Source organism: Pelobates fuscus, chromosome 3, assembly GCF_036172605.1.
Source record: "Pelobates fuscus isolate aPelFus1 chromosome 3, aPelFus1.pri, whole genome shotgun sequence".
Lineage (NCBI taxonomy): Eukaryota > Metazoa > Chordata > Amphibia > Anura > Pelobatidae > Pelobates > Pelobates fuscus.
This window is the reverse complement of record NC_086319.1, coordinates 328327110-328399198: the sequence shown is the minus strand read 5'-3', so window position 1 is coordinate 328399198 and position 72089 is coordinate 328327110. Positions and strand designations below refer to the sequence as shown.

Here is a 72089-nt window from a genome sequence, read left to right as displayed (position 1 = left end):
ATTGGGTGGGATCACTGTTGTGGGCTAGGGTGAAGTGGTGTGATACACTGTGTCCTTCAAATTTTTTCTTAATATTTCTAGTGTGTTCCTCAATCCTAGTGTGTAAATTCCGTTTAGTGCGTCCCACATATTTTAAACCGCAAGGACATTCCAATAAATATATTACGTTGTTTGAGTGGCAAGTTATAAGTTCTTTAATAGGGAATTCCTCATCGTTATTGCAGTTCTTAAAAGTCTTAATATGTCTCTTTTTATTATTGGTGTTCCTACATGCAAGACAAGTACCACACCCATAAAAACCCTTTCCTTTATTTAGGAAGGTAGTGGTTTTAGTTTTTAATGTGGTTCTTTACCAAAAGTCTGTTTAAATTAGCTGCACCCCTAAATATTATCTTGGGTTTTGGTGGTAGAATCTGAGATAGGGCATGGTCCTGAAGTAAGATAGGCCAATGTTTATTTAGGATTTTCCTTAATGCCTTATTGTTATGGCTGTAATTACATACAATAGGTAAATTGACCACACATTCATTTTGCGTTTTTTTTTTTTCTTGTAATAAAGTGCTCTGTGGAATTTTTAAAACTTGTGTATAAGTGTCGTTGAGTGTCTCCTTTTTATAGCCCTTATCTAACAGGTCGGTCATTAATTTGTCTGCTTGTTCCTTGAAGGTGTCATTGTCCGTGCAATTTCTTTTTATACGTATAAGTTGTGATTTAGGTACACTATTTAGCCAAGGGGAAAAGTGACAGCTTGAGGTGTGGATAAAGCTGTTCACATCCACATCTTTAAAATGTGTCTTGGTCTTGATCTTTTCATTATCAATAAAAATATCCAAATCTAAAAATGTGACCGTGTGTTTACTAAAATTCGTTGATAAAATAATGCCCCATTCATTATTGTTTAATTGATTTAAAAAACTTTGTAGCGTGTTTTCTGTGCCCTTCCAAATAAAAAACAGGTCATCTATGTAACGGCGATAGGTCACCAGGCCCTCCACCCAGCCCTCATTAAGTTGTAAATGTTGGCGCTCCCAGTCTGCCATGAACAGGTTAGCGTAGCTGGGTGCGAACCTGGTGCCCATCGCCGTCCCACATGCCTGTAAATAAAAAGTGTCATCGTACCAAAAATAATTACTTGTTAAAATTAATTGTATCCCTTCAATGATAAAATCAATTTGATCTGACTCAAATTTCTGAGATTGTTCTAAAAAGAATTGTACTGCTGCACAGCCCTTTTGATGTGTGATAATGGTGTATAAAGAGCTGACGTCAGCAGTTACTAGATAGTAGTCATGTTCCCATTTGATGGTCTGTAAATGTCTCAGAATGCTCCCTGTATCTTTAAGGTAACTAGGGATGCCTTGCACTATAGGCTGGAGGCATCTGTCCACATACTCCGAAAATCTACATGATATGGAGTTGATGCCTGAGACGATAGGTCTTCCAGGTGGAACTAAGGGGTTTTTATGCACCTTGGGGAGGTAATAGAACACAGGTATCTTAGGGTGTGTTACATTTAGATACTCAAATTCTTTTTTGTTTAAAATCTCCTTTTGTAAACCCTTGGTTATGAGATCGTAAAATTTATTTTTAATTTCAATAGTTGGATCTCCTTTTAATTGTGTATAGGTTGTGTGGTCGTTAAGTAACCTCATACATTCTGTGTGATAGTCTTTGACATTTAAAATGACTATCCCCCCCCCCTTATCCGCGGGTTTAATGATGATGTCATTATCTTTCTGTAGTTTTTTTAGAACTTTGTACTCATCTTTTTGAAGGTTTTGTTGGTAGCGATTCGCTTTTTTTAATTTATTGATGTCTGACATCACCATTTTCTCATAGGTGGTCATTTCTCCTGAGATTAAGTGTTTTGGAAAAAAGGTGGACTTTTCTTTTAATGTCGTGTGTGTATACTTTTCTGTATTAATTAGGCTATTGGTTATAGGATTTTTTTGAAAAAATTTTTTCAAGCATAAGGTGCGTTTAAATTTATTTAGATCTACATACGTCTCAAATTTGTTAAGATTTCTAGTGGGTGCAAATTTTAAGCCCTTCTGTAGTAATTTGATTTGTGTATGGTTCAATGTAGTGCAGGTGAGGTTAAATATACCTGCTTCTTTTTCCATCTCCTTTTGATTTTTTATGGGTTGCGTTTGTCCCTCTTTCCTCCTCTGTGTGTCCACTCCTCCTCTATTTCCCCTTCTTCCGTGCTCCTTTGTCTTTTGTTTGGTGATTTTTGGCGTGAGAGGAATTTGTGTTTGTCTTTGTTCCTCAGACTCCAAAAATCCTCTTCCTTTGTGATTTTTTCAAGTGGTTCAAATCTATTGTTGGTGGAAATATCTGATATTCTCCTAGGATTGTGTCTAAATTTGCTTTGTGCTGTTAAGAATTCATCTGATTTTGCTCTTTTTTCCATCTGGATGGGAGTTCTCATGTTGGGTGTGTGGGTTCTCCCATGGGGTCTTGTGGAAGGTTTAGGTTCTATTCTCTCTCTGGGTCTCTTATTGTAATGGTCCCTAAATGGGTTTGCCCTTGGTTGATAATATGTGCGTGCGTGATGTGAATTGTAAGAATTGTGGTTGTGTTGGTCATATGTATTATGATTTTCTGGTTTTCGATTTTTCCCAAATGTCCTAACTTCATTGCGTCTGTAGTCATTCTTATCACGTGTATATTTACTCTTTTTGATTTGTATAGTCTCTTGTTCTACTTTGTCTATAACACATTGGATTTTATCCGTGATCTTTTTATATTCTTCTGTGTTAGTGTGATTGATAAGAAAATTTTGTTCTTTATTAATTTCCGTGTCTAATTTGTCTAGTGTAAATTTCCTCCTAGTTATGATTTTTTGCATCATAACAAAGGAGAAGGAATCAAGCATAGTGGCCCAGTCGTCCATAAATGCTTTATCTTCCTGATCAAATGAAGGGAATTTAAAAAACCTGAGTCCCCTTGGGGTGATTTTTTCACGAATGTATTTTTCCAGAGTAGCAATTTCCCATTTAATTCTGGTCTCCTTACTTAATGTTTTTTCAAGTATTCTCTGGCAGTCAAATATAGATTTTTCTTCCATTCTATCAATTTGGTTGAAGACAAATTCTTCTTCCCCAAATAATTCATCAATGTTAGTACATTGTTTTTTTCTTTGTTCAAATAATGACATAATGGTTATGTTTACACACGAGGATATATAGAATCTATGAATACCAATCAAAGGTTGCCTCTTTTTACAGAGGAGTGTGTATAACAAAAGTGCTCAAAAAAGTCAGAAAGTGATTTACAGGCAGCTCAATACACTGGTGTGGAAATATCCTCTATTCCACTGAATAAATTTAGTAGATATTGGTGCGGTGTAAGTGACAAGGACCTACACCTATAAGTGGAGCGCTCAAACACAGATAAATCTTACCAAAACGTAGTCTCATTCAATGGTAAAATATGGGGTACATGTCAAAGTAAAATACAGAAAATACAATATAGTGTAGATGGTACTGAAAAATGGCTTCACAGTGATTATAATGATATCGTGCTGAATATTACACTCACATTTCAAGGAGCCTGTATATAGAAAACACTGGCTCCGTATCAAGGCTTGTGTGCTGTTATGGTAGCACCACCCTCCTACTTCGGCTTGAAGAATTTCTCAGGAACACGAAAAAAAGGGAAGAAAGCAGACCAATGTGTAGACTTATGGTGATAAATGACACAGGTATGTGTTCAATAAATGGGGTGCTCACCTGGTCCTGAGCCTACGAATCCCGGCTCTAGGTGTGTAGGTTTTGTGCCAATTTGAATGGGGATGGCACTTCCCCTGTGAGGATTCCTTGGAGGCTCCAAAAAGGACTTGGATGAGGTTTTGAATGAAAATGGTGAATTTATTGGTTTAAAATAAACATAAAAACAAAGATGATAAAAGTCCTCAAATAAAAGTCCTTTAAAAATGGCCAATACGCGTTTCACTCTCAAATAGAGCTTCTTCAGTCAGCTGTAATGTTAGTCCTCTGAATCCTCCATTTTAAATGTCATCTGGGTCTTCCCCTTTAATGAGTTAAGTTCATTCTGTCCAATCAGATTCAATTTCACATAATGTGTGTGTGTGTGTGTGTGTACCTTTAATAGGCTAATGATGTTAACGCCTTTATTTGTCTATTTTTTCATTGGTGGGCAGCGTTGGTTGGCGGAAGTGCTTGTTTTCAACCGGGTGGTTGGCGGAAGTGACATCACGTAATCATGTGATCGCCATCCAGCCACTCCCAAAAAAATAAAAATAAAAAAAAAAAATAAAAAAAAGGGACATGATACTAACAATGGTTGGCGGAAGTGCTTGTTTTCAACCGGGTGGTTGGCGGAAGTGACATCACGTAATCATGTGATCGCCATCCAGCCATTCCAAAAAAAAAAAAAAAAAAAAATAAATAAATAAATAAAAAAAAATAAAAAAACCAGCTGAAAAAAGCAAATAGAGCTGCAGAATTGAAATGACAGTAAAATTGCATAATGTCAAATATTGATATAATGTAAATAGTGGTGCATATAGACTAATACATTCACATTGTTAAAGGTGCATACTGTGCTGGTGGTACTTATATTTTTAAACATTAAAAAGGTGATATTACATACACATGTGCTAGAATAGATATCCTTATTGGGTATTTAAATCAATATTCTTTAAGTGGTATTCACAGTGTTTATAGTGTTCGGGCATACATAATATGCCACTAATTGAATATGAATAAGAAAAATGTATGAAAGAAAAACAAGGGGTATAAAAAGGGTAGAATGGATTACAATGGATAAATTCCATTGAACCCCAAAAAAAGGGGGGATAACCATTTAAATGAAATGGCAGAGTTCAAAGTCTATATTCAAACCCCGGGGCTTTAAAGTCCCGAGGTTGAATATCCACCTCATCTCACTCTGTCCCAATAATTTATTGAGGTCGCCTCCCCGCCAATTCCCCTTAACCTTTTGTATACCCATAAAGAGTAATTGGGTGGGATCACTGTTGTGGGCTAGGGTGAAGTGGTGTGATACACTGTGTCCTTCAAATTTTTTCTTAATATTTCTAGTGTGTTCCTCAATCCTAGTGTGTAAATTCCGTTTAGTGCGTCCCACATATTTTAAACCGCAAGGACATTCCAATAAATATATTACGTTGTTTGAGTGGCAAGTTATAAGTTCTTTAATAGGGAATTCCTCATCGTTATTGCAGTTCTTAAAAGTCTTAATATGTCTCTTTTTATTATTGGTGTTCCTACATGCAAGACAAGTACCACACCCATAAAAACCCTTTCCTTTATTTAGGAAGGTAGTGGTTTTAGTTTTTAATGTGGTTCTTTACCAAAAGTCTGTTTAAATTAGCTGCACCCCTAAATATTATCTTGGGTTTTGGTGGTAGAATCTGAGATAGGGCATGGTCCTGAAGTAAGATAGGCCAATGTTTATTTAGGATTTTCCTTAATGCCTTATTGTTATGGCTGTAATTACATACAATAGGTAAATTGACCACACATTCATTTTGCGTTTTTTTTTTTTCTTGTAATAAAGTGCTCTGTGGAATTTTTAAAACTTGTGTATAAGTGTCGTTGAGTGTCTCCTTTTTATAGCCCTTATCTAACAGGTCGGTCATTAATTTGTCTGCTTGTTCCTTGAAGGTGTCATTGTCCGTGCAATTTCTTTTTATACGTATAAGTTGTGATTTAGGTACACTATTTAGCCAAGGGGAAAAGTGACAGCTTGAGGTGTGGATAAAGCTGTTCACATCCACATCTTTAAAATGTGTCTTGGTCTTGATCTTTTCATTATCAATAAAAATATCCAAATCTAAAAATGTGACCGTGTGTTTACTAAAATTCGTTGATAAAATAATGCCCCATTCATTATTGTTTAATTGATTTAAAAAACTTTGTAGCGTGTTTTCTGTGCCCTTCCAAATAAAAAACAGGTCATCTATGTAACGGCGATAGGTCACCAGGCCCTCCACCCAGCCCTCATTAAGTTGTAAATGTTGGCGCTCCCAGTCTGCAATGAACAGGTTAGCGTAGCTGGGTGCGAACCTGGTGCCCATCGCCGTCCCACATGCCTGTAAATAAAAAGTGTCATCGTACCAAAAATAATTACTTGTTAAAATTAATTGTATCCCTTCAATGATAAAATCAATTTGATCTGACTCAAATTTCTGAGATTGTTCTAAAAAGAATTGTACTGCTGCACAGCCCTTTTGATGTGTGATAATGGTGTATAAAGAGCTGACGTCAGCAGTTACTAGATAGTAGTCATGTTCCCATTTGATGGTCTGTAAATGTCTCAGAATGCTCCCTGTATCTTTAAGGTAACTAGGGATGCCTTGCACTATAGGCTGGAGGCATCTGTCCACATACTCCGAAAATCTACATGATATGGAGTTGATGCCTGAGACGATAGGTCTTCCAGGTGGAACTAAGGGGTTTTTATGCACCTTGGGGAGGTAATAGAACACAGGTATCTTAGGGTGTGTTACATTTAGATACTCAAATTCTTTTTTGTTTAAAATCTCCTTTTGTAAACCCTTGGTTATGAGATCGTAAAATTTATTTTTAATTTCAATAGTTGGATCTCCTTTTAATTGTGTATAGGTTGTGTGGTCGTTAAGTAACCTCATACATTCTGTGTGATAGTCTTTGACATTTAAAATGACTATCCCCCCCCCCTTATCCGCGGGTTTAATGATGATGTCATTATCTTTCTGTAGTTTTTTTAGAACTTTGTACTCATCTTTTTGAAGGTTTTGTTGGTAGCGATTCGCTTTTTTTAATTTATTGATGTCTGACATCACCATTTTCTCATAGGTGGTCATTTCTCCTGAGATTAAGTGTTTTGGAAAAAAGGTGGACTTTTCTTTTAATGTCGTGTGTGTATACTTTTCTGTATTAATTAGGCTATTGGTTATAGGATTTTTTTGAAAAAATTTTTTCAAGCATAAGGTGCGTTTAAATTTATTTAGATCTACATACGTCTCAAATTTGTTAAGATTTCTAGTGGGTGCAAATTTTAAGCCCTTCTGTAGTAATTTGATTTGTGTATGGTTCAATGTAGTGCAGGTGAGGTTAAATATACCTGCTTCTTTTTCCATCTCCTTTTGATTTTTTATGGGTTGCGTTTGTCCCTCTTTCCTCCTCTGTGTGTCCACTCCTCCTCTATTTCCCCTTCTTCCGTGCTCCTTTGTCTTTTGTTTGGTGATTTTTGGCGTGAGAGGAATTTGTGTTTGTCTTTGTTCCTCAGACTCCAAAAATCCTCTTCCTTTGTGATTTTTTCAAGTGGTTCAAATCTATTGTTGGTGGAAATATCTGATATTCTCCTAGGATTGTGTCTAAATTTGCTTTGTGCTGTTAAGAATTCATCTGATTTTGCTCTTTTTTCCATCTGGATGGGAGTTCTCATGTTGGGTGTGTGGGTTCTCCCATGGGGTCTTGTGGAAGGTTTAGGTTCTATTCTCTCTCTGGGTCTCTTATTGTAATGGTCCCTAAATGGGTTTGCCCTTGGTTGATAATATGTGCGTGCGTGATGTGAATTGTAAGAATTGTGGTTGTGTTGGTCATATGTATTATGATTTTCTGGTTTTCGATTTTTCCCAAATGTCCTAACTTCATTGCGTCTGTAGTCATTCTTATCACGTGTATATTTACTCTTTTTGATTTGTATAGTCTCTTGTTCTACTTTGTCTATAACACATTGGATTTTATCCGTGATCTTTTTATATTCTTCTGTGTTAGTGTGATTGATAAGAAAATTTTGTTCTTTATTAATTTCCGTGTCTAATTTGTCTAGTGTAAATTTCCTCCTAGTTATGATTTTTTGCATCATAACAAAGGAGAAGGAATCAAGCATAGTGGCCCAGTCGTCCATAAATGCTTTATCTTCCTGATCAAATGAAGGGAATTTAAAAAACCTGAGTCCCCTTGGGGTGATTTTTTCACGAATGTATTTTTCCAGAGTAGCAATTTCCCATTTAATTCTGGTCTCCTTACTTAATGTTTTTTCAAGTATTCTCTGGCAGTCAAATATAGATTTTTCTTCCATTCTATCAATTTGGTTGAAGACAAATTCTTCTTCCCCAAATAATTCATCAATGTTAGTACATTGTTTTTTTCTTTGTTCAAATAATGACATAATGGTTATGTTTACACACGAGGATATATAGAATCTATGAATACCAATCAAAGGTTGCCTCTTTTTACAGAGGAGTGTGTATAACAAAAGTGCTCAAAAAAGTCAGAAAGTGATTTACAGGCAGCTCAATACACTGGTGTGGAAATATCCTCTATTCCACTGAATAAATTTAGTAGATATTGGTGCGGTGTAAGTGACAAGGACCTACACCTATAAGTGGAGCGCTCAAACACAGATAAATCTTACCAAAACGTAGTCTCATTCAATGGTAAAATATGGGGTACATGTCAAAGTAAAATACAGAAAATACAATATAGTGTAGATGGTACTGAAAAATGGCTTCACAGTGATTATAATGATATCGTGCTGAATATTACACTCACATTTCAAGGAGCCTGTATATAGAAAACACTGGCTCCGTATCAAGGCTTGTGTGCTGTTATGGTAGCACCACCCTCCTACTTCGGCTTGAAGAATTTCTCAGGAACACGAAAAAAAGGGAAGAAAGCAGACCAATGTGTAGACTTATGGTGATAAATGACACAGGTATGTGTTCAATAAATGGGGTGCTCACCTGGTCCTGAGCCTACGAATCCCGGCTCTAGGTGTGTAGGTTTTGTGCCAATTTGAATGGGGATGGCACTTCCCCTGTGAGGATTCCTTGGAGGCTCCAAAAAGGACTTGGATGAGGTTTTGAATGAAAATGGTGAATTTATTGGTTTAAAATAAACATAAAAACAAAGATGATAAAAGTCCTCAAATAAAAGTCCTTTAAAAATGGCCAATACGCGTTTCACTCTCAAATAGAGCTTCTTCAGTCAGCTGTAATGTTAGTCCTCTGAATCCTCCATTTTAAATGTCATCTGGGTCTTCCCCTTTAATGAGTTAAGTTCATTCTGTCCAATCAGATTCAATTTCACATAATGTGTGTGTGTGTGTGTACCTTTAATAGGTTAATGATGTTAACGCCTTTATTTGTCTATTTTTTCATTGGTGGGCAGCGTTGGTTGGCGGAAGTGCTTGTTTTCAACCGGGTGGTTGGCGGAAGTGACATCACGTAATCATGTGATCGCCATCCAGCCACTCCCAAAAAAAAAAAAAAAAAAAAGGGATATGATACTAACAATGGTTGGCGGAAGTGCTTGTTTTCAACCGGGTGGTTGGCGGAAGTGACATCACGTAATCATGTGATCGCCATCCAGCCATTCCAAAAAATAAATAAATAAAGAAAGAAATAAATAAAAAAAATAAAAAAAAACCAGCTGAAAAAAGCAAATAGAGCTGCAGAATTGAAATGACAGTAAAATTGCATAATGTCAAATATTGATATAATGTAAATAGTGGTGCATATAGACTAATACATTCACATTGTTAAAGGTGCATACTGTGCTGGTGGTACTTATATTTTTAAACATTAAAAAGGTGATATTACATACACATGTGCTAGAATAGATATCCTTATTGGGTATTTAAATCAATATTCTTTAAGTGGTATTCACAGTGTTTATAGTGTTCGGGCATACATAATATGCCACTAATTGAATATGAATAAGAAAAATGTATGAAAGAAAAACAAGGGGTATAAAAAGGGTAGAATGGATTACAATGGATAAATTCCATTGAACCCCAAAAAAAGGGGGGATACCCATTTAAATGAAATGGCAGAGTTCAAAGTCTATATTCAAACCCCGGGGCTTTAAAGTCCCGAGGTTGAATATCCACCTCATCTCACTCTGTCCCAATAATTTATTGAGGTCGCCTCCCCGCCAATTCCCCTTAACCTTTTGTATACCCATAAAGAGTAATTGGGTGGGATCACTGTTGTGGGCTAGGGTGAAGTGGTGTGATACACTGTGTCCTTCAAATTTTTCTTAATATTTCTAGTGTGTTCCTCAATCCTAGTGTGTAAATTCCGTTTAGTGCGTCCCACATATTTTAAACCGCAAGGACATTCCAATAAATATATTACGTTGTTTGAGTGGCAAGTTATAGGGAATTCCTCATCGTTATTGCAGTTCTTAAAAGTCTTAATATGTCTCTTTTTATTATTGGTGTTCCTACATGCAAGACAAGTACCACACCCATAAAAACCCTTTCCTTTATTTAGGAAGGTAGTGGTTTTAGTTTTTTTAATGTGGTTCTTTACCAAAAGTCTGTTTAAATTAGCTGCACCCCTAAATATTATCTTGGGTTTTGGTGGTAGAATCTGAGATAGGGCATGGTCCTGAAGTAAGATAGGCCAATGTTTATTTAGGATTTTCCTTAATGCCTTATTGTTATGGCTGTAATTACATACAATAGGTAAATTGACCACACATTCATTTTGCGTTTTGTTTTTTTCTTGTAATAAAGTGCTCTGTGGAATTTTTAAAACTTGTGTATAAGTGTCGTTGAGTGTCTCCTTTTTATAGCCCTTATCTAACAGGTCGGTCATTAATTTGTCTGCTTGTTCCTTGAAGGTGTCATTGTCCGTGCAATTTCTTTTTATACGTATAAGTTGTGATTTAGGTACACTATTTAGCCAAGGGGAAAAGTGACAGCTTGAGGTGTGGATAAAGCTGTTCACATCCACATCTTTAAAATGTGTCTTGGTCTTGATCTTTTCATTATCAATAAAAATATCCAAATCTAAAAATGTGACCGTGTGTTTACTAAAATTCGTTGATAAAATAATGCCCCATTCATTATTGTTTAAGCCGGGCTACTCCAATGCAATGTAGCGAGTTTGCTCTCGTCACAAACATAATACTAGGATGAGGACAGCCGTTTACCAAAATAGATTAGCCATGGATTACCTATTGGCAGTAGAGGGAGGTGTATGTGGGAAGTTTAACCTAAGCAATTGTTGTCTTCAAATAGATGATGAAGGGCAAGCAATAGCTGAGCTTACTAGCCATATGGTTAAACTAGCGCATGTGCCTACCCAGGTATGGAAAGGGTATAATCCAAGTAGTTGGTTTGGTAATTGGTATGAGCAGTTTGGAGAACTTAAGGCATTGGTAGGTGGAGTCATGCTAATTTTGATGCTGTGCCTTCTCCTACCATGTCTGATTCCTTTGGTAGTTAGGTCTGTGCAGAGCATTATAGAGAATATAGCAGAGAGAAAGGCTGCTGCATAGATAATGGCTATATATAGGTATGAGGCTCTAAATCAGGGAGAACTAGTACAGGAAGAGGAATGTTGAGGGATTCATATCGTTAGGGAGTCGCAAAGTCTGGTCTGGTTCATAGCAACCTGAGGTGTAAGCAAACTATGGTTAAGTGATGCATCTGGAATTGTGAAATATCAGAAGCATCAAAGGGGGGAATGTGGTGGAATCTCAGTAAAAATAAATTTACTAGGACAAGATTGCCACATGGTATGTGCATTTGCATATGTTGATGTACCAGTTAAGTCAGTTACACGTAGCTAAGATACAATCAGTAGTGTAAGGAGCATAAGTAGGAATACATCCTACTAAATACGAGTATTTCCCCTCCTCCATTGTGCTGGGCAAGCCATGTGGTCAAACAGGATTTTAGTCTCTATTCGGTTGATTAGATAAGAGTATGTGTAGGTTGAACTGATTATGGGAGGAGCTACATGCCTATAAGGGACCTACACTGTATGATCAGGACTCAGACTTTGCTGTTTTTTGGTGACATTAGTCCCTCTGAGTCCCGGTCGGTGAATCGAATAAAGAATCTCTTCCTTCCTGAAGAAACCTGTGTCCATCTCTCTGTGCTTGGCTCCCGTCAGTTTCTCCGGTATCAGTATAATTACCAGTTAAAGAGATGTTCTCATCAGATGTTCTCAGGTATTCTCAGGAATTTGAATGTCATGGGTCTCTTTCTCTGTCTCCTGACTTAGCCTGCTTCCAATTGCTTCCTCTGCATCTCCTTTGCATCCCTTCCTCTTCCCTTTGTCTTAACTTTTAAAGGGAAAAATTCTCTGTTCGTCACTAGGTGATAGACCAATAGACAACTGGAGGTGTGGTTACCTTCCAGATAGCAACTTAAGTATTTGGTCTATAGAGGGCAGTCTCGTCCCACTAAACATTCCTATCCAGGAAAGAGTTAACTTTTCCTGGTGGCTATTTTAACGTCATTTACCTTATCTTTATGGTTGTCTATAACTTACGTTTTCTGTCAGTTCAAAGAGTTTTTTTTAGGCTTTCTTCAAACTATGTGTCTCCAATTCCTGCTGTAATTTCTAATATGACAGTTTGTAAACTAAGTTTCACCTTTCTCTTACAATGGGATCTTATACAATATCGAAAGTAAAATTACATTATTTAATCTTGTGGCAAATCCAGCCACTGTACATTGTCCTTTATGTATATATACTGTTCTGCATACGTGTATACACCTTTAAGAACCAAGCATATGTATTCTGTGTAAAATGGTTCAGGGGAATCATAGCGTTCGTATGCTGCCGGCATACAAAAACCGCCAGCATCCATGTAGTCGCTTCACGAACGGTGAATTTCAACACCATTCGTGAAACGAACAAACTACCGAATGGAGACCACACACAGGAGGTCTTGTGGCGCCCATTAAGGATTACAACATTGTTGCAATCGGTGATTAAGAGGATTCAGGGTGGCCGTCGTTCGGCTACCGACCACGCGGCGGTCGGCCATCTTGGATCCTTTGTTAAGCCCAGCGGTATTTGGTCGTCGAGCGCCTGGAACTAAAATCGGCTACTCGACGGCACGAATACCGCTGGACTTCCAAGCCGTTCGTGTCAGGGTACCTGAAGTCTCTGCCTCCGAGAGAGGTAGAGACTTAAACGTTTATCCGTCCGGACGCCAAGTTTCCCCTGTTCCTCGCGGTCGACCCGGTCACATAAACGCCGGCCGCAAGGGAGTCACTTCCTTATGTAGCATGGCGCCCGGAGACCGACGTCATGACGCCAATCCGGAACGACCTGTCACTCAATCCATTGGAGACTAATCAGGACTCGTCGGAGGCGTGTCTATCCCCTCTAGCCAGGGTATTTAAACATACTTCGCCCTGTTGCTCATTGCCCTGTCGTGGTTCTAGCCTGTCTAGTCACACAGTGCTCTGGTGTTTTTCAGTTATCCTTTTGGTTCTGACCCGGCTCGTTTGTCTTACTCTGTTTACCTCTGTTATCCTTGACCCGGCTTGTTCCTCGCTTACCTGTCCTCTCGTTCCCTCGACCTCGGCTTGTCTCTGACCATTCTCTATACTCTCCGTACGTTAGTCCGGCCATTCTAAGGTCCGGTATACGTACCCTGTACCTGTTTGTACTTTGCGTGTTGGATCCCTGTCCCGATCCTGACATTACGACAGGGCCAATGGATCCTGCAGGTACAAACAGTCAGGTTGGTTCCTCTGATTCCAGGTTTGACGCCATGGAACACAGAATGGACCAAATGGCCTTAGCACTACAGGCGTTATTATCTCGTGCTAATAACCCACCAGAGGAGACGCATCCTACTCCAATTTCCTCTGTAAGTTCAGGCCTAGAGGCAGTGGCGTACTAAGGGGGGGGCGGGGGGGGCGGTCCGCCCCGGGTACCATCAGGCAGGGGGGTGCCACCAGGGCTGGCCAGGCTTGCTATTCTGTGAGCTGTGTGGCTGCACCGGGTGCCGTAGCAGCAGGGGCGCCGGGCAGCCGACACAGCTCACACGCAGGGGCTGGAAGCAGGAAACCTGCACAGAGATTTGGGGGCGGAGCTAAAACGGCCGTGGGGGCGGAGCCAAGCCGGATGCGGGGGCGGAGCTAAATGCAGCCTCATACTGCTGCACACAGAGAGAGGGGAAGCAGGAAGGAGTCCCTGCTTCCCCAACTACAGCACAGGAGGGACTGGATCCACTCCTCCTCCAGCCCAATCTTACTGTAAGTGAGAGAGTGTGTGCTGTGTGTAACTGTGATTGTGACTGTCTTTGACTGTGTGTGCTGTGTGTAACTGTGATTGTGACTGTCTTTGACTGTGTGTGCTGTGTGTAACTGTGATTGTGACTGTCTGACTGTGTGTGAGTGTGTAACTGTGATTGTGACTGTCTTTGACTGTGTGTGCTGTGTGTAACTGTGATTGTGACTGTCTTTGACTGTGTGTGCTGTGTGTAACTGTGATTGTGACTGTGTGTGAGTGTGTAACTGTGATTGTGACTGTCTTTGACTGTGTGTGCTGTGTGTAACTGTGATTGTGACTGTCTTTGACTGTGTGTGAGTGTGTAACTGTGATTGTGACTGTCTTTGACTGTGTGTGAGTGTGTAATTGTGATTGTGACTGTCTTTGACTGTGTGTGAGTGTGTAAGTGTGATTGTGACTGTCTTTGACTGTGTGTGAGTGTGTAACTGTGATTGTGACTGTCTTTGATTGTGTGTGTGTGACTGTCTGTGATTATGTTGTGTGTATGTGTGACTGTCTGCCTGTGTGATTGTCTGCCTCTGATTGTGTGTGTGACTGTCTGTGACTGTGTGTGCCACTGTGTGTGTGACTGTCTGACTGTGATTGTCTGTGTGACTGTGTGTGACTGTCTGCCTGTGATTTTGTGTGTGTGCGTGCGTGCGTGTGTGAGTGACTGTCTGTGACTGTGTGTGTGTGTGTGTGTGTGAGTGACTGCCTGTGACTGTGTTGTGTGTATGTGTGACTGTCTGCCTGTGATTGTGGGTGTGACTGTCTGTGAATCTGTGTGTGTATGTGTGACTGTCTGCCTGTGTGATTGCCTGCGTGTTTGACTGTCTGCCTGTAACTGTGTGTGAGTGACTGTGTCTGACGGTCTTCGCCCTGCAGTGAGCCGGCAGCCAGGATATGATGTCATCGCGGCCTCTGCATCATTACAGGGCGTGCGATGGACATGTGCAGAAAGAGCACAGAGATCCCAGCAGCAACCACTGACCACCAGGGACTGAGGATCCACTCCAGCCCTTCTAGAGCAAGGTAGGGAGGCAGGGTGGACCTCTTAATGATTAAATGTGTGTATGTATGTAATATTTGTGTGTGTGTATGTGATTGTGGGTCAGTGATTGTGTTTGTGTAAATCTGTGATTATGTGTGATTGTGTGTATCTCTGCGTATGTGTTTAGTATATAGCTCCCTTATTTCCTGTCCTTAAATATTGCAATCCCACATAAGGATAACAAATAAGGGATTTATCTGCTAAACAACTGAAAATAAGAAAAGGGCATTTTTTTATCCTTTATCTGTTTAGTAGATCATTCCCTGAATTGGTGCCCGTATGTGAGATTTCCATATTTAAAGATACTAAATGAGGGTGCAGTTTAGCAGATAGCACCTTATTTTGTGTCCTTAAATATGGCAATCCCACAAAGGATAGCAAATAGGAGTTATCTGCTAAACAAAGATTGAAATTAAGAGTTGTCAGCCAGCCCACAACAAGAAATCTGGGTGGCTAATGTGAATAATATGCAAATGTGTAGTCAGATGCCAGCATGCAGAACACAGCATGCTGGCATCAGACAGCCAATGGCAGCATATTACCCCATCCCCTAGTGAGAAGTTTTACTGCTCCCCCTCCTGTTTTGACTGTGGTATCTTATGTGCCCCCCCCATATATATTGTTCCTAGAGTCGCCACGATGTCTGCATGTGTGTCAATGTGTATCTGTGTGTGACTGTGTTTGTGTGTATATGTATCTGCATGTGTGTATGTCCGTATATGTGTATATGTGCAGACATCTAACAATCTCGCCAACACTACACACAAATACACTCATGCATTTCAACGTCAAAACTACATACACACCCCACCATTATATATAACCATACCACTGCATTCAAATACCACACAACACACAAATGCATGCTTGCATTCAAACGCCAACACTACATACAAACACACCGCTACATTCACTAACATATACTCCATACAAAAACATGCATACATTCAAACACACAAACACTGCTCAGTGCTAAATACATAAAAAAAAATTGGTTGTTTTTATATTTAAATTTGGGGGGGGGGGGGGGGGGGCAGGGGGGTGCCAAAAATAGGACCCGCCCCGGGTGCCAAATGCTCTAGGTACGCCCCTGCCTAGAGGTAGCCACTGTAGGTGCCTCTTCCCGTATTACCCCACCAGTACGCTATGGTGGTTCACCTGAGAAGTGTCGTGGTTTTTTAAACCAGATCAGTATTCACTTTGAATTGCAACCTCGATCCTATCCTACCGATAGGGCAAAGGTTGGATTTATTATCACCTTACTCATTGAGAAAGCTCTGAGATGGGCCAACCCATTATGGGAGAACGATAACCCGTTGGTATATAATTATAATGCCTTTGTAGCTGCCTTTAGAAGAACTTTTGACCCGCCTGGTAGAAAGGTCAATGCAGCCAGATTACTGTTGCGCCTGAGACAGGAGAACCGAACACTAGTGGATTATGCACTAGAGTTCAGGTCTCTGGCGGCAGAAGTCAAGTGGAATGAGCAGGCTTATATGTATGTATTCTTGAACGGGCTATCAGATGTTATCCTTGACGAGGTTGCTACTAGGGAGCTCCCTGAGAATTTAGAGGATTTAATTTCGTTCATTTCTCGTATTGATGAGCGTTTAAGAGAGAGACAGAACACTCGAGAGAGGAACCTGAGACCTGCCTTTAAATTAGCACCCGCATTTCTAAGCCCTGATTCCAATACCCCACTGTTTCCTGAACCTATGCAGATAGGCAATACTCGCCTCTCAGAAGAGGAGAGACAGTACAGGAGAAGGGAGGGATTATGTATGTATTGTGGAGTCAGAGGTCACTTGCGCCTGAATTGTCCCATTCGCTCGGGAAACGCCCGCACCTAAGTTTCTCTAGAGGACAGGCCTTGGGTGTTTCTATTTTGTCCTCTACGCATAATTATAAAGATCACAGGCTTCTGCTACCAGTTTCTTTAACGTGGGAGAAGGGAGTACTAAAGACCATGGCCTTGATAGATTCCGGAGCTGCTGAGAATTTTATCGACCAAGCCTTTGCTACTAAAAACACTATCCCATCCCAGTTAAGAGATACACCCTTGGCCGTTGAGGCCATAGATGGTAGACCGCTACTCGAGCCTGTTATCTCTCGTGAGACTATACCCATTAACCTAACGGTTGGTATCTTACACGAGGAGAACTTATCACTTATGCTCATTTCGTCTCCTTCTGTTCCCATAGTCCTGGGGTACCCATGGTTAAAGAGACATAACCCTAATATCGATTGGGAGAGAGGGGAAATACTCTCATGGGGCCAGGGTTGTCAGGAGAGGTGTTTACGCAGGGTATCTCCTTTGGCTGTAATTAACACACCAGACAGTTCTAACCAGTCTACGGGGATACAGATACCTCCTCTGTACCTGGACTTAAAAGTGTTTGTAAAAAAGAAGGATGGTTCACTCAGACCTTGTATCGATTACCGAGGTCTGAATAAAATAACCATCAGAAATGCCTATCCTATCCCCTTGATTACCGAGCTCTTTGATCGGCTAAAGGGCTCTAAAATTTTCACCAAGTTGGACCTCAGAGGGGCATACAACTTGGTGAGAATTCAGCAAGGCCACGAGTGGAAGACAGCGTTTAATACCCGCTATGGTCATTATGAGTACACGGTCATGCCTTTTGGTCTTTGTAATGCACCTGCAGTTTTTCAAGATTTGATTAACGAAGTTCTTAGGGAGTTTCAACATGATTGTGTTATTGTCTACCTGGATGACATACTCATACACTCTAGAGAGATTGAAACCCACCATAGACAAGTCAGAAAGGTATTACACAAACTTCTGCAACACGGTTTATACTGTAAGTTGGAAAAATGCAGTTTTGACCAGACCCAGACAGACTTTCTTGGATACGTGATTTCTGGGGAAGGCTTTAAAATGGACCCTGACAAACTTCAGTCTATTTTAGATTGGCCATTGCCTAAGGGACTCAAGGCTATTCAGAGGTTTATTGGGTTTTCCAATTATTATAGGCGCTTCATTAAGGGTTATTCTTCTATTATTGCGCCCATTACCAATATGGCCAAACAGGGCGCGGATACTAAGACGTGGTCTACTGAAGCTCTCGCTGCTTTCAAGAATCTCAAATAACTTTTTGCTTCTGCTCCGATATTAGTCCATCCTGATACGACTTTGCCATTTCTACTCGAGGTCGATGCCTCTGAGACAGGAGTAGGTGCGGTTTTGTCACAAAGATTAGAGGTGGACAAACCATTACACCCTTGTGGGTTTTTTTCCAAGAAACTTTCTGGGCCTGAGAGCAGATATGACATCGGAGACAGGGAACTGTTAGCGGTCATTAAAGCCCTAAAGGAGTGGAGACATTTATTGGAGGGGACCTTACACCCTATTACTATTTTGACGGACCACAAGAACTTGTCCTATATTGGGGAGGCTAAGCGTTTGTCCTCTAGGCAAGCTCGTTGGTCCTTATTCCTGACTCACTTCAATTATGTGCTGACTTACAGACCTGGTTCTAAGAACTCTAAAGCCAATGCTTTATCTCGCCAATATGAACCTTCTACTGTACCTGAACCGGTTCTTTCTTCTATAGTTCCGAAATGCAATATTGTTGCTAATACGAATCTCAGGATTCATTCCCCGTTACTGGCCGAGATCATTAAGCTGCAACATCTAGCACCTAAACAGACTCCTGCGGGTCGACATTTCGTTCCTCCTGCTCTTCAACTGGAATTGTTGCAGTGTTTCCATGACAGCAAAGTGGCGGGACATCCTGGTATTCGCAAGACGTATGCTTTGATCTCTAAAGACTTCTGGTGGCCTGCTTTACGTAGGGATACTAAAGATTTCATCGCTGCATGTGAGGTTTGTACTAAAACCAAACAACCCCATACGCTCCCATGTGGATTCCTGCACCCCTTAGAGGTTCCAGAGAAACCATGGTCCTGTTTGGCCATGGACTTTATTGTCGATCTACCTATCTCTAAAAAACAGACTGTTATCCTCACCGTGGTTGACAGATTCACTAAGATGGCTCACTTCATTCCTCTGCCTAAACTCCCGTCTTCTCCCGAATTGGCAGAGATATTCTAGGGAGATTTTTCGCCTACATGGGATACCCTCTCAAATTGTATCTGACAGAGGCTCCCAATTTATTTCCAGTTTTTGGAGGTCCTTCTGTTCGCAACTTGGTATCAAATTGAACTTTTCTTCTGCCTATCATCCTCAGTCTAACGGAGCTGCTGAACGTACCAACCAGAAAATTGAACAATATTTACGATGTTTTGTTTCCGAACACCAGGATGATTGGGTCGGTTTGATTCCTTGGGCGGAGTTTGCACACAATAATCTCGTTTGCGATTCTACTCATTCAAGCCCCTTCTTCATGAATTATGGCTTTCATCCGTCTATTCTTCCGTCGGCTTCCCCTTCCCAGGGGGTGCCGTCGGTTGATGTTCATGTTGCCAATTTGAGGAAGTTGTGGGATCAGACTCGACAAATCCTTATGCACAACTCTATGCTGGTTAAGAAACACGCTGATAAACGTAGAAGGGCGGCTCCGGTCTTTGTTCCAGGTGATAGGGTATGGCTGAGCACAAGGAACATCCGTTTAAAAGTGCCTTCCATGAAGTTCGCTCCCCGTTATATTGGACCTTACAGGGTGTTGACTCGTATCAATCCAGTTGCGTATCGTCTAGCTCTGCCTACTACCTTACGCATCCCTAACTCATTTCATGTTTCATTGCTGAAACCACTTATATGCAACAGATTTTCCTCCACAACAGCCCCTCCTCGCTCTGTTCAGGTGGAGGGTCAGGAGGAGTATGAGGTTAACTCTATTATTGATTCTCGAATATCCCGGGGGAAGGTACAATGCCTGGTCGATTGGAAGGGATATGGTCCTGAGGAGAGGAGTTGGGTACCTCAAGAGGATGTTCATGCTCCTCGTCTCCGCAGGGCGTATCACGCCCGCTTCCCATCTCGTCCCGGTTCCTTCCGCCCGGTGGGCGTATCTGAGAGGGGGGGTACTGTCAGGGTACCTGAAGTCTCTGCCTCCGAGAGAGGTAGAGACTTAAACGTTTATCCGTCCGGACGCCAGGTTTCCCCTGTTCCTCGCGGTCGACCCGGTCACATAAACGCCGGCCGCGAGGGAGTCACTTCCTTATGTAGCATGGCGCCCGGAGACCGATGTCATGACGCCAATCCGGAACGACCTGTCACTCAATCCATTGGAGACTAATCAGGACTCGTCGGAGGCGTGTCTATCCCCTCTAGCCAGGGTATTTAAACATACTTCGCCCTGTTGCTCATTGCCCTGTCGTGGTTCTAGCCTGTCTAGTCACACAGTGCTCTGGTGTTTTTCAGTTATCCTTTTGGTTCCGACCCGGCTCGTTTGTCTTACTCTGTTTACCTCTGTTATCCTTGACCCGGCTTGTTCCTCGCTTACCTGTCCTCTCGTTCCCTCGACCTCGGCTTGTCTCTGACCATTCTCTATACTCTCCGTACGTTAGTCCGGCCATTCTAAGGTCCGGTATACGTACCCTGTACCTGTTTGTACTTTGCGTGTTGGATCCCTGTCCCGATCCTGACAGTTCGGGAGCCCCGGTCCTTCGGTAATGTGTTTCTATAGAGTCATTCGGTAGTTTGAAGGTAACTTAGAAATAATGTGTATTTCGTGCGGCGTTCGGTTATTTAAGCTGGGATCTGAGCGGCACTTTCACGAAATGTGTGCTCAGACCCCATCTATCGAACGTCCATTCGTTTAAATCTGACGAATATTGTGTAAGTTATGTATTTTTATGTGAAATATTGGTTCTGCTGCACGAGGGGATAATCCACTTAACTGTATATTCTAGTGGGAGTGTCCCTCTCGTGCAGCAGTGTATTATGGGAGAAATGTCCAGGTTGCTAAGTTCCCCATGTAGTCCCCTACTGTATAACCCCTGTAATGTCAGTAGGGAAACCCCTTGCATGGGGAATTGCATAAATACTGTGACCTGGGAATAAAGCACTCAGTTGACTCCCAGCCTATGTCTCGTCTAGTTCTTGGGAGGGAAGGATTCTTACTACGCTACCTGGAATATTGTATGCTGTACCTGCCTATGCTGATTATTGCCTGTGTTCCTGTCTACCAGCGGAGATCTTGTGGATTATACTGCCTCTCCGCTACAATTGGTTGCAAGCGACGGGATTTCAACTACCCAGCAAAGCAGCGTTCGGCAGAATGCTAACGAACAGAGAAAAGAAAGCAGCAATTCGTGAGTTTATTTATTCGGTGGAAACCGGAACACGGGAACACGGGGAAACTCACGAACGGCCAGTAAAAGAACACGGATTACACGCTTTTAAAGAGAAGTACTTTGAAAGAGTTGCTGGAGGCAAGAGGAGCCATAGCCAGCAGCAAGACAAAGGCTATATTAATAGCAGAACTAATGGAAGGGGACAGAACTGCAGCTGCTGCAGCACCTCCAAGGGAGGAGGAGCAAACCGAATCTGCAAAAGAGTACAGGAGCAGGATGGCTTTATTCCCACCAGCCCTAGCTGACCAGATGGCTGACAGGATTTATAACGATGTGCAGGAATACATCATGCTTCGAAGGTTGCAGTTGACCCCCCAAACGGGAGCCACAACGCCTGTTCATATCCTGCCAGGGAAAGCAAAAATTCCCTACCAAGCTTTCAAAAGCTATTCAGAAGCAGATGGTGAGGTAGACGACTACCTGCAGGATTTTGAAAGGTTATGCCATTTGCACAATATCAGTGCGGAGGATCAGGTACCCCTACTGGCAGGGAAACTATCTGGTCGCGCTGCGGAGGCATATCGTGCCGTACCAGACGAGGACAGCACAGACTATGCCAAGGTAAAGCAGGCCATTCTAGCCAGGTATGCAATTAACTCAGAGGCCTACCGGCTAAAATTCCGAGACCTTAAAAAGCTCCCCAGGGACACTCACACGGAATGGGCACACCGCTTACAACGAGCAGCAAAGGGGTGGTTGGAAGCCACCCAAGTCACCACCCTAGAAGAACTGTTTCAACTCATGGTAATGGAACAGTTCTTTGGGGGGATATCCGCGCATTTACAAGTTTGGGTGCGAGATCGGAAGCCACGCACCATACAAGACGCAGCCCAGCTGGCAGACGAGTTCCAGGATGTCAGGAGGGAGCAGCGGCCCCAAACAAAAACCACCTATGGGCCTACCACACCAGTACCAGCCGTAACCGCAGCAGTACCAGCACGCCCAGGGGTAAGCAATAACATCTACACCCCCAGGTATCCAGCTCGACACCCAATACGATGCCACACCTGCAACCAACAAGCACATATGCAGCGGGATTGCCGCCGCAACTGACCACGTCCCAGCTGGAATCCCCCGGCACCCAAACACCGAGCAGCGGTGCACTGTGCCTAAGCAGAACCCTACCAGGTACCCGAGGTCCTAGCTTCCACCGAGGAACCTCTGGGTACGTTGCATGAGGTAAACCCGATACAAGCCGCCTCTGACAACCGACAAGGGCACAGGCAAGAGGTACAGATGGAGGGGAGGAAGGTGCAGGGGTTGCGAGACTCTGGAGCCACTATAACACTGGTCCGCAACCACCTGGTACCCAAAAGCCATCTCACGGGGGAGTGTGTGGCAGTACGTGTAGCAGGGGGAGCGATCTACAAGATCCCCACTGCCAAAATACACCTGAATTGGGGAGCGGGGAATGGAAATGTGGAGGTGGGCCTAATGCAGGATTTACCCGCGGATGCTATTTTGGGCAACGACCTGGGGGGGGGGAACTTCAGCTTTTGTTCCCCAATCTACTCTACGAGAAGCTTATCCGGTTGTAACCCGACAACAGGCTCGCACCACAGCACCACCTAACCACTCTGAGGCTCAGGTAAGCAATGTACCCCCCATGCCTAATGTCACCCCCTGGGCATCCCCCTTAGAATTTGGGTCAGAAGTGGCCCTAGATCCTTCCTTACAACTGTACAAGGATCGGATAGACAAAAATCAGGCAGGGTTCGAGGGAGAAAGGTACACCTGGGATAAGGGACTCCTATACCGCCAAGCCGAGAAAGTGATAGCTGGAGCGATCCCTATACCCATTAAAAAATTAATTGTCCCCCGAAAGTATAGATTGGAACTGCTGCGCATAGCGCACGACATACCCCTGTCCGGGCACTTAGGGATCAGCCGGACTAAACACAGGCTGACCCAGAATTTATTTTGGCCAGGTATCTCCCAGGATGTACGGCGGTATTGCCAGACCTGTGATACCTGCCAAAGGGTAGGGAAGAGGGATGACCGATACAAGGCCCGGCTACGATCCCTGCCCATAATTGAAGAACCCTTTAGCAAGGTCGCGGTCGATATAGTAGGGCGCTTAGCTAAACCTAGCCCCTCCGGCAAGAGATACGTTCTGACAGTAGTGGACTACGCCACCAGATACCCTGAGGCAGTAGCCTTGACCAATGTGCACGCGGAAACGGTAGCCGATGCCCTGATGCGAATCTTCTCCCGCGTGGGATTTCCCCGGGAGATTATTTCGGATAGGGGCACTCAGTTTACCGCCGAAGTGATGCACCAGCTCTGGAAGCTATGTGGGGTACAAAAAATTATGAACTCCGCATATCACCCCCAGTCCAACGGGCTCTGTGAACGTTTTAACGGCACTCTCAAACAGATGATCCGGACGTTCATGGATACCCAGAAAGTACCCCAAGAATCCACCGGATTCTCCCCTTTCGAACTTCTGTTCGGGAGGAGAGTGAGGGGCCCCCTCGATTTAATCCGGGAACATTGGGAGGGAGAAGGGACCATTAATGGTACACCTATCGTACCATATGTGCTGGAGTTTAGGGAACGCTTGGAGGCTCTGACTCAGACTGTGCGCGACAACCTCCAGGCGGCCCAACAGCGACAGCGCCGATGGTACGATAGGGGAGCCAGGGACCGCAGCTTTCAAGTGGGGCAAAAGGTACTAATATTATGACCAGTCCACAAAGACAAGCTGCAGGCCTCCTGGCAAGGCCCATACAAGGTGGTAGAGCAAATATGCGATACCACCTATGTGATCGGCCCAGTCACAGGCACAGAGGTCAAACGCATGCTCCACGTGAACATGCTCAAGCCCTACCAAGAGCGGACAGAAGAGGTCACTGCGATCTGCGCATCCGCGGCCGAGGATTTTGATAACTTACCTCTCCCCGATCTCTTAGACCAGGAGGTCCAGAACGGAGATTTGGGAGAGATACAGCTAGGGGAGCAGTTAAACGCCCAAGAACGGACCCAAGTCCAAAACCTAATTAGGGAGAAAAGGGCCACATTCTCTAACTTGCCCGGATACACCCCCTTAGCTACCCACAAAGTAGAAACTTTAGACCAAACCCCCCTTCGCCAACCTCCCTATCGTATCCCAGAATACGTAAAAGGGAGTATGTAACGGAACGCAGTATTATAGTCCACGATCTCCGTTGGTATCTTAGGTAATCCACAGTCAGAGTTAGAAAGCACGGCAATATCCCCAATCCTCCCAATAACCGGACGAGACACAGTTTGGGAGTCAACTAACTTGCTTTATTCACAGACTTCCATATTTATGCAGTTCCCCTTGCAAGGGGTTTCCTTACAGATGTTACAGGGGAATTCTCCCATCAGGCAGTATAATTATCCCAACAGGCATTGCTGCACGAGAGGGATCCTCCCACTAAAATGGACGATTAAGTGGATTATCCCCTCGTGCAGCAAAACTGGCAATTCACATAGAAATCCATATTTCACATAATATTACTCACTTTCATACGAATGACCATTCGGTAGATAGCTGGGGTCTGCGGGCACATTTAGTGAGAATACCGCTCAGATCCCAGCTAAACTAACCGAACGCCGCACAAAATACATTTAACCATCGAGTTCGGTTTGAAACTACCGAACATCGATGGGGAACAGAATGTGGTGAACGCGGAACTCCCGAACGCTCTGGAAGTCCAGCGGTGTTCGGATCATTGAGTAGCCGTTTTCAGTTCCAGGCTCTCGACGACCGAACACCGCTGCAGAGACAAAGGATCCAAGATGGCCGACCGCCGCATGGTCGGTAGCCGAACGACGGCCACCTAGGAGAGCCTTCAATTACCGATTGCAACATTGTTGCAATCGGTTAATTAGTGCCACACGACTGTGAGTGTGTGGTCTACCTGGGGAGCCCGTATTCGTTTGGCGAACGGCCCGGATAGCCGTGTTTCGTCAAACGAAAGGTTTGCATGCTGGTAGCGTACGGCTGCCAGCGTGCGAACGGTCATAATACAATACATACACAATCAAGGTATACAGTAACACATTCAGCCTACGGACAACCTTTGTTAAATATAGTCCAGAAGTGGCTAGGTTTGCCACAGAGTATTTATAAGGAGATTGGAGAGATGCTCCAGCTAGGAGTGATAGAGCCCTCTGATAGCCCTTGGGCCTCCCCAGTAGTGCTAGTGCCGAAACGGGATGGAACGACCCGTTTCTGCGTAGACTACTGGAGGCTCAACGACAAAACCACCTCCGATGCTTACCCGATGCCCCGGATAGACGAGCTCCTAGATAAAATGGCCAGAGGCCAGTACCTCACCACAATAGACCTATGCAAAAGGTACTGGCAAATTCCACTAGCCGAGGAAGCCATCCCTAAGTCGGCGTTTGTTACCCCGTTTGGCTTGTACCAGTTCAAAGTCATGCCATTCGGGATGAAAAATTCCCCGGCTACCTTCCAGAGGATGGTGGATCGGCTACTGGATGGGTTTCAGGAGTACGCTTGTGCATATTTAGACGATATCGCCATTTTAAGCTGCTCCTGGCCTGAACATCTGACCCACATAGGAGTCGTACTAGACCGTATTAGGGAAGCAGGATTGACCCTCAAGCCCAGCCAATGCCACATAGGGATGGCCGAGGTCCAGTACTTAGGACACCGAGTAGGAAGTGGTCAGCAGAAACCCGAGCCGGCTAAGATAGAGGCTGTCGCTAAGTGGCCAACCCCCCGCACCAAGACCCAGGTTTTAGCTTTTTTAGGTACCGCAGGGTACTATCGTAAATTTGTGCCCAACTACAGCGCCCTAGCCAAACCCCTCACTGATCTGACCCGCAAGAATCTTCCCAAGATAGTAACCTGGGCCCCAGAGTGCGAACAGGCATTTCAGCAGCTCAAAACGGCACTTGTGAACTCCCCTGTACTTTCTGCTCCTGATCCAACTAAACGATTTCTCGTTCACACAGACGCTTCTATGTTTGGATTGGGAGCAGTACTGAGCCAAGTCGGAGCGGATGGTGGCGAGCACCCAGTGGCTTATCTAAGTAGGAAACTTTTACCCCGGGAAGTGAGCTACGCTGCCATTGAAAAGGAATGCCTGGCTGTGGTGTGGGCCCTCAAAAAGTTACAACCCTATTTGTATGGACAAGCTTTCTCTCTACTCACGGATCACAACCCGTTGGTGTGGCTAAACAGGGTGTCCAGAAACAATGCCAGGCTGCTGCGCTGGAGTTTGTACTCAGTGCTGTGTATTGGCTCTCCCTGTGTATAGTACTCAGTGCTGTGTATTGGCTCTCCTTGTGTATAGCACTCAGTGCTGTGTATTGGCTCTCCCTGTGTATAGCACTCAGTGCTGTGTATTGGCTCTCCCTGTGTATAGTACTCAGTGCTGTGTATTGGCTATCCCTGTGTATAGTACCCAGCGCTGTGTATTGGCTCTCACTGTGTATAGTACCCAGCGCTGTGTATTGGCTCTCACAGTGTATAGTACTCAGTGCTGTGTATTGGCTGTCACTGTGTATAGTACTCAGCGCTGTGTATTGGCTCTCACTGTGTATAGTACCCAGCGCTGTGTATTGGCTCTCACAGTGTATAGTACTCAGTGCTGTGTATTGGCTGTCATTGTGTATAGTACCCAGTGCTGTGTATTGGCTCTCGCTGTGTATAGTACCCAGGGCTGTGTATTGGCTCTCCCTGTGTATAGCACTCAGTGCTGTGTATTGGCTCTCAATGTGTATAGTATCCAGCGCTGTGTATTGGCTCTCCCTGTGTATAGTACTCAGTGCTATGTATTGGCTCTCACTGTGTATAATACTCAGTGCTGTGTAATGGCTCTCTCATAGTCCATACAGATAATGCAGCACTTGCTTTATGTATTGCACCTGCTACTAATCAGCTGGCCGGGCACATCACGTGGTTCCCTTCTCCTTTTAGCTCCGCCCCCTGGGCGTGGTATATGGAGATTGCTGCAGGAGCCCCTGTGTACTAGCAGTGCTGCAGTGTGTGATGAGCTGAGTGCAGTGCTGGGGTAAGTGGGAAATGCTAATCATGGGCAATAATGGGGGATAGAGTTACACTGTGATTAATGAGAGTTTCAGGTTAACTCACTTTCCTCCAGACGGTATAGGCTGTGCTGGAATCTCGGGAGTTAGTGGTCAGTGCACATATTGGTTTAAAGACATTTTAAATAATGCATTAAAGTTTATTTATCAGTGCTTGGTATATCTGAGCAGCAGGTAATGTCTGCATATATTGATTTATTTTTATCAGGATGAAAACAAATCCATGAGAAACATCCCTATCTCAGAACCCTATCCTTCTTTTACCTGGGGAATATTTTGATAGATTGGTGGGGGGTGGAAACCCTATAGGTATAGTTATTTTTATCAAACTCCAATTTATCGTGAATTAAAATGTGGCCTGCAAAACACAGACAAAAAATAGCTAATGTAGAAATATTCACCAATTGAGCTATAATTATAGCTTGGTTCTTTGGTCTAAACTTGCTACTTGCCTGAACATTAGTTTACAACATGTTGAATTATTTAACAAAATTGACTGACTGGTTACACAACATATGAGACTGTAATTTTTTTTGTTTTGTTTTTTTATGCTCTTTCAGCATACAGAAAATTCATCGTAAACCTAGAAAATAAATTTTAAAAAAAAGTTCTTGTGAGCTACCCTCCTCCCATATCTGCTGTTGTTTATTCACTAAACTTCAAATTGGTTTGAAATGTAAAACCTATTTTAAAGCTTAGGTTAGTAATGCTAAGTTTTCCCCCAAATCAACAATTTTTGCCTAAATTTGGCAGTTCAATTTACTGCTTGTCTTGCAAATTTTATTCAGTTCTCTATTTGGGGTGAAGGTAGAAGTTCATCAAAGCAAAAAACGCTGCAATCACCACGTAAACGAATAGAATGTCCCAATGTTGATTAGTCTGCCTTAGTAAGTCTTCCTCTGTTTTGGCTTGTTACATTTATATAAACCCCTTATTGAATAGATTAATAATGTTGTTATTCTTAATCCTCAAAAATCATGGCGTATAATTTGCACTCTGGGTCTTGTGCTAATTGTGCGGATGGTTGGGGACCTATTTCTTTTGAAGTAACTTTGCAGTACTGAATGGGACTTGGATCAGTAACTAGAAATCCTTTAAAGGGACACTCTAATATTAGAACTCCAAGCAAAATAACAAATACAGTGTTTCCTAACTAGATGATTATTCCCCCTCCTTGAAAAGTTATTTGACCAAGATCCCACAGTGTGCTGGTCTCTCCATGGCCTCCATTCCTCCCTTGCTGAGATAAGTAATTAAAGATATCTGCTAATCAAATTCTTTCCCATCAAGAAGACACAATTTTGTTGTTGGTTTTTAAATGCAAGATTTGAGAAAAAATAAGCTGTGCCGGAATCCTGAAAAATCATTGCAATTTTAGACTTTTTCATTTCACTCTTTTGGAGGTGTGTAGTGATGCTTGGAATTGGAAACTCATACGGTGTAGAAAACTGTAGCGGAGGGCAATAGTAAAATCCCCGATATCCGCTGGTTACACAGGTACATCCACAGTCAGCGCTGAAAAGTAAGACAAGTTCCCCAATCCTCCCAATAACCGGACGAAACACAGTCTGGGAGTCAACTAACTTGCTTTATTCACAGACTTCCATATTTATGCAGTTCCCCATGCAAGGGGTTTCCTTACAGATGTTACAGGGGATTTCTCCCATCAGGCATTGTAATTATCCCAACAGGCATTGCTGCACGAGAGGGATACTCCCACTAAAATGGACGATTAAGTGGATTATCCCCTCGTGTAGCAAAACCGACAATTTATATAGAAATCCATATTTTATACAATTTTACTCGCTTTTAGACGAATGACCGTTTGGTAGATAGCTGGGGTCGGCGGGCACATTTAGTGAGAATACCGCTCCGATCCCAGCTAAACTAACCGAACGCCGCACAAAATACATTAAAACATTGAGTTCGGTTTAAAAGTACCGAACATCTATGGGGAACAGAATGTGCCGAACGCTCTGGAAGTCCAGCGGTGTTCGGATCATTGAGTAGCCGTTTTCAGTTCCAGGCTCTCGAGGACCGAACACAGCTGCAGAGACAAAGGATCCAAGATGGCCGACCGCCGCATGGTCGGTAGCCGAACGACGGCCACCTAGGAGAGCCCTTAATTACCGATTGCAACATTGTTGCAATCGGTTAATTGGTGCCACACGACTGGTGAGTGGGTGGTCTACCTGGGGAGCCCGCATTCGTATGGCGAACGGCCTGGATAACCGTGTTTCGTCAAACGAAAGGGGTTTGTATGCTGGCAGCGTATGGCTGCCAGCATGCGAACGGCCATAATACGGTACATATACAGTTTAACATACACAGCATATATTCAGCCTACGGACAACCTTTAGTAACTACAATCCAGAAGTGGCTAGGTTTGCCACAATGCTCCCCCAGAACCAAGCCGGCATACACAGTCTGATCCCCACGGATCGGCTTGGGGATGTCCGGGGGAGTACTCACAGATCACTTCTCGAGTTCAGTCTGTCTGGATAACCCGTCGGCGTTACCGTTTTGTTTTCCTGGGCGGTAATGGATGGTGAAGTCAAAAGGCTGCAGCGCCAAACTCCAGCGCAGCAGCCTGGCATTGTCCCCAGACACACGGTTCAGCCACACCAACGGGTTGTGATCTGTGAGTAAGGAAAAAGGTTGTCCATACAAATACGGCTGTAACTTTTTAAGGGCCCACACCACGGCCAGGCATTCTTTCTCAATGGCGGCGTAGCTCACTTCACGGGGCAACAACTTTCGGCTTAAGTAGGCTACGGGATGCTCTCCGCCATCGGCTCCCACTTGGCTCAGCACTGCCCCCAATCCAAACATTGAAGCGTCTGTGTGGACAAGAAATCTTTTAGTTGGATCAGGAGCAGTTAACACAGGAGCATTAGTCAGAGCTGTCTTGAGTTGTTGGAATGCCTGCTCACACTCTGGGGCCCAGACAACCAGTCGGGGAAGGTTCTTTTTGGTCAGGTCCGTCAGGGGTTTGGCCAGGGTGCTGTAGTCGGGAACAAATTTTCTATAATATCCGGCCGTCCCTAGGAACGCTAGCACTTGAGTCTTAGTCCTTGGGGTAGGCCACTTAGCTACGGCCTCAATCTTGGCTGGCTCGGGTCTCTGCTGCCCACACCCTACTCGGTGGCCCAGATACTGCACCTCGGCCATACCTATGTGGCACTTACTGGGCTTTAACGTTAACCCGGCTTCCCCAATACGGTCTAAGATCGCCCCTATATGGCGTAGGTGGTCTTCCCAGGTCTGGCTAAAGATGGCTATGTCATCTAAATAGGCACAGGCATACTCCTGGAAGCCGTCCAGTAGCCGATCTACCATCCGCTGAAAGGTAGCCGGGGCGTTTTTCATTCCGAAGGGCATGACCTTGAACTGGTACAGGCCAAACGGAGTGACAAACGCCGACTTGGGGATGGCGTCATCGGCTAGAGGAATTTGCCAGTATCCCTTACACAAGTCAATAGTAGTGAGATACTGACCCCGTGCCATCTTATCTCGCAGCTCGTCTATCCGGGGCATCGGGTAGGCATCAGACACTGTTTTGTCATTCAGCCTCCGGTAGTCCACGCAGAATCGGGTGCTGCCGTCCTCTTTAGGCACCAGAACTACCGGCGATGCCCAGGGGCTATCGGAGGGTTCGATAACCCCTAGCTGTAGCATTTCGTCTAATTCGGCCTTCATATGGGTCCGGACTGATTCCGGAACCCTATATGGAGCCTGTCGCATAGGTAGCTGTCCAGGGGTTTCCACTCGGTGGGTGGCTAGCGGAGTGTACCCAGGTAAATTGGAGAAGGTAGCCCCTTTAGCTACAATCAGCGCTTGTACCTGGGCACGCTCGTGAGGGCTTAGCCGCTCCCCCAGCTGAACTCCCCGGGAGGGCTCTATCGGTTCCTCCGGTTCTAGCAAGTCAGGTAAGGGTAGATTCTCCTGATCTTCTAAGGCGGAGGCACAGATCGCCGTCACATCCTCTATCCTCTCATGGTAGGGTTTGAGCATGTTCACGTGGAGCATGCGTCTCTTCCCTACCCCTGAGCAGGGGCCAATCACATAGGTAGTGTCGCATCGCTGCTCTACTACCTGGTATGGGCCCTGCCAGATGGCCTGCAGCTTGTCTGTGCGGACAGGTTTTAAAATTAAAACCTTCTGTCCCACCTGAAAGCTGCGGTCTCTGGCTCCTCTATCGTACCGGCGTTGCTGCGCCGCCTGGAGGTTGTTGTGTACGGCCTGAGTTAGCGCCTCCAAACGGTCTCTGAACAGCACGTAGGATACGATAGGGGTCTCGTTAGTAGTACTCTCTCCCTCCCAGTGTTCCCTAATTAAGTTCAAGGGTCCTCGCACCCTCCTCCCAAACAATAGTTCAAACGGGGAGAATCTGGTCGACTCCTGGGGGACCTCTCTATACGCAAAGAGTAGGTGAGGTAAAAACCTCTCCCAGTCTTTGTGGGTTTCCCCGAACGTCCGAAGCATCTGCTTCAGCGTCCCGTTGAACCTCTCACATAGTCCATTGGACTGGGGGTGGTAGGCAGAATTGGCTTAATGCCACATACCTTCCACATATGTTGGGTGACCTCGGCAGTAAACTGGGTGCCCCGGTCTGATATTATCTCTTGGGGAAACCCTACCCTGGAAAACACTTTCATCAAGGCTTCAGCTACGGTCTCAGCCTGAATGTTAGTGAGGGCCACAGCCTCGGGGTACCTGGTGGCGTAGTCCACTACTGTTAGAATGTACTTTTTGCCAGAGGGACTGGGTTTTGGCAGGGGCCCTACTATGTCCACAGCTACCCGGCTGAAGGGCTCGGCAATAATGGGTAGAGGGCATAACTTGGCCTTGTGGCGATCCCCCCCGTTTACCTACTCGCTGGCAGACGTCGCAGGAGGTGCAATACTGGCGCACGTCCTGAGAAATCCCGGGCCAGAAAAACGCATGCGTTAAGCGATACCGGGTGCGGGTCATCCCTAGGTGTCCTGACAGGGGAATATCATGCGCGATCCTAAGCAGCTCCTGCCTATATTTCTGCGGTACCACTAACTGTTTATTGGTCAAGGTGACAGACCCCCCCACGTCTTTTGCCGTGCCACGGTATAATAACCCTTTCTCCCACGTGTATCGCTCCCCCTCTAGCCCTGCCTGGTCGGCTTGTGCCCGGTCCCTATATACTTGTAAGGTGGGGTCGGTCTGCACTTCGGTCACAAAGGTAGCCGGGGTATCCCAAGATATGGAAGTCGGGTGGGTTTTATGGTCTCTTACCTGAGCCTCAGAGTGTACCGGTGTAGCCGTGGTGCGAGCCTGCTGCCGTGTGGTTACTGGATGGGCTTCCTGGTGTGGAACAAAGGCAGAGGTCATCTGGCCTAAATCATTCCCTAGAACAAAATCTGCCGGTAAGTTCTGCATTAGTCCCACTTCCACTGTCCCCTCTCCCGCACCCCAGTTCAAATGTACAAAAGTTCAAATGTACTTTCGCCGTGGGTAGTCGGTATACAGCTCCCCCGGCTACCCGAACGGCCACAGATCCGCCAGTATGTGTACCCGCAGATACCAAATGGGGTGTTATCAGGGTTAAGGTAGCTCCCGAATCCCGCAGTCCCTGAACCTCGTTCCCCTCAAGAGTTACCAGCTGCCGGTGATGCTGCCGGTTATCTGTGGCTCGGACCGACATCACCTCATGCAATATACCCAGGGGTTCCTCCGCATGAACACTCCACAACTCCTGAGTGGCTGGCTCCCTCTGGTAATGGTGAGCCGCCGCCCTGGGTATGGGGTTGGGACGGCCCTGATTCCAGGTGGGCTTGCCACGATTTTGTGTACATTCCCGGGCCATATGCCCCCATTGTTTACAGGAGTGGCACTGGATGTTGGCCCGCCCGTTGTATCTGGAAGGTGGAGGTACCTGCCCTTGCGAAGGACGGAATGGGGCGGCTGTGGGCGCTAGAGGTGGTGTAGCGCTAGGTAGTCCTGTGGGCCGGTGTCTCCGTGCATCGAAGTGTTGATCTAGCTGCTTCAGTTAGGGTAAGGGGTTTCCTGTCCCGCACCCATTCTTGTGTCTCCGGGGATAGTCCATTTAAAAAACTGCTCCAGCAACATCAGCTGACACAATTCCTCCATGGTGGTGGCTTTGCTGGCCTGTATCCACCCTTGGGAGGCTTGATCCAGTTTGTGTGCCCATTCTGCGTGCGAATCTCGCTCTGGTTTGCGTAAGTGTCGGAACTTGCGCCGGTATGCCTCTGGGGTAATGGCATACCTCTCCAAGATTGCGCGCTTTACTTTTTCATAATCTTTGCTGTCCTCACTGGGCACAGCACGGTAAGCTTCGGCTGCCCGACCTGCTAGCTTGCTTGCTAGCAGTTGCACCCATACTGTCCGCTCTAACTCATGTAGATCACACAGTCTTTCAAAGTCCTGCAAGTACCCATCGATCTCATCCTTTTCCTCGCAAAAAGCTTTGAAGGCCTGGTACGGGATCTTGGGCTTTACCGGGTTGTAGAGGGACCCTGTGTTGGACTCGGTTCGAGTCAAGGTGTGCTGCGGGCTGTGTGCCATTACATATTCCTGCACATTTGCCATCACCATATGCATCATGGCCTCCGATATAGGCTGCGGCAAAAATGCTAGCCTGGTCCTCATCTCTCTTTCATAGAGCGTTTCTTCCATGACTGCTGGGGGTGTAGCGCTGCGGGCTTGGTCTCCCTCCATCAGCTCGGCAATTATTACCGCCTTGGTTTTGCTGCTGGCTACTTTACCCCTGGCTTCCAGCAGTTCCTTTAATGTCTGTTTCTTTAGTTTAGAGTACTCCGTCTCCATTCACTTCGGCAGTCGGTTCTTTCGTTGGGTTCTGCTTGCCATTCCCTTTTCTCATTCGGCAGTTGCAATTTGCACGAATTGCGCTTTTCGGCTGTAAGTTCGGATCCCGTCGCTTGCCACCAATTGTAGCGGAGGGCAATAGTAAAATCCCCGATATCCGCTGGTTACACAGGTACATCCACAGTCAGCGCTGAAAAGTAAGACAAGTTCCCCAATCCTCCCAATAACCGGACGAAACACAGTCTGGGAGTCAACTAACTTGCTTTATTCACAGACTTCCATATTTATGCAGTTCCCCATGCAAGGGGTTTCCTTACAGATGTTACAGGGGATTTCTCCCATCAGGCATTGTAATTATCCCAACAGGCATTGCTGCGCGAGAGGGATACTCCCACTAAAATGGACGATTAAGTGGATTATTCCCTCGTGTAGCAAAACCGACAATTTTATATAGAAATCCATATTTTATACAATTTTACTCGCTTTTAGACGAATGACCGTTTGGTAGATAGCTGGGGTCGGCGGGCACATTTAGTGAGAATACCGCTCCGATCCCAGCTAAACTAACCGAACGCCGCACAAAATACATTAAAACATTGAGTTCGGTTTAAAAGTACCGAACATCTATGGGGAACAGAATGTGCCGAACGCGGAACTCCCGAACGCTCTGGAAGTCCAGCGGTGTTCGGATCATTGAGTAGCCGTTTTCAGTTCCAGGCTCTCGAGGACCGAACACCGCTGCAGAGACAAAGGATCCAAGATGGCCGACCGCCGCATGGTCGGTAGCCGAACGACGGCCACCTAGGAGAGCCCTTAATTACCGATTGCAACATTGTTGCAATCGGTTAATTGGTGCCACACGACTGGTGAGTGGGTGGTCTACCTGGGGAGCCCGCATTCGTATGGCGAACGGCCTGGATAACCGTGTTTCGTCAAACGAAAGGGGTTTGTATGCTGGCAGCGTATGGCTGCCAGCATGCGAACGGCCATAATACGGTACATATACAGTTTAACATACACAGCATATATTCAGCCTACGGACAACCTTTAGTAACTACAATCCAGAAGTGGCTAGGTTTGCCACAAAAACCACTCATGGCAGCACTACAGACGGGTATAGCTCCTCTCACTCCTAAATTGCACAGGGACACCTAAGCAAACACATTGGTCCCCGTCCCTCCCCTACATAATCTGTCCTTCCTTTTCTTTTTTTCCTCTCTTCCACTTCACTTTTGTGACTTACTTGGGTCTATGATACGTCTATCCCATGGTCACTTCAACCTCTCTCCCCATGAAAGCCTCACCAAAGGATTCTCACCTTCGCCATCTGGAAATTATGCTGCCGTGATCCTACAGGTAGCAGTTGGATGTGCCAAACCCCTTGTGGTGATGATAATTACCGTATATGGGTACACCTATCTGACTCCCCTCAGCTATGTCCCCGGCAAGCTGCAGCAGAGCTCCTGGACTCACAGTGAAGGAGAACACTCGGGTACGTTATCGATCAACTAGCCGGGATCTCCTGACCGTGAGTACATAGAATAATTGGAGAGGAAGCCACAAAATTGGTATATTGCCCCTAACTCGGCAAGAAAGTCAGGAGTTCAGGCATTCCACGTCTGGTTCGATCGGAGGTCAGGCTCTGCCCCTACAGCACAAGAATTTTAAAGAGTCTTCTGTGGAGTCTGTCCTCTACAATAAGGCTTACAAGACTGTCTCAGTGGCATGTAAGGATTCATCAGAGTTCTTGTCCCAGTTTTCAAACCAGAACCTGAACTAAACGATTCTCATATCTTCTAAAGTCACGAATGTCACTTGGTGGTTGAAAGATCGCAATCTTTGTTTGGGATTTCCTCTTGGCCATATTCATTGACTAACTTTCACAATGGATGCCTGTCAAACCGGTTGGGGAGCACATCTGGATTTTCATCACATCCAGAGTCTTTGGAACCACAGATTGGCTGACTGTGTGGGCGGAAACAAATGATAGTCCTTTTTAGTAGGAGGTAGTAGCTAGGAGCCCTGTACATGTCCTGGGTGACCGGGTAGTCTTTCACAGAATCTGTATACTGTGCTAAGAGTGACTCAAAATTTGTCTCGCTACTGTGCTTCATGTGGCATGGCAGAGCACTGCAACCCTGTGTAATGGTTATTGGGACTGTTCCGTGTCAATCTCTTGAAGCAGTTTGGCTGAAACCTAGGCTTCCTCGGACACTCTTAACCCAACCCTCGCTCCATATTGCTTGTGTGACCGTTATAGATGGCATTAGGAAGAGGAATTTCATCCGTATTTATTAATCAGCCACTGAATACCATCCAAATTGGATACAATTAATATTGCTAAAGTGGACTTGTACTTTTAGTAATGTGTTTAAAAGCTAGATAGAGGAGGGAGAATATTTTTCTGGTATCTTTTTATTGAAAATGTATGATTCAGTGGCAACATTTTAAATCTATAGAATAATTGTGTATTTCTTGACCTTGTCTGAGTAAAGAACTCCTGTTGTGATTTTGGGGGAAATTTTTTTTTTTTTTTAATTTTTTATTGTAAGACTGTATTTATTATTAATTTATATAGCGCCAGCTTATTCTGCAGCGCTTTACAATAAGAAGGGAATTTACCAAATGAGACCATAATAAAATGTAACAGGAACAATAGGTAGTTGAAGACCTTGCTCAAACGAGCTTACAGTCTAGAGGAGGTGGGGTATAAAAACACAATAGGAAGGGTATTGAGAGACATGGTGAGAGTGTGGCCTTATAGGAGAGAGCAAGAGGAAGGTTTGAGAGATAGAAGTTACTCTTGGAGGCCATAAGCAATCCTGAAAAGATGGGTTTTGAGGGACTTCTTTAAGGATTGAAGACTAGGGAAGAGACTGACAGGGGTAGGCAGGCTGTTACAAAGGAAATGAGCAGCCTGTGAGAAGTCTAGCAGGCGTGAATTTGCAGTAAGGGTCAGAGCAGCAAAAAGAAGATCACCAGTAGAGCGGAGAGACAGAGCGGGGGCATACCTATGAATCAGTAAAGAAATGAGAAATGTATGAGGGTCTAGAGTAGGTACGGTAAGTGTTAGTATTTCAAATTGACACCTGTAGGGGACAGGAAGCCAGTGTAAGGATTGACAGAGGGGTAAGGTGTGAGAGGAGCGACAGGAGAGAAATATCATACTGACAGCAGCATTCATCACAGATTTGTAGGGGGGCAGTACAGCTTCTGAGGAAACCAATTAGGAGGGTATTACAGTAATCCATGCAAGAGATTACTAGAGCCTTGGCAGCATCTTGCGTAAGAAAGAGGTGTATGCGGGCAATGTTTTTAAGGAGGAATCGACAGGTTTTAGCAACAGACTGTATGTGAGGCCAGGATCAAAAATGACACCAAGACAGCGAGCTTGAAAGGATGGGGTGCGTCAGGTACCATCAGCCTGCAGGGAGAGTGAATGAGGATAATCAGTGTAATGAGGAGGGAAAAATAAGAAACTCAGTCTTCGAGAGATTGAGTTTCAGAAAGCGGGAGGACATCCAATCAGAGATAGAAGAGAGGCAATTGGTGACGCGTTGTAGGACAGCAGGGAGAGGTCAGGGGAGGAGAGATATATCTGGGTAGTGGAATCCAAATTAATTAGTTTGCCAAGAGAGGCAGTATAGAGAGAGAGAGAGCACAAAAGGGGACCAAGAATTAAATCTTTGCATACATTCAAAAGGACACACTCCTTTTTTAAAAGAACAATCTTGGCCACTCTATTAAGTTATGGTGTCAAACAGTCCAAAAAGCTTATTGATGTAAGTGGTTAAATCTTTTATGAACTATTTAACCCCAGAGTTGTGAAGATGTAGCTGGTCTGCTCTTTCCTCTGTATAATCATGGCTTTCCCACACTGTTTTGTGAATGGTGAGTGAGCGATGAGGTGTGTTTTTTTTTGTTTTGTTTTTCCCTGCAAGTGAAACCATTCGGGGTTTTAAATGCCTCTAGTGGCTGTCACTCTGACAGCCATTGGAAGCACTGCCACTGAAATTGAAGGGTAAAGCTCTGATATTTCAATCAGACGGTAATTTTGCTGCACATCAGCACTAACCTCCCAGTGATTTCCTATGGAAAAGCATTGTATTCTCTGAGATTTCTGCAAAAGAAGTGGAGCTTCCTGGGGGAGACTGGCACTGCGAAGGCCGAAAAACTAAACGGCCAACAGGGCACTATAGTGTTGTCCTAATACTATACTGGTCATTTAAAGTAAGATGACGCACAGGACCTCCGTACACAATAACTTAATTGAGATTAAATTGTTATGGTGTCCTGTGTGTTTACAAAAATAAAACAATTTTGAAATATTTCTCTATAAACTGGCATTTAAAATATAATTTTACAGTTTCCCCAGTAATAGTGTGCCACTTGTACTGTATAGTTTGAAGTGTGCTAATAGGGAAAGAGACCATTTCTTCTTTCTCCAGATTCTTTGGTATACCTGCAGCAATAAATGTGGTCAGTAGGCTCAGGACTACCGGCAGGGCAGCTGTTGTGGCAGCACGAGGGCCTGCAACCGCCCATCAAGAGATACAGGGCACAGGCATCATAGGCACCTTGTGGTAACGCTGGCATTGCTGATAGTTCCGATTGCCAATAGCAGCCTCCTTTGGGAAAGGACATAACGGGGCCCTGAGCAGACAGTTGAAATGCACACCACAAGACTGCAGGAGGGAGAGCTGGACTGAGACAGAGGATATTTCTATCTGGTTATGCATATGTTTGGTGCATGTATGTCACTCTGTGTATCTGTATATGTGTCTGGGTATTTGTGTGTTTCTGTGCTTGGCAATGTTCTCGTGTATGTGAATGTCTGCAGTTAAATGCCAAAATAGTGTGTGTGTGTGTGTGTGTGTGTGTGTGCGCACGCACACACTCCCTACAAAACCATGCCTATATTCACTCGTTGCATGCAGGGTTGGGTAAATGGTAGATCCACAGCTGGCAAAGCATTGTGGTGAAATGTACAGCAGCTGAGAATCTACCTTTCAGTCAACAATTATTGATTTTATTACCAGGGCCCTTTCCATTAGTTCTGCCACTGGTATTAGAACAATTTTTATATAGGGGTAGAATTTGGCCTTCGTTGAAATTGTTTGTTGGTTGGAATGTTAACTGCCGTCCTTCTTGAAACATTGTATTCCCTTGTCCTTATTGTCCTTGGGGGTGGGGGCTACCATTTACATGTTCTCATGAAAAAAGTAATCTAACTCTGTTACTTATTGTTTAAAAAGACTAATTTAATAGCATGCATTGTTTATACAGAGACATGGCTATTAAAATGAGTAGATGTTGTACATTAATCCTGCCAGGCTGCAAAGTAGACCAGTAAATAATGTAATTCAATCAGTATAGCATTGTTTACCAACTGGAATCCCCCAAGGTTACATGTGGCACTTTACTGAGGTGTCATGTGTTTGAGTCACAAGATTTTATCAATGCCCCCCACCCCATAAATGTATGTAGTTAATTTAAACTTACAGGCTTAACTTCCTGGAAGCAGTATTGTTACGGTAGTCATTGTGTGGTGGTTTTTTTTTTTTTTTTTTAATTTTTTTTGATTACACAATGTTTTTATATACACTTATTGAAGAATTTAAATTAATTATTTCATTTATCAGCGTTGCCGAGCACTTTGAAAGCTTCTCATAGTAAAGCCTTGATTCTCATTTTCTTAAAGCACCCAATTGGCTGAACATGGCGACTTTTTTTATTATTTTTACACAGAAGATCCCCTATATCTCTACGGATTAGTAGAGACCAGGGGTAGGCAACCTTTGGCACTCCAGATGTTTTTGACTACACCTCCCAAGATGCTTTGTCAGCATTATGGGAGATGTAGTCCACCACATCTGGACTGCTGTCGGTGTTGCCTACTCATGGATTAGATCATTTTAGAATGCTCCCAGAGTAGTGGTTGATATTTATGACTGCCCAGTACTGGGTTACTGCTGAGTTTGTTTTACATGGGATGAGAGGCATAATCTAAAAGTAATAACCACAAACCTTAAAAACATTACTACTGCACAACTTGATTGACAGCTGTCACTTTGCATAATGAGTTGCTATAGAAAAGGAAAGGGCTTAAAAGGGAACTCTCTCTCTCCTCTGGACATTTATGCCATTGACAATCCTTTTTAACCTTCTATGATGCTCCATTTTTTATTTTATTTTTTTAAATGTCATATTTATCAAATGACATTTAAAAAAAAAATAAAATAAATAATAATTTAGAAAAACACAAACGTTACAAGTTCTGCCTGTTTTCCCTTTGATCTTCTAAAATTAGAAATGGTTTACGTTTTGGTTTTAATGCAGAACAATTCTTTAGAATGTTACAACATTGTTTTAGCCAAGAAAAATAAATCCTTAAGGTAAAGTGTTTTTTTTTTTTTTTTTTTTTTTTTTTTTTGTTTTTTTAAACCTTCATGTGTCATTAAATCGATGCTGAAATGTTATTGATGGCAGTGTTAGTGGATGCATGCCAGTTATGCAATTCTGCAGTGCGATGGTAGTGTCATTGGGCAACACAATCGGCTAAGCTACCTATGTGCAGGGATTTTGTTATGGATGGTGAAAGTACCCTGAAGTAGCTTTGCATGTGAACTTAATCCCATTTGATACCTTGCTTGTCTTGCAATGTTTGCTTGCAACAGGATTCCCAAATCGAGACTGTGTCCTTCTGAATTTAGGAAAGAGAGATATATATATATATATATATATATATATATATATATATATATATATATATATATATACTTTTAAGAGTGCGGTGGTTATTACATTACCAACATTGTTTTGAATGATGTCATTAAAGGAACACTATAGTGCCTGTACAGCTGTTTATCGTGCAAAAGTTCATTTATTTCAGTAAATGCAACGTAAAAGGGGAAACTAATATGAGATAGACGCATTACATGCAAAGCAAGCTAATTCAAGCCGTGGTTTGTCATAAGTGCAATGATTATGGCTTACAATTTATGAAAACTCCAAATCCACAATCTCCTGTAAATTAGAATATTGTAAATAATAAGGTGCAATATTCCTAGGCCCACAGTGTCCCACTCTAATCAGTTAAGTAAGCCATAACACCTGCAAAGGGTTTCTGAGCCTTTAAATGGTCTCTCAGTCTGGTTCAGTAGGAATCACCATCATGGGGAAGACTGCTGACCTGACAGTTGTGCAGAAAACAATCATTGACACCCTCCATAAGGAGGGAAAGCCTCAAAAGGTAATTGCGAAGGAAGTTGGATGTTCCCAAAGCACATTAATAGAAAGTTATGTGGAAGAAAAAGGTACACAAGCAGCAGGGATGACCGCAGCCTGGAGAGGATTGTCAGGAAAAGACCATTCAAAAGTGTTGGGGACTTTCACAAGGAGTGGACTGAGGCTGGAGTCAGTGCATCAAGAGCCACCACATACAAACGGATCCTGGACATGGGCTTCAGATGTCGTATTCCCCTTGTCAAGCCGCTCCTGAAAAACAAACAACGTCAGAAGCGTCTTACCTGGGCTAAAGAAAAACAGACATTGTCTGTTGCTCAGTGGTCCAAAGTCCTCTTTTCTGATGAGAGCAACTCTTGCATCTCATTTGGAGACCAAGGACTCTGGAGGAAGGAGTCTGGAGGAAGAATGGAAAGGCGCAAACAATGCAAGATGCTTGAAGTCCAGTGTGAAGTTTCCACAGTTTGTGTTGTTTTGGGGAGCCATGTCATCTGCTGGTGTTGGTCCACTGTGCTTCATTAAGTCCAGGGTCAACGCAGCAGTCTACCAGGAGATTTTGGAGCACTCCATGCTTCCTTCTGCAGACGAGCTTTATGGGGATGCTGCCTTCATTTTACAGCAGGACTTGGCACCTGCCCACACTGCCAAAAGCATGGTTCAATGACCGTGGGATTACTGTGCTTGATTGGCCAGCAAACTCGCCTGACCTGGCATTGCCAAGAGAAAGATGAGACATGAGACCGAACAATGCAGAAGAGCTGAAGGCCGCTATTGAAGCATCCTGGTCTTCCATAACACCTCAGCAGTGCCACAGGCTGATGGCTTCCATGCCACGCCGCATTGAGGCAGTAATTGCTGCAAAAGGGGCCCAAACCAAGTACTGAGTCCATATGCATGCTTATACTTTTCAGAGGTCCGATATTGTTCTATGTACACTCCTTGTTTTATTGATTAAAACAAGCAAGTAAATTAGGTGGACAGCGCTAAGAATTATAATAAAATCATACATACACAGGTAGCAGCAGATTTCGCAATTGTGTCTTACTCTTAAAAAAAAAAAAGGGGGGGGGGGGGAAATAAAAGTACAATGATAGTGCAGTATGTTATGAATAATATGGTTATAAAGATATATTCCAAAGGGGCACTCACATTTTCCAGAGCTTAAAAAGCTCTATTTTAGGAGCCTGGACGGAACAATCCCCCTCTAAGGATTTCTTTTTGCTGGTATCAGATTCCCAAGGTAGTGCGATTCATCATATAATAAAAACAAGGATGTATACCAATGGTACAGTACGTATGTAAAAGTAGGATAAGTAAATAATATTTGACCTACTTACATTTGCTAGAGCAATGACCTGCTCTAGTGTATGGAGCTTTAGGTGGAACAATCCCCACCTAGGGATATATGTAGATCAGGAACAGCAGAGTGATGGTGAGAGTATAAGGATCTCAAGAGTGACTGGGTATTAAAACAGAATCTTTATTAATAAACAGATTAAATAAAACTATTTAAAAGTGAACTATATAGTAAAAATAACTATAAATAAAACCAGTCCTTTTAGGCAATCCTTAATCTCCACTTGACATGTTTCGCTTACAGCTTTCTCAAAAATGAATGTCTGCTGTTCAGGTCAGTTGATGTTTAAATAGTCTCTTAATTTCTCTATTCAGTTCTGGTGTGTATAGTCTGTGATTCTAATTCCAGGTCATTTGTTACATCACTTCCGGTTTGGCTGAGATCTGTATTCATGCTCTCAGCCAGTGGAAGAGGGGTGTCAATGGAAAGACCAGCATGCTAATGCAAAAAAATGTATTTTTATTTTCCTTATTTGAGGGGCAGACTAACATCTAAATAGTTAAGAATACAAAACTTTTTTTCTTCTTAACGCTACAGTGTTATACAAACGCAAATTATTATTTTAATAACTGAAAATTGACTACATTCTGAACTGGTATGAGTCAGAAAACCACATGCTTCCTGCAAAGCCTGTGTCTGTACCAGCTCTGTTTTGTTAAATGCTGATGTAAGGTATATGCTGAAATGAACTTCTTCTTAAAGGAACATTCCACTGAAATGTATTTAATTTTCACTGTCGTAGATATACCATAAAGAAATCATGCATGTATTTTTATATTCCGCACGTTTTCTTTGGGAGAGAATTGGGTTTTGGGGATCACTTGCAAAAGATGCAGATTTGGTGTCTGCAGATTTTTAAAGCTGCACGCCACCCCACTCCCCCTCCCCCTTTAGAAGATCTTGTTGAGAAGCCTATATCCTGGAGCTGCAAGCTCACACCCTGCTTCCCATAGACTTCTTTGAGTTGTGGTACAGCTCATTGAAAAATGGTGAGGGCCAGTGTGCCTGGCACTTGCGCTCTACGCAGATGTATAAAATTGCCCATATCTCTCTAATATCAGCAGTTTGGAGGAGAAAAGATGCACAAACCAACACCTGTATCTGAAAATTAAAATACTGCTGCCAGATTTCATGATGATGGAAATCCGGCAATCGTGTAAGGCAGCGTTTACCTATTGTGGGCATCACTGAACAGGTGCGCATCAGGCACTGCCGCCCTTTAAACACATGGGCTCCTGGAGCATGGGATGCTGGGAGGAAGTGACAGCCTGTCACCTCCTCTCAGACATAGAGCACCCCAAACAGGACAGAGAGAAGGCAGGAGGGCAGAGAGCTGCTGCTGACCTCTCATACCAGCCTCTGCCAGCAGCACTCCAAGCAAGCCACCCTCCTGCAGAAAAAAGGTAAACTAAAAGGAGGGTGGCTGCGAATATAAACTTTACGACCTGTGTATATGTCAAGGTGAGTTTCTGTTAATATGTATGTATGTGGCAATGCATGTGCAGACATGCCAGCAATCAAACTCCAACACAACAGGCAAACACAAACATGACATACAGACACCCCTGAACTCCATGGGGGGAGGGTGGAGGGTCCTATACCAGACCGGGCTGCCATGAGTATAGCTTTGGAAACCCTCTCTCCTGTAGTGATTACAGCTTATAGCACTGAGGCTCCCATCCCCCCTCTCCTAGTAACAATAGCCCCTTTTAGGGGCTCTTTGGACCAGGAACATAGTCTGGGCAGGAGGCTGGCCTTTTTGCCTCTACCAAAATTATGTGGTCTCACTTACACCATCCTTTTCAGTTTGTGTCTAAACTTGTATTTGTAATATATATGATTGGTTTTTATTTTTTAATTTATATGCTTATTTTCTCCCACACTTAAATACAGAATTAGGTGGGAAAACGTAATTTCCTTTTTGTTTTTCTACAGTAAGTGATGATAAATGTTTGTTTTTGTTTTTTTTTACACTTTTTTTTTTTTTTTTTTTTTTTATTCTAAAGACGTTACCAGCCTCTTCATTGACTCTCTGGCGTGTTTCTTCCTGTGTGGTGGCTGCATCAATAGAATATAGCAGGAAGAACAACACTTAGAGGAAGTGTCTGCCATTAACACTTGAGATAAAGCAATGACTGAATTTCTCTTCTGCTTTAGCTGTTGCATTGGTGCCCAGCCACAACCAGTGAGTAGTTTATTTTCTTTCAGCTTCTCTCTAACTTTGTAAAGTGTGATTTTTATAGGATTATTAGTTTACTGCATATTCAGTATGTGAGTTTGTTTTACAATTCTAATCTTCAGACCATGCTTGGGGTGTGTGATGTTCTAAATGCTGTATACTGCATAGTCACTTAAAATGTACACATTCACCAACACGTATATTTAAGAAAGATTCCCTCTTTAATTGTGTTCTAGTCTGGGATCCATACACCCCCCTGTTTACACACATAGCCCCCCTGTATTTTAAATATAGTAGGTATTGAACTTGCGGGTTTTTTTTTTTTGTTTTTTTTATAATTTAAATTTTTTCCCTGCTTTGTGCTTATTTGCATGTTAAGCTGGGAACCCTTTCTCAAATTTCTATGCACAATAAGGACTTCTCGAAGTCCAACTCGAAATATAAATAACAGTAATTTTTGTATTTACACTGTAGAGTGTTTTTTTTTTTTTTATTTTTTTTTTATTGTGTTTGGTCTCACCACAATCCTATTGGTACCGAACTACAGATGAAATGTGTTAGTCATAAAAAAAAAAAATTAACCATGCATAACATCGCATAGGTATGTATGTGGATTAAATATAAAGCACCTCAAAATGCTGCTTCCAAATCTCCCATGCCACTATATCCCAAAGCTACTCCATTGAATTGAAAGCTGATGACTGTGGAGGCAACTGAACTTAACCAAATTGACTAACCTGTTTATGTAACCCACTTGAAATTATGTTTGCTTTGTTACACACAGCACATTGTCTTGTTGGAATTGGCCATTAGAAAATGGGTAAACTCCGTGGTGTAACTAAATGTAGAGGGGGGGGGGAGGGGAGAGATAGGGTAAATCGTTTCTGGTTACGCCTACCCTTCCTTTTATTGCAAATTCTGTTTAATTTAGGATTTATCTACTGCTCTGTTAATAGGTTGCTAGACCCTACAAGAGCTTCCTGTATGTAATTAAAGTTCAATTTACAAAACAGGAGATGATTTAAAAAAAAAAAAAAAATTAATTAAAGTGACACTATAATTACCAGAACCACTACAGCTTAATGTAGTTGTTCTGGTAAGTTTATAGTCCGTCCCTGCAGGTTTTTTGTTGTAAACACTGTCTTTTCATAGAAAATACAGTGTTTACATTAAAACCTAGGGACACCTCCAGTGCCCACTCATGAGATGACTACTATAGGTGCTTGCTGGGGTCAGTCACTACCCTCTGCGTCGAAACACTAAACTTTCCTCCATAGAGATGCATTGAAGTGGAGATGCTGATTGAACAGGACTGAGCTTGGCCCCGCCTCCTTGATCTCCGCCAATCCAATGCTCAGGGACACAGCCTACTACCCCTCTTCCCTGCTGGTTTCCATGGCCGCAATAGTCTCAACTGAACCCGGTAAAGTGAAACATAAAGGACATATTAAAAACCCCTCTATAAATAAAGCCACACTATGGGACCTTGGTGGTGCTGGTGCTCTTCCGGCCTGGCGCTCACTCATTTAGTCAGATCATTGCAGGAATAACCCAGATGCAGTGCTCTGACTCATTCACTCTGCGCTGGAACCGTTCCAGGGTGACTAATGTCAATTCTATGCAAATTTCATTGTATAGAATGTCAGTCATTAGCTGAGGGTGGTCAACTGCCTATGCCCATTGAAACTTTAGTTCCCTGTTATTAGTGGACAGGAGCAACACTGCTGTAGCCATTCCCTTTCTGTAACCTCCTCTAAATAGCAATATGATAGGTGATTTAGGGACCAAGTGTGCCCTTGACAAAGTTTTACTGGACCACAGCAACTCCGTGATCCGATCATGAGTTCCAGAGGTTTGTGGGTCACTCGTGGGCAAACACACTGTGCCTCTATGGCATTCCTGCCAGCCTATGAAGACTGTTGGGCGTCCAGAAATGGCGCTGGGCTGGGAGGCATGGGCTGCGTAGGTAAATGTGACTATAATAATTTTTAGAAGGAGGTGGCGGTTGGGAGACTTGTACAAGTCCTGGGTGACCAGGTGGTCTGTCACAGAAAGCATTGCCTCAATGCATTCCTTAGGGGTTTTCTTGACTCTGGATGTCCTCCTGCAAAACATGAGGGTGTCATTTCATGTCATTAAACTCTGTGAAACTCTAGAAGTGCCTCTGAAACTGCAATGTAGGCACTTCTCTGAAAATACAGTGTTTATATTACAAAGCCTGCAGGGACATGCTGTGGACACATAAAAGTACTGTAAATATAGTCCACAATGATGGGCATATTCTGTAATGAGGTATGTTGCCATAGATCTCTTAAAGGATTTAAGATTGAATGAAAGCTTGTCTTTGTCCGTGAGATTCTATAATTGTGGTGCTCTGTAGGAAAATGAGGATTGAGCCATTTTATTTTTGTGTTGCGGTAATATCGTGCTAGTACTGGATTGGAGGTTATAGGAGGTTGGAACAGCTGGGGAGAGCATTCTACTCAGGTAGGGTGGGAGCTTCCCAGAAAAGCCCTTGTGCATAAGGCTGGAAAGATGAAGTGCGTCTGGATTCCAGCTGTGGCCAGTTTAGCTCTTTTAACATGTCACAATGGTCGGTAAAGTAATTACATTCTAGTACAAAGCGGCAGAATGAATTATATAATTATTTTTTTTTTAATGGTGGGTTTGCGGTGCGGGTGCATACACTATATCCCCATAATCAATGACCGGCATTAGCGTTTGTTGCACTATTTCATTACTGTAGGGCTTAGGCAGGATTGTTTCTGTACAGGGCACCTAGTTTTGGATAACATTTTAAAGAGTTTTTCAAGGCCAAAGGATAGATTGAAGTCTAGCAACATACCTAGATATTTGAAATATCATTGTGACCGTTTTGTCGGTGTTTAGGAAGAGTGTTTTTTGTGATCCACTTTTCTACCTCTGTGAATTGGTTTTGGAGCACAGCCTCAAGCTGCAGTAGATTGGGTTTACTGGGGGAAATGAATGTGGTCTGCATACATGTGTACAGTTGAGGCTTTGCACACGTTGGGCAGATTTATAAATAATGCAAATAGTAGGGATATGTGTGGCAGATGGCACAGGAATAAAATGCAGAAAACCTCTGTAGTTCTTTGGTGCATTGTTTTATGTGGCATTAACCTTGAAAATGTGTTTAATTTTTATTTTTTCCTTTTCCTTATTTAACAGAGGCGAAGGCGGATTGATCGAAGTATGATTGGGGAACCTATGAACTTTGTACACACAGCTCATGTAGGCTCAGGAGACTCAAATACTGGCTTTGCTCTGGTAAGTTGCAGAATGTCTTCCCTCAAAAAATAATAATTTAGTGTGTATTTTATGCCAGTTTCTACACCTTACTGTCCCATTAAGCAATGTGATCTCATGGCTCCCACTCGTGTATATAAAATATAAGCTTGGCCAAAACAATATGGTGAGGTTAAAATGATGTGCTACATTGCCAGGACTTAAGTGGTTTGTGCTTCTCTAATGTCCTCAAAAACCATATTCTCCTCAGTTTTCCACCTATTGAACTTTTTAGTAGTGTTACTAGTCCAGACAAACATTTTTGTAAATTGTATATATATTATCTATATCTCCACTGTGTGGCAATATATAGTGACAGTCATTTCTCTATGATTTTTGCAATGAGCTGTTTGTTACAAAGTGATCGCCCCCTTGCTGCTAGCTTTTGCATGACTAAGCTTGTCACACAGGTCACACTGACACATCGACCATATGACACCTCTCTGACCTATATGTATTGTTGTTTTTGAACGAACACACAACGATCATTGAGGATATTGGTCATTTGCTGTGATTTTCATGAATAGTCAGGCTGGTTCATATTTTGGTAAGCCGTTGACATGTCGTTAATGCTGAAGCCTTTCTACCAAGAATAGTTAAGTGTGATTTAATATCTCGTTTATCTTGATGTTTGACGGTTCATTTAATGCTGGGCTAGTATCTGGTTCATCTGCCGGGAGAATTATATCAGAAGGATTTGTATCAGATTACTCTACATGGCAATGTCCAAATAACATGTTGATTAATCTCCTGTTTGAGCTCCTGGTCATAAGGAATTGTCTATTTCCGTTCGACTCTTACACCAGATCTTGCCATGAATCCCATGCCACAATGGGCAAAATGTTTAAATTAATCAAATGACAAACACTTATAAACCCTAAACTAATCATCGTTTTTCAGTTTTGCTAGGATGACATATATCAAACACTCAAGTTATGAATATCTCTTAGATTTTTTTCCCCACCTCTTTTGGGGGGGCCTAAAAAGTAAACAAATTTTTAATCCAGCACATTCCCAGTTTTACTGCGGAAACCACTCCTCTTCATTGCTGATCATCTTGGGCTAGTCTGAGATGTATTGTGACCCTACTGCGCATGCACAGCAATTGCCAGTCCGTTGCTCTTTATAGAGAAGAATTCCCAGCATTCGGTGGCGTCCTGCTTGGCATAATGACTCCAAACATAAAGACTTTCAGTTATTGCTTCATGAAATGGTTATTTGAGAGCCCCTAGACGCACACAGTCTGACAAATGTAAACTGTTTCTCAGAGGCTGCAGATGTAGTGGTTTTGATTCTCAAAGTGTCTGTTTTAATGCATAATTATACATGCCTTAAATTTTTATTTTAACTCTTCAAGGGAGGATCGTTTCAGGACCAGATGAAATCAAAAGGCGGTTACTCACCTGGTATTTCTGAAGTGGCGCTGTAAGTAGGTACTTTTTACTAGGGGTCTATTTGTTGGAGAACACTCTCATAGGCTGACCGCATAATGGCCTGTATTCATTAAATCTAGTATTGTGGACTTTTTTATTTTTTTTTAATTTGAAAATAAAGTGAAAAATCAAAATGAGCCTGGCACTCGATCCTTTTTTTTTTTTTAAGGTTAACTGCCTGGGTGTTTTCCAATCAATTATTTAAAAAACAAAATATGAAATGAGGGACCCTGGTGGGGTCCTCATTTTCCTAAGACTTTATAACCGAAAAGAACATTGTGTGATGTGTGTGTATTATTTATTAGTACAGTGATCCAAATCTAAAATAAGATGACATTTGCATTGTAATACCTTTTTATATTGAACTAACAGAATTTTGGAATGGCAAGCTTTCAGGTATGTTCTATTGCCTCCCACTTATTGGTGAAACGAAGTTGAGAAATATATTGTATTTGTGAATACCACTCCCCATTGCTTGTCATGTTAACTACTTTCTGTAATACAGAGCTTGAAAGATGGGGAGCAGTACAGAGCTCTGTATTGTACAGCACTGTGCATCCTCCTCTTCACTGTTTCCCTTACTTAACCCCTTAAGGACTGGACTTTTTTTGCGATGTTGTACATTTGCGACCAGGCATCTTTTTGACACTTTTGTGGTGTTTGTGTTTAGCTGTAATTTTCCGCTCTCTCATTTACTGTTCCCATACAAATTATATATTGTTTTTTTCAGGACAAAAGGGGCTTTCTTTACATACCATTATTTATATAATCTCATCTAATTTAATTTAAAAAAAATGAAAAAATATGATGAAAAATTGAAAAAAATACACGTTTTTTGAATTTTATGTGAAAAATCTTTTACTCATCTACAAAAGCGAATGAAAAAAACTGCTAAATAGATTCAAAATGTTGTCCTGAGTTCAAAAATACCCAGTGTTTACATGCTTTTTGCTTTTTTTTTGCATGTTATAGGGCTATAAGTACAAGTAGGATATTGCGGTTTCAAAACATACATTTTTAAAATGTATCAATAGTGACATTGTAACACTGTTATCTGTCATAAATTGCTAAATAACACCCCACATGTACATATTTTTTTAAAAGTAGACAACCCAGGGTATTCAATATGGGGTATGTCCAGACTTTTTTAGTAGCCACTTAGTCGCAAACACTGGCCAAAGTTAGCGTTCATATTTGTTTGTGTGTGAAAAAAGTAAAAAAACTAAATTGAACGCTAATTTTGGCCAGTGTTTGTGACTAAGTGGTTACTAAAAACGACTGGACTTACCCCATTTGCAATACCTTGGGTTGTCTTCTTTTGCAAATGGTATGCCATCATGGGGGTAATTCTCATTCCTGGGCTACCATATGCTCTCAAAGGCAACGTAACCAACCTGGCCATTTTCAATGTAAAAATATTTGACCTATATATTTGACCCTGTAACTTTCAAAAACGCTATAAAACCTGTACATGGGGGGTCCTGTTCTACTCAGGAGACTTTGCTGAACACAAATATTAGTGTTTCAAAACTGGAAAATGTATCACAACAATTATATCATCAGTAAAAGTGCTGTTTGTGTGTGAAAAATGCAAAAAAAGTCACTTTCACTGACAATATCATCGCTGTGATATGTTTTACTGTTTTGAATCACTAATATTTGTGTTCAGCGAAGTCTCCCGAGTAAAACAGTACCCCCCATGTACATGTTTTAGGGTGTCGTAGAACGTTACAGGGTAAAATACAGTGATATCAAATTAAATTCTCTGGTCTTTCGGCCTGGGTTGGCAGGCAGGTCCCTTAAATTGCAATCAATAAAATAACTTAATTATGTAAAAATATTACCTAAATACGCACGTAGAATTTAAATATATATGCATATTTATATATTTGAAGTCTACGTGTATATTTATATAATTATTTATGTAATTTTGTATATCGACATATGAATAGTTCGCATTCTTTTTATTTATTTAAATATACATAGATATATATACAATTTCATTCTAAGTGTATTTTGATATAAATATATATATATTAATATCAAAATACAGTTAGAATAAAATTTCGTATAGATATATAATTTTTTTTCAATTTTTTATTATTATTTTTAATTTTTTTAATTTAATTTAAATTATTTATTATTCGTATTTTATAATAATATATATATACAATATATATAGTTATTATATATATTATATATATACGTGTGCAAATTAATTATAAGTGTATTTTTATATTAATATATGTACATATTAATATAAAAATACACTTAGCATGACATTATATATATGATATATAGACATATATTATATAGGTATAATATATGTCTATATATCATATATATACACATATATAATAATATATTTTTTTTTTATTAACTATAACTTTAATTTTTTTTTTGATTTTACAGTTGCAGGGAGACTGCCTGTCAGCACAGACAGTCCCCCTGCAGGCAGAGTCTAGGACACCTATTGTGACCATGTGGTCGCCCTGTTGGGCGATCACATGGCCCCAGGGGTCCTAAACCGCCATGGGGAGACTGTCTGGGCTGCAGGCAGTCTCCCCACAACGGGAGCACCGCCGATCGCCGCCGGGGGAACGACGGCGATCGGGTAAGTACATTTTAAATTTAGGACGGTTCAGGACCGTCGTCGGTCGGCAATGCAAAAATGCCGATGACGGTCCTGAACCGTCCTGCGTCGTTAAGGGGTTAAACACCAGAGGTTGGATTACACTTGTGAAGAAAAGAGAAAAAGTTGACCAACTGTAGGGGTGGAAGTTTCTGGATTTTATCAGTAGTGGTTTGAAGGGAGGTCCCCTGAAATTTTCCAACATGGCAGTCCGTTCCATAGTTTGTCACTGCAGATTTGTTACGGTTACTCAGGAGGCTATGGGTGGACATGTTTAAACTTCGTATCTGTACATCATGAAATGTCATAGATTTTAACTAAATTTATTTTTTTATTTTTTTTAGCTGACTTGGAAGGGGGAAATGTTTTTTCCACAAATGGACATTTTGTTTCTTACTGGGGAAAAAAAGAAACCCCTGGCAATAAACTGAAAATCTGCGATTCGGTCTCTTATGTGAAAAGGGCAGAACCCGCTCTGAGGAAAACAAAATGGCCTCCCAGTTAGAAAAAGCAAATGACTTCTGAAAACTGTAAAATGTCCTCATTGAATCATTTATTTTTAATTGCTTAAGCACATTTCATTCTGCATTTGTAAACCTGGCGTCTGGAACGCATTGGCACTTGCAATTATTTCTTTGCCCAGCAATGATGCTTTAATGTTTGCTCTTGGAATCTACACTGGTACCCTGGGACTCCATGTTCTAATGTGCCATGCAATAAATCACAATGTTGGCATGGTGTTTTATTTTCACAATAAGATTAAAGTCACAATGTTGATATTTAAAAATGGTTTGCTTTTTCTTTTGACTACTTAAATATAAATTTTATAAGGTTCCTACCTCACAAAGAAATGGGCATTGAGTGTCAATTTATATTCTCACACTTGTTTATAATATATTCTATTTATTAAATACCAAATATCTAATTGAGTAGTAAATAAAATGTTACAATCTAAAGATAGAATATTTGTCAAATTGTTTAAATGACTGTATTTCTTAGATTATTTTTCACCCATGTTACTGCATTTAAATATTGTATTTCAAAATAAAAGCTTAGCAGGCTACTGCTTGCTATACATTGATGGACGTTAAAAATGCATCTCTTTATGAGTGAGTTAGTGGAAATATTGTTAATTGGATTCTTATGTCTGTTAGTGTATTTATCAACTTTTGGGTTGTAAATATGACATATGTCAATAAAGCAAGCTAGGTTTTGGAATGGTTTGATTAGTAATTGTTTAACGAGCACAAACCCCAGCTATGGAGACCGTTAAAATGGTCAAATAATCTGGATTTTGTCAGTTTTCCTAGTTTGCTATGTTGGAATGCAAATGTTTTAATGTCAGATATTTCATGTTTGCTGTTGCCATTCTCAATGAACTTCTGGTGCTCTGTCAATCTTTAATAAAATATCTTTTAAAACGTTTGCCCTCAAAGGCTAACTTTGAACCTGATGGTAAGTGCATGTTGTAGTTGTTACTGAAATCTATTTTTGTTTGTTGAATTTTGTTTTATATATATATATATATTTTTTTTTTTTGTGTATGCACACGCTTTTAGGCCAGACTAAGAGGGTCGAAAACAGAGGTTCAGTTTATAGCTAAGCATCATCAATTCGCTAATCCCTTAAATTAGGACCAAGGAAATTGTTCTGAACCAAAACATAACCTATCATTTGAGCTATATGTCTATCCATCAGTTATCCCTTTCATATTAAGTGCACCCACACTGTGGGGAGAAATGGGGCTTTCTATATTTTTGCAGTGCATAAATAACGTTGCCAGTTGACATCGTTAATACCTAAAATAGAATATAAATATAGATGACATGTCGCTGCACATTTTTAAAGGGTATATCACAAGCAACACATGATACACATACATTAGGCATATATTTGTACAATTGGTCATTTATAATTATTATCAGGTTATAATAATCAGGTGACCGGTCTTACTCTTGGTGGTAACGAAGACAATTGTGTATAATTGAGAAGAAGAAAAAATAATAAAAAGAACATGCAAAATACAATATCTTAAACCACAAGTTCTCACTTTATCAGTAGTAGTGCTATTTGTATAAAGTTGCTATGGCTAAGTAAGGAATTAAACTGATAAATATATAATGGAGAGACTGTCATCAGATTCCTAAGTTCGGCAATGTATGCGTGTAGTTGCTGTATCCATTTTAAAATATCATCCATGGTAGAGCCAATGAAGGACTCTCCTCTCGCTCCAGGCTTGTTCAAGGGTTATCTTTATTTCTTGGGTCTGAGGGCCTTCAGTACCAGCGACATTACCATTGGTACAATTGTGCTTGGAGCTAGAGGTTTGTTTAGTAGGATATATTCTTTTGTGCCCTGTACCCCTCCACCTGCGACAATGGTGTGTTGGGAGCAAACTCCGAAGGACTCTCCATCTGAGTGCGTACAAAAGGGTGGAGAGAGGGTTCTTAGTGACAGATATGCCCAGCTCAGGCCACCATGCTGCTTGGGTATAGGAACTGATTGTGCCGAAGCGAAGTGCTCCTCCAGCTTTACCCAGAATTTCTTGCATATGGTGTCAAACTGAGCTAGTTTTTGTGAGTATGCTTTCCAAGGGTGGAAGCCTCGTGGTGCACGATTCTGTATATCATGTTTACATGTGTTGACCATCTTGAATGGCAGTCTCATGCAGGGCCATCTTAACTGCATTATAGGCCCCTGGGCAAAGCAGTGCACTAGGGTACTGCCTACACATCGACTTGTGGGAATAAAAAAAAGGCAATTATTTATAAAGTTAAGCTTGTATTTATTGGTACCCTTTAACCAATGCAATACATACACACAGAGACAGACTGCTGAATACATACACAGATTGCAGTGGGTCACAGGGTCTTTAGTGTGTGTGGCGGGGGTATAAAAAGGGAGCTGTGTGTGTGTGTGTGTGTGTGTGTGTATGTATGTATGTATATATATATATATATATATATATATATAGATGTGTGTGGTACACTGAACTAAATGCAACACTTATTTTTGCCCCCATTTTTCATGAGCTGAACGCAAAGATCTAAGACTTTTTCTATTTGCACAAAAGGCCTATTTCTCTCAAATATTGTTCACAAATCTGTCTAAATCTGTTAGTGAGCACTTCACCTTTGCCGAGATAATCCATCCACCTCACAGGTATGGCATATCAAGATGCTGATTAGACCACATGATTTATTGCTTAGGTGTGCCTTAGGCTCGCCACAATAAAAAGCCACTTTAAAATGTGCAGTTTTATCACACAGCACCATGCCACAGATGTCGCAAGTTTTGAGAGAGCATGGAATGTCCACCAGAGCTGTCGCCTGTGAATTGAATGTTAATTTCTCTACCATAAGCCGTCTCCAAAGGTGTTTAAGAGAATTTGGCAGTACATCCAACTGGCCACACAACCGCAGACCCAGGACCTCCACATCCAGCATCTTCTCTTCCAAGATTGTCTGAGACCAGCCACCCGGACAGCTGCTGCAACAATCGGTTTTCATAACCAAATAATTTCTGCACAAACTGTCAGAAACCATCTAAGGGAGGCTCATCTGCATGATCATTGCCCCCATCAGGGTCTCGACCTGACAGAAGTTCGTCGTCTTAACCGACTTGAGTGGGCAAATGCTCACATTCGATGGCGTCTGGCACTTTGGAGAGATGTTCTCTTCACTGATGAATTCCGTTTTTCACGGTACAGGTCAGATGGCAGACAGCGTGTATGGTGTTGTGTGGGTGAGCAGTTTGCTGATGTCAACATTGTGGCTCGAGTGGCCCATGGTGACGGTAGGGTTATGGTATGGGCAGGCATATGTTATGGACAACGAACACAGGTGCATTTTATTGATAGCACTTTGTATGCACAGAGATACCGTAACGAGATCCTGGGGCCCATTGTTGTACCATTCTTTCACGACCATCACTTCATGTTGCAGCATGATAATGCACGGCCCCAGGTTGCAAGGATATGAACACAATTCCTGGAAGCTGAAAACATCCCAGTTCTTGCATAGCCAGCATACTCACTGGACATGTCACCCATTGAGCATGTTTGGGATGCTCTATTGGCATATACGACCGCGTGTTCCATGTCCTGCCAATATCCAGCAACTTTGCACAGCCCTTGAAGAGGAGTGGACCAATATTACTCAGGCCACAATCAACAACCTGATCAACTCTATGCGAAGGAGATGTGTTGCACTGAGTGAGGCACATGGTGGTCACACCAGATACTGACTGGTTTTCGGACCCCCCAATACATGAAACTGCACATTTTAGAGTGTCCTTTTATTGTGGCCAGCCTCAGGCACACCTGTGCAATAATCATGCTGTCAATCAGCATCTTGATATGCCACACCTGTGAGGTGGATGGATTATCTCGGCAAAAGGAGAAGTGCTCACTAACACAGATTTAGACAGATTTGTGAACAATATTTGAGAGAAATGGGCCTTTTGTGTACATAGAAAAAGAAAAATTGAGGCAATTACAAAAGTGTTGCGTTTATAATTTTGTTCAGTGTGTGTGTGTGTGTATATATATATATATATATATATATATATATATATATACATACAATAAACAATACACAAGATCCAGCGCATTCTCCTATCTACTAAACAGCAATTTCAATGTTGACAGATTTTATTAGTTTTTAAAAGTTTTTTTTAAAAACACCTAATCTAGGCAAAAAAAATAATGGGGATTTAGTTACATTATATGATCATACATTGCATAAGCCTGCCACAACGTCAATGTACCCCATCTTTGGCAGGTCCTACTCTCGCAGTCTAATGTCTGCTCTTATGAGATTAACCCACTTACTTGGGGAAAAATGCCATCTGAGGCTCTCTGCAGTACAAGGCTAAATAGGGACCTGAGATGAGGCACCTGTAACAGGGAGGGGTGCAAAACCAAGGAGTTGGCTAGACTTCCAAATATATATATATGAAACATGGGGGATGGTTGCACTCACCTGAACATGCTTAAATGGGGTGCTACTGGGGGCCATATTATACAATAAACAATACACAAGATCCAGCGCACTCTCCTATCTACTAAACAGCAACTTCAATGTTGACAGATTGTATTAGTTTTTAAAAGTTTTTTTCAAAAACACAATGTAGGCAAAAAAAATAATGGGGATTTAGTTACATTATATGATCATACATTGCATAAGCCATCCACAACGTCAATATATATATATATATGTGTGTGTATGGCTGTCTTTGCATGGGCCAGCAGGCCCTGGCCTTCTGCCAATAGTGTGGTGTGGCTATTAACATCTTTGTAGAAACAAGTGGTATCGTTCAGGGCGGTCAGGTTTTGGAAGGGTTAGAATGGTCCAGCCTATTCAGGTAAGCGTTTCCACTGCAAGTCGGACCGCCATTTTGGGGTTTAGACCAAATGCCTAGCGTGTCATTTGTCGTGAGCATTGATGTTTTCCTGTCCGCCAATCAATGGATTGTATAGTGTGATGCCAGTAGCCGCGCCCTAACCGTACTGTATCATTTCCTATGGACCTACTTCTGAAGGGAGCCCAGGAATGGTGCGGTTTGGTTCGGTTGCATGGGCCACTTTCATAAAGGAAATACTCAAAATAGCATACCAGTCCATACCACTCAGTGGAAACGGGGCATTTGATTGTCCCCCCACAGTCCAAAGGGAGGCAGGAGGGTGGGGGACAAAGCACAAACCAAAGTTGATGCAGATCCCAGATGGGAGATAGTCCATTTCTTCAACAGTGGTGTAGGTAGCAGGCCACAGTGGACACAGGTACTTAAGATAACCTTATGAATCCAGGGAACCTCAGTCCAAGAGTCACCAGGGATAGCTCCCAGTTGTATAGTAAGGTTATTGCCTTGCAAATTGAGTCTTTGAGTTATAGGCTTAATAGTAAATTTAGGCTGATGAGATTATATATCAGGAACCTGCACTGACAAAACAGGCAGTCCTCCAGCCAGTTCAGCCGATATGAGTCATGTATCCCAGTGTCCCCAAGGGGACTGTCTGGGTTTTTAGGGCAGGTTCCCTGATCATGACACCTTGGGTAAATATTTGGGCCGGAGGGTGAGCCAGATCGTTATGGTGTGCTATGCTGATGCTAACGTTGTTAAAATCCTCCTTTTGAAGAACGGCATAGCATGCCTGAACTTCCGGAAGGGTTAAGATGTGCATTATATGAGCTATTTATTGTGAAATAAAATTACGCGCCTTATAATAATAAAAAATTTTAGGGCAGGGGTAAGCAACTTTTTGGCACACCAGATGTGGTGTTCTACAATTTACATGATGCTTTGCCAGAATTATGGCTGTAAGCGCGTTACTGGATATGTAGTCCACAATGTAACAAGAGGACTACATCTCCAATATGTGATTTAATATTTAATATGTGGGGTAACAGCTTCTTGATCCAAAGAGACATTTAATTGCCATTCTGGGATTGAGAAGGATTTTATTTCCTTGCAAAATTAGAAAACACTGAAAAGTGAGTTTTTCACATCTTTTAGATCAACAGCAGAAACAGATGTAAAAGATGTATGAGAGAGTGAGGCAAGTGTGTGTGTTTTATTTATTTTTAATAGGTTTATTGTTTTTCTCTGCAGGCTGTGGAGTGTCGAAGTTTGCTTACCCCTGATCGAAGGGAAAATAACTCAAGTTACTGATTTTTCCCAGGTTCTTCAATTTAAATGAACACTCCAAGCACCATAACATACAGCCTACTGTGGTGGATATGGTCCAAGAACTATCCGGCATTTTCCCAGGATAAGTAGTCAAATATTTTGCAAGTGGTTTGACAACATTCCTGGGGGCCACCTGATGCTGGCTGCCTCCTTCCATGGAGCCAAAAGTTCCAGAAAGGAGCTTTTGTTAGCTCCACTGAGCTAAGCGCTATAGTGCAGGGTTGGCTCATTGGCTAAAAGCGTCTTTGATCAGTACTTCCACCAGTGGAGACTGGTAAAGTTTTAAGATTATGGGGCACCAGACTAATCCCCTAGAATTTTACTTTCCTACGCAGTACAGAGATTCTCATAAAATACAAAGAGCTGGGGGGCGGAGCCTGCGCTCGAGCTGAATGGCCGCATAGGGACAGAGCTCCCCGGCTGACGGCTGAAAAAACAGCACATACAGCGGCTAAACAGCACGAAACCCCTCCGCTTAACTTGTGTACCCACCATGTCACAACGGGGGGCACGAAAAATGGCAGAAGCCAAAGAGAAGCACTCCTTCTTCGCAGCCAAACCAGCTAATCTAAAGGCCACGGTGCAGGCGATCCAAGATGGCGATGGAAGTGGGGAGGAAGAGGATCGCGACAGGCCGCAATCCCCTCAAAACACTATCCGTATCCAGGGGGAACAGTTCCAGAAAATGTTGGATGATATGGCGATCAAGATCCAAACCACGGTGCAATCCGCTATTGCAGATCTCCGCCGCGACATTATGGAACTCGGAACCCGCACAGCCCACATGGAAGGCAAAATGGCGGACTTCGCCGAAGCCCACAGCAACCTAGCAGCAAAACTGGAAGAATTAGAAGACCAGATTGATAGACACGAACTAAAAGCTATGGATCTAGAAGATAGATCACGGCGCCAGAACTTGCGGATAAGTGGGGTCCCTGAAGATGTCCACCGACAGATCTAATGGCATACCTCACGGGACTGTTCCAAGCCATGGCCCCCGACATACCAAATAACATGTTTCTTATGGACAGAGCCCATAGAGTAGCGAAGCCCCAACATTTACCTGCGTCCACTGCACGAGATGTACTAACCAAACTTCACTACTATCATGTTAAAGAGGCCCTTCTCCGATCCAAAAGACCGACACAAAACTTGCCGGAGAAATACCAACACATCCAAGTGTATTCAGACCTCTCCGCAGAGACACTCCGACGTCGAAGAGCTTTCCGTGTTATAACCTCAGAACTACGGAATAAAAAAATACCATACCGCTGGGGCTTCCCGATAAAGCTACTAGCCTGGAAAGAAGATAAAACACATGTCGTCTCGGACGAGGCGGCGGGTATCCGCCTGCTACGAAGCTGGGGCATTAACACGGAGACCCCGGCTGAAAGGCCCAAACGACAAGCAGACATCCAGCCAGAATGGCAGACGGTCAAACACACTAAACCCTCCAAGACGCCAACGGGTAAATTAAGGCGTTAAGCAGTGCCCTCTCGACCCATAAGGATCCAAGCCTCGACACGGACCATCATGGACTTTAAAGCTACATTGGTCCATGTGGACGGTGCATTTATATGCATCATGGACTCTGGTCGGAGATGGGTGATATGTAAGAATACTTCTACGTGTAATGGCTGTCTTATTTGTTATGTGGAGAATAGAAAAGGGGGCAAGCATATTCAATCTGAGGGAAAGCGGGACGGGACACTCTAATTAGGGCGCAGCAAGACCGTGTCCCCCACAAGGCCATCATTAGGCCCAGGCCACATCAATCCCAACTCCCTATTAACAGCCACAGGGCGAATAGTCGTTTCCCCCCCCCCCCCACCAATACAGACGATGTCCGACGGGCTTGTAACATAGCCACGGAGGGCGCTGCACATACCAGGCCACATATACAAAGCCGACAGGTGGGTAATGGAATATACATGTCCATGGTTCAGAACCAGAAGGGGTTTCTTTCTTTTTAAAGCAGACAATTCATTTCTTTAATTGAGACACAATTCAGAGCCAGAGGCTCGGGGGCCACGGGTACCAGTGCGGCCGACAAGCTAGACCTGGATCCCATTACCCCCTCGCAGGTTAGAGCTAGTGGGAGAAACTAGCGGGTTAACTTCATCACTAGATACCACTAGGGTATAAATGTACCAGTTGAATTTATGTTTATGTTTGTGTATATATGTTAACTGTTTTTTTTATATGGTCACGACAGACAACATGGGAGCGACAACCTATCCTTGGTTGTTAAGGGGCAGAGGCGAGGGAACATACGTAGCAGGGAATTCACGCATACGTATATCCAGAATAGGGACACACAACAGGCACATATGGCCTATAAGGACTATCTTTATTGAACACACAGACTCTAGCCAATTACTGGGAACACACCACACGGGCGTCCCACAAAATTTACGTAAGACGCAGGATTGTGACACCGCGCTTATACACTGTCAACATTCAGTATGAAAATATACTCCCACAATACACAGGGTTTGAATATCCCGTACAAAAGGCATGTCCTAGACAGAGAACTTAAAAAGACACAGGCTGATATGGTTTACCTGCAGGAAACCCACTTTAGGACAGACGCACACCCACAACTGAACTCACGTTTATACCCTCACCAGCTTCACGCCACTACGCCACAGAAATCCAAAGGGGTCTCCATACTCCTGAGTAAGGACCTCACAGTAATATCACACAGCCACATACTAGACCCCGGGGGACAATACATCATCTGGCAGTGCACCATAAATGATGCAGACTACACGCTAGTAAATGTTTACTCCCCTAACACCAACCAGAGGAATTTCCTCCACGGGATTCTCACCAAAGTGGAAAAGGTGAGGAAAGGCACCCTCTTGTTGTGCGGAGACTTCAATCACATATTTGATCCATTGTGGGACTCCACAAGACCGTCCTCCTCTCCAAATTATAGCTCCCTAAAAAAACAAAGCAAGGCCCTTAGAAATTTAGTATCATCGTTCGGAGACATGTGGAGGGCCCTCCACCCAGGGGAAAGGACATACTCACACCACTCGAGAGTACACAATACGTACTCAAGAATAGACGGTTGTCTCATGCACGATTCAGCTATGTCCAAAATAATAGAATGCAAAATCACAGCAATAGACTGGTCAGACCACGCACCATTGACACTGACAATCGCTAACACGTACGACTACAAACATAGAAACCCGTGGCGTCTCAATGAGCATTTACTAAACAACACGCAATTTTGCGCACAAATGGAGAAGGAACTAAAACATTACTTTAACACGAACTCCACATCGGTCCAAAAACCCCACACACTCTGGCTGGCACATAAGGCGGTGGTGAGAGGCACATTAATAAGTAGAGCATCATACATTAAGAAGCAAGCCGAAAAAGAATTATCACAATGTAGTCAGCAATTGGAGACGCTGCATAGAGTTAATCAAACACAGCCATCGCAAGATTGTAAACAGCAAATAGCGTCCCTACAAAATAAACTTAATGGGATCAGACTACATAAATTTGGTCTCATGCTAAAAAGATTAAAATCACATTCATATGTACAGGGCAACAAAGCGAGCAAACTTTTAGCCCAACATCTAAGAGATAGGCAGCAACAAACTCGTATAGCTCACATAATAAATAAAGACGGACATAAACTTCACATGCCCGCCGAAATTTGCAAAAAATTTGCGCAGTATTACGGTCAGCTCTACAACCTCAAAGACGACCCAAACTCCCCAAACCCCACAACGTCAGGCATACAGGCCTATCTTAAGGAGATCCCTTTACCCTCCCTGACTCAAAAACCCCAAAATCAGTTCTAGCAGCCCCTTTCAAAGAACAAGAAATAATAGACTGCATTGACTCCCTCCCCACAGGAAAAGCCCCAGGCCCAGACGGCTATACAAATGCCTATTACGCAAAGTTCAAGCACCTCCTAACTCCATACCTCACTACAGCATTCAACCATGCGCAACGCACAGGAGCCTTCCCCTCGGAATTCCTGGCAGCTAGACCCTCCCAAAACCCGGCAAACCTCCAACACTCTGCCAGAATTTCCGCCCAATTTCCCTACGGAACTCGGATACCAAGCTATATGCTAAAATACTAGCCATCCGCCTTAAGACCATTCTCCCTACCATTATTTCGGACGACCAAGTGGGCTTTGTACATGGGAGACAGGGGTCGGACAACACACGGAAAGTAGTAGACATTTTACAGACCATACACATGGACCGGACTCAGGGGCTTATAATCCCTCTCAACGCGGAGAAAGCATTTGACAGACTGAATTGGCTCTTTTTAGACGCTGTTCTAACGAAATTTGACTTCCCCCTCAAATATCAAGTAGCGGTTAAGGCCTTGTACAGCTCCTCAAATGCATCAATATCAACATCAGGGTTTCAATCCGCCCCGTTCACCATATCAAATGGTACACGTCAGGGATGTCCCTTGTCGCCTCTCCTTTATGTCCTTGCCCTTGAGCCACTGGCAGAGGCGATCAGACGCAATCCTAACATACACGGTATATTGATTGGCGATCGAGAGTATAAACTCAACCTATTTGCGGACGATGTCCTGCTAACTCTGGCCCAACCAAATATATCACTCCCAAACCTACAGAAAGAAATACAAAACTACAGCACCCACTCCTACTATAAACTTAACGTTAACAAAACCCAAGCGATGGGAATAGGCATCGAGGGCGACGCCATGGAGCGTCTACGCAAGGCGTTTAAATATGACTGGAGACAGGACTTCCTCACCTTCTTAGGCATAAAATTGACGAAATCCCCCAACTCTCTCTTTGCAACAAATTATCAAAAATTACTCAGTGAGATAGACTCTATGCTAAAGTCATGGGAGGGGAAATACATAACATGGGTGGGCCGCTGCGCAGCTATAAAAATGGTGATACTGCCAAAGATACTATATTTATTCCGCACACTACAAATTAACGTCCCCGCGAAATTCCTCAAGGCCCTGCAGACAACCCTGTTGAGATTTAGCTGGCAACGCAAGAAACCAAGGGTTCCCTGGAGACTCCTATCTCGCACGATACGTGACGGGGGACTGGGATTCCCTAACATACGAGAATACCACAGGGCCACACACCTAGCCAACATCATTGGGTGCCACACACAGCCCCATACCCCACAATGGGTGGCTCTGGAGTCCCACAGACTGGGAGGGAAACATCTCACATGCTATCTATGGGTGCCAAAGGAACTACGCCCTCACACCCCCAAAATACTGCCAACCACCAGACTGATGCTATCTACATGGGATAAACACAGACCCAGGGTATGTTCGACATCCAAATGGTCCCCGGCGACACCACTGAGAACCCTTCACATACTGAACCCCTCGTTCAATTTTAAGATATGGGCGGCACACAATGTAACCCACATGTACCAGGTAACACACCGAGGGGCCCTCAGAAGCTTCTCAGACTTGAGAACAGTGTTCCATGTCCCGCACACAGCACACGTTTCATATCTACAAATGTACCACACACTTAATGAGGAGAAGCATCAGTACAGGGGTATAGTCGGGTTGTCACAGATGTCGAGGTTCGAACACAAATGTTTGAAAACGCAGCAACAGAAAAAAACCCTCTCATTTTGTTACTCCACACTCATAGAAGAACCGCAAACACAACTATGGGGGTTCCAAAGAGAATGGCACAAAGACCTTGAAAGGGACCTGTCAGCCCAGGAGTGGGAAAGGGCCTTTACAGCGCATAAGGGTTTATCGGCTTGTGCCTCACACCTTGAGCTGTCAAGGAAGCTCTTATACAGGTGGCATCTGACCCCCAGTAAATTGTCCAAAATGTACAACACATCTAATAACAGATGCTGGAGGTGCCAGAAGGCTACAGGGGACACAATCCATATATGGTGGAGATGCTCGCTGATCCAACCTTTCTGGAAGAGCGTAGCAGACATAATATCTCATAGCACAGGGAGACGAATCCCAATCACCATAGAAACGTACGTGCTGCACATCATACCACTTGACCTGCCGAAACCAACACGTACACTGACGTTTCTCATACTAATAGCAGCGGCGACGCTAATAGCAAGAAACTGGAAGTCAGGGACGATACCAACGACAGAGGAACTGACGCACCTAATTTCCACTAATGTGGACTACGAAAAGTTCACAACGACTCAGGCACTTGCAGGAGGCACAAAGTCCCAAATGTATGACATGTGGCAAACATACAAAGATGGCTCCCATGGAACCATCAATGCCAGCACGTATGACCCCACCTAAGCATGCTAGGACAGGGTACAATGGCGAGCTTGGATACGGGGCCAAGTATTGCACAATATAAGATGCAGATCCTGAGACTGAGAGGTCATCGAAAGGCGCTGGGTCAGACAGGTAGTAGCACACTCACAGGGGTAACACAGTCACAGAACTCCACATGGAAGACGCATATGCCACACAAAATTGACCATATGTTGTAGGTTAATTTAGTTATCTGTAAATAGTTCAATTATAGTATGTTATATCAAAATGGAGGCAGAACCTGACTGGGCCACCATCATTACCAACCACATATGCATATGTTGAAAATTTGTTGTCACTCGGAGCAAGACACATATGACTATGTATTGAATCTCTGTATTATGCATTGTTACCCGCACACCCTTTCTTAATTCTGTACCCCTATTTCCGCTTGCAAATCTGCAAAACATACAATAAAAATTGTCAATTATAAAAAAAAATACAAAGAGCTGAGCATAATACAGAGATTTTCATACAACAAAGCAAGCTGGACACAACATAAAGATATCTATAAAAACATAGAGCTGCGTACAAAGTGTAGTGATAACCATACCACAAACAGAGCTGAGAAAACATAGAGATATAATAAACAACTGGGCACAACACAAAGATACCTATACCTATAAGCTAGGTACTACAGAGATACCCATACAACAGGTAGAGCTGAGTAAAATACAAAGAGTAAACAATAAGGAGATAGTCATAACTATCCCACACAGCCAGGATCAAAGTGATGGATTAGACACAGCTGCAATACAGAGATCCACACATTATATGACTTTGTACAATGCTTTAACCCTCTCTGTGTCTATCTTCCTAGCCTTCCTACTGACATGACCTCATCTTCAGTAGTGCTCCTGCTATGGTAACTTTCTATTGAATCATTGTGATCCTAATCTGTTTTGGACCTATCAGAACATAGGTAAGCCTATCTAAGGCTTGTTTTAGCCCCCATTCATTGCCCTATTGTGGTTTCTTTTAGAATCTTTTCTAGTGCTCATAGTGATTCCCTTGTGATTTCCTGTGTGTGACAAACGCTCCTTCCCATGTACGTTTTCCACGGACTCCTGGAGGAGTGTAGAAGCCAGCCTCCTGCCCACCGACTATGGTCCAGATCTGGGACACCGTTTGGGAGTTACCTGACCCAGCCGCCATTAGTAGCTTTCCCTGGGTACCCCTGGTTCGGCGCATTCCCTTTATGCGAATAGAATCGAACGCTGGCTCTCTGGCGGCCATTCGCATGAACCAAACCCACGAATAGTCCCAGCGGTACTTAGCCGCGACTGCTATGTAACTAAATTCATCATGAGGACTTCGTGGGTTCCCGGTCACCTCAGCGGGACGTAACCGCGAATGTTGTGGAACTGTTTTCGGCATGAGGTGACCGTGCGGTTCCCGGACAACTTGGTTCGCGGTTTTGAACCACTTTAAAATCAGCCAGGCACTTTTTGGAGGGAAGGTGCCTGACACTAAGGGGAACAAACGCTACCTAAGAGCCAGGCAGAGCACCCTGTATTGCTGCCGCAGAATCTCCCCAAAGTTGACTGGCAAAAGCACCAAACACCCTGGAACTATTTTGAGCATAGGACTACGTGTGTGACCAGTCAGAACTTTAACGCGATTGAGTTTCCCCTAAACTGCATGGATCTGAGCGCTAATTGGAGAACTTTAGCGCTCAGATCAGGGCTATTTAACAATGTATTTGTGGGGTTATTTTATGGTTTTATTATATTTTGGGGTATTTTTATGTTTTTTATTTTTTTGTTGCCTCTCTGTTCCTGGGAGATAATTAGCTTACCTGTCTCCCAGGCCCTGCCATTCCTGGGAGGGGCTTCTGGTAAGGACAATGGAGATTGTATAAAAAGGCTGTGTTTGGATGCATTAAACCAGTTGCACTCCCAAAATGATGTGTCGTCTAGTTACTGGGAGTGGAAAGGGCTAATCACTACTCAGCACCTTGTTCCAGCTCATGAAGGATTCAGTGGGGGAAAGTCCTTGTAAGGACTAGACTTGTGATTTCTGTTATCCTGACCTCGACTTTGTATTTGACTCATGATTTCTGGTATCCTGACCCGGCTTTGTATCGATTTTGAATATTCCTGTTATTTCTGACCTTAATTTATTCTTGACCCTTTCTTGTTTTATAGTTACGTTAATTCCGGCGATTCTAAAGCTCGGTAATACGTATTTCGGATCCACCTTTTGTGGTTTTCTCTTTCCTGCGTGTTGGATTACGACTCCTGTGACAGCTCCAAACAGCTAACAATTAGGGGGGAAGAGTCCTACAGAACTGAAACCTTATAGAATTAGACACTATTTTTTCCCATATTTTGTGGCTTACCACCCTCCCCTCCTGAAAGAGATTCTTAGTGTTTTTAAACTACAGGTGGTCCTCACTTTACAACCTACCTGTTTACAACTGCTCGGACTTACGACCAGCTCTCTAACGTGGGGATTTGAGGAATTCTCTATGTTAGAGAGCTGGTCTATGTTCGGAGAACTTTCCCTGAACACAGATTTCAGATATTCCCTGCGCTAATAAGCTAATCTATATTCTGGGAATTTTCCCCGTAAATAGATTTGCAGGATCCCTTGCACTAGTGAACTGGTCGATGTTCGGGGAAACTCCCCGAACTTAGACCTGCATTCTAGCGCGTGCTAGCTAGCGCGAGCTCACTTTCCAACCAATTCGCTTTATGACCGAGTCGTAAGAACAGAACCAGGTCGGTAAGTGAAGACTGCCTATATTGTAAACGCATTTTTTTACCCATATAAAAAAATTTAAGACTGTGGGTACGAGCCTCCACTGACTGCAGCTTCTGCGGCGCAGTGGGAGACTCTTGGCACATCCTAGATATGTTAGCAAACTGTTCACAAACTCTTTAACTACTTATTCGGGGAGAGCACCAGGCATACATAGAACAATAAGCACTACAGCGGGCTGTAGTAGATATGGTGCTTGGAGTGTTCTTTTCAGCATTTGAACAGATAATCGTGAAACAATTTAATTTTATTACAGGGTACATATTACATAACTAATATTCATATAACTTTATGTAAACATTAACAAAATGCACCTAATGACCAGTAAAGTCAATTTTGAAAACTCTGAATTATCACCAGAAGTAAAGAAGCACAGGTTAACTGATTTATTCCTGATAGGCAATTAATTATCTAAGATATATGCATTGGACTGAATAAGTAACCCAAATATTTTAAAGTTTTCTGTTGCTCAATCACTTGGATCTTCTATCTGCAGTTTAACCCCTTCAGGACGGAGTCAATAGTGCACGTTCTGATCAAAACAAAACGTAAACAAAAACTAGAATTTGCGCTAAATGTCTGTTCACCCGTAGTTCCCCTCTTTCACATTATATGCACCCACACTTATTATATATCATTTTGTTCAGGAGAAACAGGGTTTTAATTTACCATTAACTATTCATATATGGAACATAATTTATTATGAATAAAATAAAAAAAACTGAGAAATGTAAAATTTTTTTTTTAAATGTGTAGTTCCGCCTCACATTTTAGCTGTAAATGTCATAATACTGTTAGGTTTTACTGCAACTGCAACATATTTGTAATCAGCGATGTCTCACAAGTACAACAGTACCCCCCATTAACAGGTTTTATGGTGTTTTGGAAAGTTACAGGGTCAAATATAGAACGTTCCATTTTCAAATTAAAATTTGCCAGATTAGTAATGTTACCTTTAAAACGGTGTGGTAGCCCAGGAATGAGAATTACCCCCATAATGGCATACCATTTGAAAAAGTAGACAAGCCAAGGTATTGAAAGTGGGGTATGTTTAGTCTTTTTTAGTAGCCACTTAGTCACAAACACTGGCCAAAGTTAGCGTTCATATTTGTTTTTGTGTGAAAAAAGCAAAAAAAATGAATATTTGGCCAGTGTTTGTGACTAAGTGGCTACTAAGAAAGACTGGACATACCCCACTTGCAATACCTCGGGTTGTCTACTTTTGCAAATGGTATGCCATCATGGGGGTAATTCTCATTCCTGGGGTACCATACGCTCTCAAAGGCAACATAACCAATCTGGCAAATTTCAATGTGAAAAAAATGAAATGCAAGCCTTATATGTGACTCTCTAACTTTCCAAAAGACCATAAAACCTGTACATGGGGGGTACTGTTATTCTCGGGAGACTTCACTAAACACAAATATTAGTGTTTTAAAACAGTAAAAGATATTACAACAATAATATAGTCCATAAAAGTGCCGTTCGTTTGTAAAAAATGCAAAAAACTGCACTTTTACTTAAAATATCATCGTTGTAATACAATTTACCAGTTTGAAACACTAATATTTGAGTTCAGCAAAGTCTTCCGAGTAAAACAGTACCCCCTATGTACAGGTTTTATGGTGTCTTGGAGAGTTACAGGGTCAAATATAGTTATAAAGTAATGAGACTCCTGATAAACAGGATCTATAGTGTGTCCATAGAATCTTAGATAGGGGATAACCCTTGATTACGAAATGAATGTAGGAACTGGGGGTGGACCCAAGCCCAAATGAGCTCAGGGGCACCGAGGAAGATTCTATGAGTCTACTCTTGTATGGACGAAAAATAAAAACACCTTTATTGTAGGGTATAAATTCCCCAAAAAAGTAAAGGAAACTTATAAATAATGCTAACACATCTAATAAATCGTATTGAGGGAGGTAGTGATATATACAGCTGAGAAAGGAGTGAGCAATAAAATCTAACACAGTATAATACTTAAGACCCTCTAAACGGGGGTTTCTTTAAGTATCTATGTACTCTGTGTATGAAATAGACAATGCTTGTTGAGGACTAAAAAGCCCTTGAAAGAAAATACGGAAAGATAGTATCTCTTATAAGTAGAGCTATTGACTTAGTCAATAGTAGGGTTGATACAATTAGACATTAAAGCCTTAAACATAGTATCAATTGTATCCAGGACTAGCAAGTCTTATGTGGTATATTGCTATTGCTTCTAATTACTGGGCTTCACCAAAGGGCCTAAGATGAGCTGTCCATATAAGGGGTTAAAATGCCCCAAACGCTTGGTATATTACTTTGCACAAAGATGGAAAGCTTATGCAGTGGTTATAATCTCTACAGGAGATTCTGTAGCATAGCCTAAGCAACATATATTCACGCTGTTGCTCCTGTTGGAAAGTTGTTAAACTTTCACCAGAATGCCTAAGATAAGCTGTCCATATAAGGGGTTAAATGCCCCAAATGCTTAGTATATTGCTTAGCACAAAAATGGAAAGCTTGTGCAGTGGTTATAATCTCTACAGGAGATTCTGTAGCGTAGCCTAAGCAACAGATATTCACGCTGTTACTCCTGTTGGAAAGTTGCTAAATCTTCACCAGAATGCCTACGATAAGCTGTCTATATGAGGGGTTAAATGCCCCAAGTTGCTCAGTATATTACTTTACAACCACTGGAAAACGTATGCAGAAATAAAGTACTTGTAGTCTCTCCAAGAAGTTTCTGCATAACATAAAGAAACAAATATTCACGCTAGTACTCCTGTTGTAGAGTTACTAAACTGAAACATCACGGCCATTAGCTTTAAGAAGCACAAAATTGCTCTAATCTGATATAAACATCAGTCTCCTATATTCTCATCTGCCTCCCCCCACCTAGTGAACACACACAAAGTGCTGGTGATAGTTAAAAAAAGCATAACCTAACGCACGTTTCGGCGCTATGCAAGCGCCTTTTTCAAAGGTAAAAGTGACACTGCCGCCGGCTCGTTTTTATATCTCTTTACTTTTGTCCGATAACCAATCACAGGGCGCAGCTATTTGGATTCACTCGCGCCAGAATTATGATGGGCGGTCTATGTGTCATAGCTCCGCCCATCCTCGACATGGGGGGCGTGTGTTGATACTGCCGCCCATGTGATGCTGATGTTATCATGACCATAAAAGGTATGAGATTACGAGATTTCTTTGTTGCACATTAAATACCAATCCTGAAGATCGATTCAGGACACAGTTTAGTTCCCCAAAATTGTGGAGGGCATATGTATATATTCCTATCACATATCTTTCTATAGCGCAATTTATTAAAATCTTAAAGGCGCAGTATATTGCAGGGAGAAAACAAGAAGGACAGTCACATACTTGTTGTCCCCAAGGGTATAATGTTATATATATTATTATTTATAGGATGCAATATGACCAGGGGGTGATTAAGCTGTTAAAGGTACAGTCAATTGCAGGAATCATAAAAAATATATAATTTCCGAGATATAGTGAAATGTACATATCCAGGTATAAAGGGTAGTTATTGCCATAAAGAGAGATTTTATTTTATTTTTAAATTTAAAGGAAGGTCGAGGTGTGTAGAGGTAACAGAAGATACCAGCATATATACTTTAAATAATTCTGTTGTCCTCATATCTATCTCTCCTTGCCTTGTTGTAAAAAAATCTCTGTCTTGTGTGGTCTGTATATGATATCCCAGGTGACATTGTACGCTCAATATGAATCCCCATTAGGCTCATATGCTTCCCTGCTGAATAATAGGGAGTGTAATTAATGTGCTGGACTGGTGTCACAATATAAGTTAGCTTATGTTAAGTATTGTAACCCTATTGTATCTTAGGTGTTAAATAAAAACTTGGTCACGAGTAGACAAACTCTTATATACATATATACATATTTACAATTATGAGTTTCCTAAGGTCACTCAACTAATGAAGGGAGTAAATGTAAACCCCTCGTTGAGTCCTTTGGGTGA

The 72089-nt window shown here is 42.7% G+C and overlaps 1 protein-coding gene across 2 annotated transcripts; it reads left to right on the top strand.

Moving 5' to 3' along the window:
* Window positions 1-27271: 27271 nt before the first annotated feature.
* Window positions 27272-53807, top strand: LOC134601215 (CDC42 small effector protein 2-C). Of its 2 annotated transcripts, none has more exons than XM_063445675.1 (5): window positions 27272-27349; window positions 44811-44989; window positions 48173-48271; window positions 49647-49714; window positions 52699-53807. In XM_063445675.1, the coding sequence occupies exons 2-5, from the start codon at window positions 44936-44938 to the stop codon at window positions 52700-52702; spliced, it is 225 nt and encodes a 74-aa protein (XP_063301745.1). In that variant the 5' UTR covers window positions 27272-27349; window positions 44811-44935; the 3' UTR covers window positions 52703-53807. The 2 variants fall into 2 exon arrangements, with proteins under 2 accessions (XP_063301745.1, XP_063301746.1); XM_063445676.1 differs by having other exon boundaries at window positions 49647-49718.
* Window positions 53808-72089: the final 18282 nt, after the last annotated feature.

Coding starts and splice junctions, on each gene's coding strand:
- LOC134601215 (XM_063445675.1), top strand. CDS start 44,936: ATGACTGAATTTCTCTTCTGCTTTAGCTGTTGCATTGGTGCCCAGCCA. Junction 44,990..48,172: donor TTGGTGCCCAGCCACAACCA/GTGAGTAGTTTA, acceptor CTTATTTAACAG/AGGCGAAGGCGGATTGATCG. Junction 48,272..49,646: donor CAAATACTGGCTTTGCTCTG/GTAAGTTGCAGA, acceptor TAACTCTTCAAG/GGAGGATCGTTTCAGGACCA.